Consider the following 72,089-nt stretch of genomic DNA (forward strand, 5'->3'; position numbering starts at 1 on the left):
CAGGTTGACTACGGCATATCACCCACAGACAAACGCTACAGAAAGGGTGAACCGTACCTTGAAAACGGCCATTCGTGCATACGTGGGGGACAAACACACCTCATGGGATAGATACATACATCAGATATGTTTCGCACTTCGTACTGCACCACATGAGAGTACAGGCCTGTCACCGTCAATGATGTTGTATGGACGTGAGCTTGTGACTCCACTTGATTTGGTCACACAACCGAATGTTGATGGAGTGGATGACCCGGATGTAACATACCCGGAGAACTTGAGAGCTTCCTTACAAGATGCTCAGGATCACGCCAGAGTAGCTCTAGAGGAAGGACATAAACGTAGGAAACGATACTATGACCTCAAACGGCGATCGGTTTCTTGTGTTGTGGATGATTTGGTTAGAGTGAAAACACACCCAAAATCTAATGCAATAGCGAACTTTACAGCCAAGCTGGCTCCAATATACTCTGGTCCATACAGGGTCTCGAAAGTGCTGTCTGATGTTAACTACAGGCTGGAAAAAGTCGATACTGGAGAGGATGTTGGTGTGTTTCACTTTGTGAACCTTCAGCCTTTTCACTCATGGAATACTGCTTTGCCCAAACAAAAACTCTCTGATTATTGCGAGGATGGACAATCAGTGGACGAAGGTGATTCTATCCAATACGGGGCTGGAAATTCTGACGATACTGCCTTAAGTGTTGCTAGAGACTGGTTGACCGAACTACCCAATGACGTTTCCTCAGGGAGCTTACCTGAACGAACACTTGACTGTGCCGTTTTTGCAGACACAGAGTACTCTGATATGAGACGTGACTTTGACACTCACAGATTGGACACAAATGACCCGTTGCAGGGTACTGACCGTTATAACTTGAGACCAAGACGGAACCCCAGAATCACTTCTGACTGGACAGTCAATAGGTGGACTAACCCATATCATACACAAAAGGTTGAAGTTAAGTAAGGAGAGTTGAAACATGGTTTTGTTTGTCACTTGTTGTTTATTGACAAAGGTTCAAGGTTTGATGTTTTGAAAAGGGAAAAAAAAGGGAAAAATTTATTCCATATGTGGGTGTTGCACACAGTTATTTTAGTTTTATTGAACTCAAGTGCAATGTACGAACTTGAGAGACTGTACTGGTTGTGCATTGTTTTTGTTTTTTTTCACCCTGTAACAGCTTTTCAACTGTGGCATGTATGTATGGTTGTTAAGTGAAACAATAATGCTCCTTGGTTGTGTACGGCTGGGGTCAGCCTTTATTTGACAGGGGGGAATCTGTAACAAGTAGAATTGTGTACTGCGCATTTAAGGTGGAACGCACTCTGTTACTCACTCACAGAGTGGGCAGTCGGAATCAGGAGCGCGAGCTGTGAACATCGCATGTATGCGTGAAAGGTCCGTTTAGTTTTTTTCTGTTGCTCTCATCTTGTTTCTTTTGTTTAGTAACGCAGTTGTTAGTGGAGTGCTTTGCAAACTGCCAATGTGTGCGAATCGACTACGACGACAATAAATCACCACTGTGGAATATCCGTCACGTCTGTGAGTCTTTGCTTATCACCTGCTACAACCATTTAGACAAGCTATCCGGCCCTTCTGATTAAAAGCGTTACAAGATCCAGAGGCTGAAATTTAACAAGAGCAGCATCAGCAACGACTACAGCAGGACATCTCTATGTGGTATGTACTGAAACTGTATATATTTGGTTAGCGGTTTTGGAAAATGACTAAGTTCCACTTTGTCTTCTTTTTTTTTTTTTTTTTTTTTTTTTTTTTTAAGATGTACACGTGGAAAGTGCAGTTTGATGACAACATCGCATGTTGTTTACTTGATGTGCTTACGCGCCGATAGCTAAGTTAACAACACTGAGATATTTGAAGCAGTTTTACTCACTGCATGCGGTTCCAACACACGATCGTGACCCTTTTTCGTTGGGACTGCATTAATCTTAAGAAATAAGACAAGCAAGTTCTCTCAGTATAATCAACAAAATGCACACGATGTAAAAAAGAGCTTCATTAACTGACAACATAAGCTATTTTAAAGGGAGCTTTCTTTACTTGCTTTTGAGGCTGGGCGATAGCATATGGCCTAAAAGAAAAGAAAATCTGATTTTAAAATCTATTTTAAAATGACATTTTTTCAAAACAAGTTTTAATATAGTTATACATTTATAACTGAGACAAGATGATAAAAAAACTGTAATGTTATTACCTTAATGGTGGAAAGTTTGTGTCCGGATTGTGTCCGGTGTAGGCCTGGCGTGCATTTTTTAATGGGTTATGTTATAGCCCTGCTTGTTTTTAATGTTTTTATTAAATATCTATATTGACGGCATGGTCATATCATCGTATTATTTACTGCCATGCGACCTACAAAAGTAAAGATTGGTCAGCCAAGCAATGAGCATTGCTGAAGGTTGCTTATTAGAGTATATGCTGTGCTTGTGTTTCCGTGGTCGTCTTCATTTCGTCGGGTGAAACATCTCTCACTCGGCAGCAGAGTCTGTGAGCAGCAACAACTTCCCCTCCGCGCTCATAGCATCAGCTCCGCGAGCAATGATACCAGAAACACCGCTCTGCCATCACTCCATGGCAAAAGTAATTAAGTATGTTTAAAATGTTGTTCATAATGTTATATAAAAAAAATGATTAAAAAAAATTAATTAACAGGAGAGTTTCAAAGTGGCTTAGGCCGTGGTGCGTCGGTGGATGTTAAAAAGAAAACCGATTTTCATTCAAACAAACCGATGTAAATTACACATTCGAGTTAATCGATAAAATCGATTTATCACCCAGCCCTACTTACTTTCATATAATTTAATATAAAAAAAATGCAGCTGCATTTAAAATGCAGGTGTTTAAAACATGTGCAAGATTTGCACTACACGTGTGATGCTGGATGTGCAGCATTTATTCTTATTTGTTTGATAATTGACGTTGTAATGAATATGCAAAATGTGAATTAATATTCATATTCAATTGTTTGCGCAAAAATTATTAATGCACATTAATGACAGGGTGCATTAATATTCAACATTCAACAATCTGTGAATGTTGCATTTCTCTCTTCGGAGAGAGTCAGCACTGTGAATTTCATATTGCAGCCGACAAAAACATTTGTTTATTAATAAATAATTAAAATGTCTCATTTTTCAGAATTATTAGGCTACTTCTGCATGTGCTTTGTGGCAAACTTAATGCATGTGCTTGAGTGCGGAATATATTGATTATGTAAATTATATATAAACCTCTGAATAGTTGAATATAACAAATGAATGTCCAGAACTAGAAAAATCTTACGTGGGGGCAGACCATTTTTTGTCTATAACCAAAACAACAGTCCTATATGTGGCAGAAGGAGGGGAGCTCGTAATTCGTGGGGCACTAGGGCCTAGCTTTTTAGAATAGAATAACTGCAACTTTACAAAAACCGACTACGCCACTCTGACATCAGAGAATGAATGATACCCTTTATCTTAAGACACACAAGTTCGTTGCACTAGTAAGGAACAGACATGCAAATCATACAAAAGGAGTTCTTTATTATTAAAAGCAGACAGGAGTAAACCGGGCGTACCAGGCAAAACTCCTCACAGCATCTGACCATCGAATGGATGGGTTATAGAGGCAGAGGAGTTTTACAATCATTCAAAAGTCAATCACTACAAAATAAACATACAATAAAACCTTACACTCAAAAGCTTTTCAGCCACGGGCTAAAGAACAAGGAACCAAACCACACACTGTAGAGTAAACTTATCACTCACACACAAAATCGGTGCGTCTCACTGCACACAGCACCCAGTGTTCAAAACCACCACCAGCACGCTGAGGAAAAGGAGGATTCCTGACTGAAGCCCCTGGCATCTAGCAGAAAGAGAGTTTACAGTTGCTCACACACACACACAAAAAAAAGAAAAAGATCACGATTAGAAAAATCACAATGAAGTCAATATAAACAGCAAAAAAACAAAAATACTAATAATCCAAAAACACTTCACTGAAAACTATAATTCACACTAACACAATCTCAAAACAAAGAAACAAAAAAAACAAAACAAATTACTAATAACATCATCCAACCCACATAACAAACCACTCTTACAAATCAGACTAAATGAAACAGACAAAAACCACAAAACAGTAGGTTAGGACAACGGCGATTCCTCGCATTAAATACGGAAGAAAGGCAGAGAGGAAAAGATCTCAGACACCTTAGAAGGGAAACACAATGGTTAAATGCCCGCCTGAATGCCCAATGGTCTCGACCCAACAAGGAAAAGACTCACCCACCGATAGAACCATGTCAATCACTTAAAACAAACCACTCTAGATCGCTCGTTGATTTGTTTTGATCCTGTAGCGTCACACGTTGGTTTACATGTGCCTGAAATACACGAAAGACCCATACCCACTCGTCAGAATCCCAACCAGAGAGCTGGTTCCCACAAATAACTGCAATAACAGCTTACCGAAAGAAATAATTTCAGGAGCACGCAAAAGCTGGCATACAGCCGCAGTCAAATCACCCGCACGTTGGAAGCAAATGGGAACCCCCGACTCAATCGGAGGTGACGTACATCTCGACATGAATGGAAATGCGCCATTTATAGCCTAATCGGAAATGACGCGTCACCCCAACTAAAAGGAAATTTGTAGGCGGCAAATTCTAATTAAATCATTAGTATCCATACAAACATGGGAGGAGAGCATCTGGTCACAATCTACCCCTGACATTTTCGTCGTCGGCCCGACGATGAATACTTTTTATACATCTATGATTTTAATGCCAGGGTCGAAACCAGGCAACCACAGCACTAGATACCGGACTATTGACTGTACCCACTTCGTACCTTGGTCTTTCTATTGTGCGAGGGAGGTGATGTGGATTTGAATGGTACCCTGCCATCAACCTCCTTGTACGCCTAACCCCCGTATCCTCAAGAGGAGTAATCTCTGGTGACCCTACTCCCACCATCACATTACCTGGGGCGGGTACTATAACCTCTGTATACTCTGCCTCCTCTTGAAGACCATCTGTAAAAGTTTGGTCCTCTCCGGCAACTCCTGATGGGGTCTCAACTGGTGGTACTGACCTTTGCCCCTCCTGAGGGGTCTCAGGCATTACTACAAACCAATCTCCAGTCTCCTCTTCTTCGTCAGTGGGTGCTATTGGCTCCAACATACTACACTTAGGGGGGTCAACCAAAGGACTTTTACCAACCCATGGCTTTATTGCAGAGCGATGTACTTGTCTCACTTTACCCAGATTGTCCACTGGTGCAATAGAATATACCTGCTCACCTGCTCTTACAATCTGATATACTAATGGGCCCCAGAGATCGTGTATCTTATGTCTACCTCTCACATTAAAAGCTCGAAGGAGCACCAACTGACCCTCCCGTAAGGGTACCTCCCGGACCTGTCCATCATGACGGGCCTTGCGGCGGTCCGCCGCAGTCCTTAGCTGCTCTCTCACCCCCTCGAAAGCTACTTTGAGCCTATTCTGGTGTTCTAATACCCACCTCTGCACACAGCCGGCCTCCGGCTCCTGGACTCTCCCAAGCAGAAAATCCACTGGGAGCCGAGGTTCCTGGCCAAACATCAAAAAGTGTGGGGATTCTCCAGTACTCTGATGGGGGGTACTATTATATGAAAATAACACCTGGGGAAGACACAGCGGCCAGTCGCCCTTCTGAGAGTCGGGCAGAGAACGCAACAAATCGTGCAAGGTCCTATTAAACCGCTCGCACTGTCCGTTACCAGCCGGATGGTACGGAGTAGTGCGAGACTTCTCAACACCGTACAAGCGGCAAAGCTGTTGGATAAGGGTGGCCTCAAAGTTCCGACCCTGATCTGAATGGATACGACTTGGAACACCGAGTCGGCAAAACCATTCAGATACCAGAACCTGTGCCACAGTCTCTGCCCGCTGATCTCTGGTAGCCACACCCCACGTATATTTAGAGAATACATCAGTCATGACCATAACGTTCTCAATACCAGACTGGGAAGGCTCCAGAACTGTAAAATCGATGGCCAGAACTTCATTCGGCCGTGAAGCCATCAAGTGCCCCATGAAACTACGGTGTGTCGAGGGAAGGCCCTTCGCATGCTGGCACCTCTCACATTGCTGGCACCAACGTGCAATCTCAGAAGACATGTCTGGCCAATAGCACCGTTGTCGCACCAACTGAGTCGTCCGTTCCACACCCTGATGTCCGTGCTGCTGATGTAACTGTGTCAAAACTTCCTCCTTCATAGCCATAGGCAATAACACCTGCAGTGTTTCTTCCCCACCGTCTGGGCGCCTCACCCGACGGTACATTACCCCATCCTGCTCCACCAATCGGTCCCACTGCCGAAGCATCGTGACCACTGGTTTTGGCAACTGCTTGCGCTCTTCCGGTGTTGGGAGTGCCTGTCGTCGCCAGAACCTTAACAGTTCTGCAATATGTAGATCGGCCCTCTGACCTGAGCGCATATCTACAAAGGGTGGACCTGGGAACACTGTTACCTGGCTCACCTGGGCCACCGGTCCCCCATGGGCTAATTGAGCTATCCTTTCGGGGATAGCCTGCCCCGGCACTAGACTTTGGATGTCCTCCCTTGTAAGTGGATTCTGTCTAGACAGGGCATCCGCATTTCTATTACAGCGACCGGACCTATACCTAATCTCAAAATCAAAAGCAGCCAACTGAGCAGCCCAACGCTGTTCAGTGGCACCCAGTTTGGCTGTAAGAACATGACTGAGAGGGTTGTTGTCTGTAAAAACCAGACATTTATGGCCCAACAGGTACTCCCTAAATTTTTCTGTCATGGCCCACTTGAGCGCCAGAAATTCCAGTTTCATAGAGCTATAATTGTCCATACGGCGCTCAGTGGGCCGAAGACCACGACTAGCATATGCTATTGGTCGTACCTTTCCTCCCTGCTCCTGGGACAGTACTGCCCCAAAACCCCCATAGCTGGCATCAACCTCCAGGATGAAAGGCAAGGAGAAATCGGCATAGGCCAGCACCGGGGCCACAGACAGTCGCTGCTTCAACTCCTCAAAGCTCTGTTGACACTGTATAGACCAGGCATCGGCAAAGTCCTGCTCCGAACACCTCCGACGTTTTGGATTGGTCAGCCTTGCTACTAGCCCATGTAACGGGGCAGCTACTTTTGCAAACCCCTCCACGAACCGACGGTAGTAGCTGGCAAATCCCAGGAAGGAACGCACCTCGCCAGCAGTAGTGGGACAACGCCACTGGGTCACTGCCTCAACCTTACTTGGGTCTGTAGCGACCCCTTCAGATGAGACCACATGACCCAAATACTTTACCTTCCTCTGGAAAAATGAACATTTCCCCAATTTAGCTTTTAATCCCTCCCTCTGAAGGCGATTCAGGACCACCTCCATCCGAGAGAGATGTTGATCTACTGATGCCGAAAACACAACTATATCATCGAGGTACAAAAGGAGGGACTGTCCCTGTTGATCCCCAAACAATCTTTGCATCAATCGCTGGAAGGTGCTAGGAGCATTACACAGCCCAAAGGGCATCCTGTTCCATTCGAACAAGCCAAATGGAGTACAGAAGGCCGTTTTGTATCTATCCCCCTCCGTAACAGGTACCTGATTGTACCCACTGGCGAGGTCCATGGTAGAAAACCATTGGGCACCCGTCAGTGAGTCCAAGGTCTCCTCGATACGAGGTAATGGAAAAGCATCCTTCCTTGTACTCGCATTCAGACGGCGGTAGTCTACACACAAGCGCAGACTACCATCCTTCTTTCTCACGAGCACAATGGGTGATGCATAGGGACTACTGCTCTCCCTAATTATTTGTGCCTCAAGGAGCTGATTTATGTGCGCTTTCACTACCTCATACTCGGATGGAGGTATCCGCCGATGTCGCTGCCTAATGGGAGTATGGTCTACAAGGGGTATGTCGTGAGAAATGAGACCTGTGCACCCAAGGTCCCCCTCATATGTGGAAAACACCGACTCATAGTTTAACAGCAAAGCCCGAACTTTAACCTGGTCTGCCGTTGGCAGTACAGACAGATCAAGGGAATCAATCTGATCCTGCACTGGAGTAACTTGAGCCGCCTGTACACTTGCGGACACTGCCACTGGCTGAACCTCGCTAACCTCAGAAGGCAAACTCACCACATCCACACATCTTAACGCACCAATAGTAACTCGTGGATACAGAACGATATCCGTTGTACCGACATTTACTACCGGTATATATACCGTTCCTCGGACCACTCTCACCAGGGCAGGGGATGCTAGCAAACCTGCTGGGAGACCTACCTCTGGTGGCTCAAATAAGACTGCCCCACTGGAATACTGGGTTGAACAGGTAGCAGCTACCAGCTTTAATGTCCCCCCGGGAATACGATTCACATGGCGACCTCGTACCCTGACTTGACCCCTAACAGTTATGACAGGCTTAATGTCGGCCTGATGACAGTGTTGCAGTGCCTGTGTAATGAATGAAGGAGCCTGGGACACAGCCGGTAGCTCAAAGAGGGCGGAGCCATGCTGGCCAAAGAAAGGAGACGTTCGGGTCCCCAAGGCTTAAAATAAGTAGTAAAACAACTTTCTGTGACAGTCGTCACCATAGAGCCAGTGTCCACTAGACAAGACACAGGAACACCTCCCATGTGGACAACGAGCTGCGGACAAGATGACACCAGACGAGCAAGTGAGTCTGGGCTAATCAGGTGACTTGAGCCCCTCCCTTCCCCAACCGAACAGTGGCTCAACCGCTCGGTGGGTATTAGTTTTCCGGCGGCTGGCTGGCTGGAGCCGGTCCCCCTCCCCGGGGTGGACCTGCCGGCATGGTAGACTGAAACCGGGTAGCTCTACGCTCCCCCTCGCACTCTCTTGCGAAATGTCCCGGTTGGTTACACCGCCTGCAAATAATATGACTAAATCGCTGTACTCCACCCCCCAGTTGAGTTCTCTGAATATGGGCTAAACTTTGAGTAAGTTGATTTAATTGTTGTTGTTGCATTTTCATCATCTCCTTTAATTCACGCAACTCAGATGACCCTCCTGGAAGGTTACTACCAGGCTGCGACTGTCCATGCACACCATATTGTATACAATGTGCCGTTGGAACGGAATAGCTACGTCCCCTTGCACCCCCGGGGGTCCCCTCTCGCTCCCAACGAATGGCCTCACTACGCACTTCAAGCAACGTACTGTCAGGGCTACGTCGAACTAACTGTTTTAACTCACGTCTAAGTGTATTATCGCTAACATTTTCCACGAACTGATCTCGTAACAGAGCACCAGCATTAGACATTTCATGTGGCGCCTGTTCTTTAACTTTTTCCCATAGGCTCATCAGGGCCAGGGAGAATTCCACAAGAGTCTCCCCTTCCTGCTGCCGCCTAGAGAAGAACAGTTCTTGTAACGCTACATACGATCGCGTACACCCGTACAATTCGCGCAATGCCGCAATAATTTGGTCTGGATGTCGCCGCTCTGCCCCAGAACGATAACGAAGCTCTTCACGCGCCTCACCCTCTAAATGATCGATTAAAAAGAAGGCTTGGTCAACGGTAGACATATGGCGTGCCCTCATACAAGCACGTGCCTCCTCTATCCATTCATTAACATCAATGCCAGTCCTGCCATTAAATTTTGGGCACTTACGATCCCTCGGGATAAACACAAATCGCTCAGGTGGGCCGGTATCAGGAAATGAGGGACTAACTGCTGGAGGAGTCACAGCAACAGGTGGATCAGCACTAGGAGCTGGCCGCACAGCTGGTGGCCCCTGTCGCAACTGCTCATTATCAGTCCGCAGCTGAGCCACCAACGCCCGGAGCTCCTGCAATTCCTCCTCCATACTAAAGTATTTAACTTTTCTCCCACTTTTTTTTTTTTTTTTTTTTACCTGAAAGGGCCAAAGCCAAAATCGAAGAAAGCGGCTCACCGCCCGATCACTACTGGCCGCGCAGGGTCGCCGTTGTCCTGTTCCTACAAAAGCTAAAAAAAAAAAAAAACAACAACACAACACACCCTCCACACAACCAAAGTCAAGGGAACACAAAAAAAAAACATAAACCCTATAGAATTCACATCTCTGTCCTACACCAGTGCAAAGATCCTGCCGACTACGCCACGATGTGGCAGAAGGAGGGGAGCTCGTAATTCGTGGGGCACTAGGGCCTAGCTTTTTAGAATAGAATAACTGCAACTTTACAAAAACCGACTACGCCACTCTGACATCAGAGAATGAATGATACCCTTTATCTTAAGACACACAAGTTCGTTGCACTAGTAAGGAACAGACATGCAAATCATACAAAAGGAGTTCTTTATTATTAAAAGCAGACAGGAGTAAACCGGGCGTACCAGGCAATACTCCTCACAGCATCTGACCATCGAATGGATGGGTTATAGAGGCAGAGGAGTTTTACAATCATTCAAAAGTCAATCACTACAAAATAAACATACAATAAAACCTTACACTCAAAAGCTTTTCAGCCACGGGCTAAAGAACAAGGAACCAAACCACACACTGTAGAGTAAACTTATCACTCACACACAAAATCGGTGCGTCTCACTGCACACAGCACCCAGTGTTCAAAACCACCACCAGCACGCTGAGGAAAAGGAGGATTCCTGACTGAAGCCCCTGGCATCTAGCAGAAAGAGAGTTTACAGTTGCTCACACACACACACAAAAAAAAGAAAAAGATCACGATTAGAAAAATCACAATGAAGTCAATATAAACAGCAAAAAAACAAAAATACTAATAATCCAAAAACACTTCACTGAAAACTATAATTCACACTAACACAATCTCAAAACAAAGAAACAAAAAAAACAAAACAAATTACTAATAACATCATCCAACCCACATAACAAACCACTCTTACAAATCAGACTAAATGAAACAGACAAAAACCACAAAACAGTAGGTTAGGACAACGGCGATTCCTCGCATTAAATACGGAAGAAAGGCAGAGAGGAAAAGATCTCAGACACCTTAGAAGGGAAACACAATGGTTAAATGCCCGCCTGAATGCCCAATGGTCTCGACCCAACAAGGAAAAGACTCACCCGCCGATAGAACCATGTCAATCACTTAAAACAAACCACTCTAGATCGCTCGTTGATTTGTTTTGATCCTGTAGCGTCACACGTTGGTTTACATGTGCCTGAAATACACGAAAGACCCATACCCACTCGTCAGAATCCCAACCAGAGAGCTGGTTCCCACAAATAACTGCAATAACAGCTTACCGAAAGAAATCATTTCAGGAGCACGCAAAAGCTGGCATACAGCCGCAGTCAAATCACCCGCACGTTGGAAGCAAATGGGAACCCCCGACTCAATCGGAGGTGACGTACATCTCGACATGAATGGAAATGCGCCATTTATAGCCTAATCGGAAATGACGCGTCACCACAACTAAAAGGAAATTTGTAGGCGGCAAATTCTAATTAAATCATTAGTATCCATACAAACATGGGAGGAGAGCATCTGGTCACATATATAAACTTGTTCAGCAAGTTTAAGACACTGCCCATATGAAAGAGCAAGAGATTCACACCTTTATCTCGACCCCCACAAGCCATACATAACTACCTCCAAAAAAACCGAACCCCCTCCAGCTAAACTGAACTGTTTTTTTGGCTCTGAGGAACGATGTGTACTCATGTAACGGAGTTGAAACATGCCTGCACTAAGCAGCACTACTCTTTGTATTTATTATTTCCTCGCAGCTCATATTATTATTTTCACAAGACCATGATAATAATAATGATAATGATAATAACAAAATTTAAATTGATAATGAATTATTTTACGAAAATCATTGTTATTTGTGATGGTAGATGAGTGCGGATGGCTTTAAGACAAAGCAGTCCTTCGTCATCTGCTCCCGCCTCACAGTGCGGGGGACTCCGCTCTCTGATGCAGCTTCACTGTCTGCGGTTTGACTTTACTAAATCAGATTGAGCGAATACAACTTATTTTTCACGAGCCCAACATTTAGCAAGGCAGGAAAACATTCATTCTAACTGAAGGAAGATGTATTTCATTGAGCTAATGCTGTTAAATAGAGAGAGAGAGAGAGAGAGAGAGAGAGAGAGAGAGAGAGAAACTAGTCTAGGACTAGGGCTGTCACTTTTAGTTCGAAAATCGATTGCACAATCGATCGGACCAACCAAAAAAAGTTTGGAAAATGAAAATAGGGAATCGATTTTAACCAAATATGTACACTATTAATTTTAAAATAATTAAACAATTAAAAAATATACACCTAAAAGACCCAGATATGTCGAAAGCGACCTCTTATGCTGCATTCACAACAAAAGCGAATAGAGCATCTGGTGCGAATTATTTCAATGTTAAATTAATATAAAGACACGTTTACGCACGTCTGGAGGTCTCATGGCGCGGTAGATGCGAATTCGCCGCATTCACGCATCTAGTTACAGGAGATTCTGAGTTATGAAAAGGACCATTGCAAGCTGACAGACCTTGCGCAGCTGTACCTGAGTGTCCCTGGGACATCAGTGCGGCCGGACCGTGTCTTCTCAACAGCTGGACATACAGTGAATAAAAAACGCCCTGCTCTGCACCCCGAAAATGTTGATCGACTTGTTTTCCTGTCCAATAAATTTGTAATGGCCCTAGCCTTTTCGCGCGTTTCATGCCTGCCTAGTGCCACCTAGCCTAAGTGTCGGTTACATTCAATAAAAATAAAAAAAACACACGGCCTGTTCTCAAGTCCATTTAAAGTTTCATGTTTTTTGAACAGTTGTTTGAAATGGATTGATCATTATTTAAAATAATCTTGGAGATTTTTGAATTGCCTAAATCATAAATGCAGCCGGGTTTAAGCCTGCAGTGATGTTTTTCTTTTGTTATGGCAGCTGTCCCCGCTGCATACATATTTTTTCGAGAATGTTGCACTCCTGTTGCTGTTTGCTATTCTGCACGAAACTTAACGATAATAAATAAGAAATATTGCTGACTTGTCTCTCTCTTTACGTTCGTCCATTATTTGACGTTGAAAAAGGAAACGTCTTTTTTTAGACATGGAAAAATCTATTTTACAATCAAGAATGGTGTTTTCATGTTTGTTGTCTTGTGAGTCGCAGTGTTTCTGTATGTCGTCATCACAGCGGAGGTGCCACAAGCGGTGTGAGAGGAAGTAGAAGAGGGGTAAGCATGGAGGTATCCGGGCTAGGCTAACGGCTAACCCACACAAACCATCTATCCTCACCATTATACTGGTTTATGTACGCTCGTTGGACAATAAACTAGATTACATTCGATTACTACGTTCAACTCGGAGGACTGTAAGAGACTGGTGTGTTTTTGTGTTCACAGAAACATGGCTCAGCAACAGCGTTCCAGCAAACACTGCTCACCCCTGCTAGAGTTTATGATTATTAAGTGCCGGCCGTTCTATCTGCCGAGGGAATATACTGCTATACTGCTCATTTCGGTGTACATTCCCCCGATCAACACCATCGGAAACAGGAATGACGCACTAAATGAACTGTACCAGCACATCAGTGAGCAGCAGACAGCACACCCTGATGCTTTTCTCATCATAGCTGGGAATTTCAACTATGCTGACTTAAAGAGTGTGTTTCGAAAAATACACCAACACATTAATTTTTCAACATGAGGTATAACATTTGGGACTTTGTTTACACCATACAGAGAGAAGCTTAGAAAGCCCTCCCCCACCTCAGAGCCTCAGGCCACATCACAATGTCATGCTAATGCCTGCATACAGAGCGCTCATTAAAGTCGCCAAACCAGTTCACAAACAGATTAAAGTGTGGCCAGAAGCATCATCAGAGGTTCTTCAAGACTGCTTCAACAAAACTGACTGGGACATGTTTAAGCAGGCTGCCACATGCAATAACACCACTGACCCAGAGCCATATAGAGAGAGAGTTGCGACAACGGAAGTTCGAAATGTCTGGTTGTCACGTGATTCATGTAGACTTCAAATAGTTCCAGGAAGTTTGTTTGCGGCCATTCAAACTGATAGAGAAGAGTGACAGAACTGCGATTTCTGGTAATTAGGAGTCAATAAATGCATTTTATTCTATATATTTATACAAAACACACCGACATGTGTATGTAGCATGATTATGTACTTACAACGATGTTTTTAAAATATTTCTCAGGATTAGTTACCGTTATTTGCCGTTATTTTAAAAACTCATTTCAGGCTAACGTTAAGTTGTAAAAACACGGGTTGCTGTTGCCTTTTTATGTTACACATTATTCTTTTTTTCACTGATCTCATGTTAACTAATGTCATATTGATGACTTTATGACTTCCAGATAGTACAGACAGGCTGGTGACAGATGATTTTCAGCTCGCACCGCACAATGGGTCAATTAACTATGAGCAGCAGTAATTAGCATGTTAAGTAAATGTAAAATGAAGCTTATTGTTTACAATTCATACAATTACACATAGTAATATAATTGTGTATTATAGATATTATTTATCTAATGTATAATTCTTACAATACTTATTCATATACACAATATATTCAGGTTTAAAACAACTTAAGCATACTCGTATATAAACATGTACACTGCCATTCAAAAGTAATGATGTAGTTGTAATTATATATTATGAGATTACTTTTTCTTTGTATTTTATTCAAATAAATGCAATTAACTATTTAAAGGAATTCATGAATACATTCCTAATAAATTTAATAGCATCCCAAGCATTTTGTATGTGTCCTTTCTTTCATGTTGCTCTTGCATAGTCTCCAACATGGTTTGCTGTGCTGCATGGGGATGCTCCACTCAGTCAGAGAAAGGTGTGCGAATGTATGGCTTCCCCGCTGACATGGAGAGGAGAAAAAAATGGTTGGCTCAAGTCAGCAGGAGCAATCTAAATACAAATTACAACAACAAAAAAATTTGTGAGGTAATTATACTTAAATTTATTTGCATTATTATTTACTGGAAATAAGGAACAAGCAAAGCCTTGCAAAACCCAGGGAGATGAGACTCATGGTGAGACATTGGAGGGAGTCATTAGTGTTACCTATAACTGTGCATTTAACAACCATATGATATGTACAGTATGTGGGTAGACAAAAAAAAAAAAAAGTTTTGTGTGGAAACTAAACTCAAGTTACTCTGCAGGCACATTTTTAGGCAAACCAATTTGTCATGACGAAAAAATTCAAGAGTAGGCTGAGACCAGATGCTATTCCCACAATCTTTGTGCATCGTCCTGTGGTCAAAAAGAGGAGGGCCCCTGCTCCACGATGCACCCTTAGACCTGTAGACATACAGCAAATCACTGCTGATCACATCTATAGTATTACAGGTGATATATATATAATAAGTACAAACTCGTACTAGTTGAAGTAATATTTCTAATTTTGAAGTGATGTGATATTTTCAATATTTAAAATTAGCAATACAATGTATTCTGCCTCTACCAGTTTCAAAGGTTGAGGAAAAAAAGAATGAGGACACTCAGAGAAGGGAAAGTGACAGTGAAGAAATAGAGGACATTGCTAGAGAGGAGAGACAGGGACAGTCGACACTACCCAGTCAGCATGCAGCAAGTCAGTCAGCAGCCAGTCAGCATTCCAGTGAACCATCAGTCAGTTACCTGGGTCTATTAAAAAAATTTAAGAGACAAGAAAAAATATTAAAAAATGCAAAGGCAGCACTAAGAAAAATAAAGAATGAAAATGCAGCTCTCAAAAAAAGAATTAAAATTAGGGACAACATTTTAAAGAAATTTTTGTCAAAAGACCAAATTATGGCATTAGGAAGACGAACCACAAAAGGTATGAAATGGAGCAGTGAAACAATTAAGAAGGCATTCAAAATTTGCTTTGCAACCGGTCCAACTGGTTACAAGACCCTACAGGAATTGCAGATTCCCTTGCCAGCGATCAGAACCCTGCAAAGAAGGATGGAATGTATCAAATTTGAGCCTGGTATATTGACAGAGGTATTTGATTTTTTAAAACTGAAAGTAGATGGGTTGGCAGACCTTGAAAGGGAGTGTGTGCTGTCCTTGGATGAAATGGCAATCACTCCAAGTGTTGAGCTGCACATGCTGACAGGCAAACTCTATGGTGATGTCACTTTGCCAGGTCACACAGGAGTAGCAACACATGCTTGTGTGTTTATGTTGGCTGGAAACACAACTCGCTGGAAACAAGTAGTGGAATATCATTACAGTGGCAATTCTACCAATGGAGCAGAATACAAGCCAATAATTACAGAATTAATAGAGAGAGCAGCATCCATAGGGCTACATGTGCTTGCTGTCACCACCGATATGGGTAGCCCTAACCAGGCCATGTGGAAATTCTATGGGGTCGACCACACCAAAACATCTGTGCCGCATCCAACAACACCGGATAGGTGTCTCCATTTCATGCCTGATGTCCCACATCTGGTGAAAAATCTAAAAAGTACCCTTGTCCGTGGACAGGTGTTAACAATTCCAGAGAATGTGGTTAACAAAGAGAACCTACCTTCCAATGAGGTTTCAGTGGTCCCTATTAAGGACTTATTGTCCTTTCAAGAAGGGATGGCATTAAGTAGCTCCCCATCTATCAGCTGCAGCCATCGAGCCAAGCCACTTTGAGAAAATGAAGGTTGGTCCTGCTCTTAATGTATTTAGTAAGGCAACAAGTGCTGGACTGAAGTATATGGTGCAGCAAGAAAACCGCCCTCTCTCCTACCTGACTACAGCGTGGTTCTCCTGGAGCAAGTGGATCATTGGTTTGATCTTATGTCATCTCGCCATCCAATTACAGCACTGAGCAGGGTCAAGATAGAGGAGTATGAAAAGGCCATAATCTTCCTGCAGGATATCATCCATCTATTCTATGGGATGAAGATTGGTCATAAGGGAGTTTGGAAGCCTGTTCAAAAAGGGGTGATAATGGCAACCAAATCAGTTTTGGGCATACAGGAAGAGATGCTGACACGAGGACACAGGTTTGTGTTAACTTCAATGTTCACACAAGACTGTCTTGAAAATACATTCAGCTGTGTGAGGTCTAAAAATCCCATACCAACTCCAGTGGAATTCCATCATGCACTGAGAATCATATCAGTAGGGCAGTTCCTCACCACCATCACGTCTGGGAGCTACCAGGAAGATGACAGTAGCTTTTTGGCAGACTTCCTGGAAACAGTGAAACAAAACGTCACTCCATCAGTCAGAGTGGAACAGCTGATGGTGGAGAACAGAACAGCACCTGACCTCACAAAAACAGAGAAATGTATTCTCTTCCATCTCGCAGGCTACATTGTCCACAAATTAATCCGATTTGCCAGCATCTGTGGAAAATGCAAAACTGCAACACGGCAAACAGATAACAATCCTGCTGGAAATAACAGTATCTTACTAAACTTAAAAGAATTCAAGGCAGGTGCTCTTTGTCGTCCCTCCCAAGAAGCCTATGACTTCACCCAACAAATTGAGAAACTATTTAGGTCCAAGAGTAGTTCCTACCTCATGGAGCTCCCCAATGCAGTGGATGTGTTGGAGAAAGAAGCTCAGTCACTCTCCAGCAGGCTTCCATCATGCTTTGGAGTAGAAGGAAAAATCTCCAAAAGATTTATACGGCTGAGGTTGAGGATTGAGGCTAAAAAAATACGAAATGACAGAAAAAAAACAACACTTAAACAATGGACATCTTGGAAGCAAGAGCCAGTCTAAAAAGAGGAAAAGGACCAACAGTAGCCAAGCTTCAACAACCAGCAAACAGCTCCTCCACCTTCCAGCACCCAGCCAACACTAATCCTCCACCTACCAGTCCAGCACCCAGCAAACATCACTGACCCACAGCCTATAACATCATTGGTCCTCACTGCAGTATGATTCATTAAATTATTATTCATAATATGTATTTCATGTTTAGTTTAGTATGATTCCTTAAATAAAACAGCAGTACAATACACATTTACCACACTACTTTATTACTGGTTTATTTGAAACATACCTTTTGTTTTCATTCTCACCATGGTCCCCTCAGTACTCCTGATCTGCATCATCACTGATGCTCCATCACAGAACAGTCCTGTGGTGAAGAACCACTAATCCTTCACCTACCAGCACCCACAGTATGTTACATTTATACACTAACAAGTTTAAGTACATAATACAGTAATAAAAACATGTTAAGTATGATTACTTCTATAATAAAGTAGTATTATATAATATAGACAAGTAATAGTCAATTGAATCACAATGCCTAATAACACTCCACCCATGTTTTTGCAAACTCAGTTCACTCTAAATTTACATCAATAGGGTGCATTTTATTATTAAGCGATTTAATTATTTAATACGTGTAATAAGGAACAAACTTTATAACCTAATTTGTACCACTTCCACTCGACGCTGTCACAATATGAACATGTACTATGAATATGAACTAATATGTAATGTTAGCTAACTTTCCCCACCCTGCAAAAAAATGTGTTTAGGCTCATTTTCTCATTTTACAATTAATAGGGTGTTCGTTACTAACTTTATTCAGCTCCAATCCTAGCCTAATCTCTTAGTTATCTGATAACATCCCTTAAATCTACTCATTTAATGATTAATAATCAACTAGAATGTTTTAATTTACAAGTTACTGTTATTTAGATGTACTTATAATATACAATGTTATTATTTAAACGTCTTACCTTTTAAAAGTGCGTCGCAAACAGTTTGTTCTGCTGCATCTCCACGGCGCGACATCGGTTTGCTGCTACTTCCGGGAACTATTTAGAGGCTCCACGAGCCGCCATTGCTGTAAAAAAAAGCGTTCCATTGGAGTCAATGGAATTGTCGCAACTCTCACTCTATATGGCTCTGCACTGACCTCCAGGAGTACTCAGAGACTGTCACTGCCTTCAAGTGTACTGATGATGTAACGGTCACAAAAACCATCACAGTCCGGGCCAACCAGAAGCTGTGGATGACGGGAGGTCTACAGACTTTTGAAGACACAGAACGCTGCTTTCAGAGCCGGAGCTCATCTAGATGAGGTGGGCCTGAGAACAGCTAGGGCCAACCTGTCCCTTGGCATCAGAGAGGCTAAGAGACGGCACTCCAGGAGGATAGCTCATCAATTCAGCGACAGCAGAGAAACTAGGAGCCTGTGGCAGGGGATACAGACCATTATTGACTACAAGCCCCCACCACGGACCTGTGATGACACTGACCCCAGACAGCATGAGGAGATCCTTCAGCAGGATCAATGCACGCAAAGCTCCCGGTCCTGACAACATCCCTGGGCATGTTATGATCACAGGTGATCCCACTCACCCTTCACACAGCTTCTTCAGCCTGCTGTCATCAGGGAGGAGACTGCGGAGTCTCCAGGCCAGGACCAGCAGACTGAAGGAGAGCTTCATCCATCAGGCTGCCAGGAAGCTGAACTCCCTCCCGACGTATGTATAAAATTCCTCTAATGCAGCGTCAAATGTGTGCGAGCCTTTGAGCCATCTATAAGCTAATGCAGCGGAGTGCCTCTCCAGTGAGGTGTTGTCTATCCAGTGACAGGTGACACCTAATTAGCTACGTTGTCTGGCAGACCAGCAGTCTGTTGTGGTAGCAACATAGTTCACAGCACTCAGTTTTTTGATGAGTATGCTCTTCTTGTGTTTTGCAGCTTCTTGTATTCTTGTGCATAACGTTTACCTTGTCATTACTGTATGAGGTTGCAAGGTTTCTATCAAAGTCTTGAAGGATGGCGTCTCAACCACAGAAAATGGTTGGTTGGCCTCACATACAAAATTTAGCTCCATCTTGTCAAGCGTTGCTTGTGTTACCCGCCCTGGGGCAGAGTAGACTGTGATTTTTCATTTTTCACAGAAGTATCACTGGAAGAGGAGGACTTGCGCTTTCTATGGTTCTCTATAAAGTCGGTGTATTTAGACAGTTTGTTGGGGTGAACCCTCTGTGCATAAAAAAAAATTCTGTGAGGCTACATGGAGATCAAGATATTAAAAGAGATTTATCACATAAAAATTTCGATGTGTGTGTATATATATATATATATATATAATTTTGGTGTGGACCGGTACACAGAAGTCACGGTTCAATTCACACCTCAGTTTCAGTTTGGTAAGTGTACCTGAATGAATTGAAAATTAATTTGCTACATTAATATATTTGTTTTCCTCAAAGTTTTATTTAACAGTAACTTAAACACTTTGCAGTTTGAATGATGTCCTGCATAAACAAAATGATGGAGTATGTTTTTATGTTTCCACTGTACGATCACGCCCACACCTCACACACACACACCCACACACACACAAATATAAGTAAACACTTTGTGACTTTTCTCTCTCACACACAACATACTAAAGCATTGCAAACTTTACATCGCTGCCTGCTTCAGAGCTAAGGCGGGGCTACAGATTAAGTGTCCCTAAATAACCCACGTATCTAACAGTAGTTCTGCATTACATTAATTAATTTGCACGCAAGTTTTATTTATTTTTATACTGTATAAGTTATTCTCCATGTAAATATATGCACCGAACCGTGACGCCCATACCATTTCGGTTCAATACAAATACAGTATTGTTCAAAATAATAGCAGTACAATGTGACTAACCAGAATAATCAAGGTTTTTCGTATATTTTTTTATTGCTACGTGGCAAACAAGTTACCAGTAGGTTCAGTAGATTCTCAGAAAACAAATGAGACCCAGCATTCATTATATGCACGCTCTTAAGGCTGTGCAATTGGGCAATTAGTTGAATTAGTTGAAAGGGGTGTGTTCAAAAAAATAGCAGTGTGGCATTCAATCACTGAGGTCATCAATTTTGTGAAGAAACAGGTGTGAATCAGGTGGCCCCTATTTAAGGATGAAGCCAACACTTGTTGAACATGCATTTGAAAGCCGAGGAAAATGGGTCGTTCAAGACATTGTTCAGAAGAACAGCGTACTTTGATTAAAAAGTTGATTAGAGAGGGGAAAACCTATAAAGAGGTGCAAAAAATGATAGGCTGTTCAGCTAAAATGATCTCCAATGCCTTAAAATGGAGAGCAAAACCAGAGAGACGTGGAAGAAAACGGAAGACAACCATCAAAATGGATAGAAGAATAACCAGAATGGCAAAGGCTCAGCCAATGATCACCTCCAGGATGATCAAACACAGTCTGGAGTTACCTGTAAGTACTGTGACAGTTACAAGACGTCTGTGTGAAGCTAATCTATTTTCAAGAATCCCCCGCAAAGTCCCTCTGTTAAAAAAAAAGCCTGTGCAGAAGAGGTTACAATTTGCCAAAGAACACATCAACTGGCCTAAAGAGAAATGGAGGAACATTTTGTGGACTGATGAGAGTAAAATTGTTCTTTTTGGGTCCAAGGGCCACAGGCAGTTTGTGAGACGACCCCCAAACTCTGAATTCAAGCCACAGTACACAGTGAAGACAGTGAAGCATGGAGGTGCAAGCATCATGCTATGGGCATGTTTCTCCTACTATGGTGTTGGGCCTATTTATCGCATACCAGGGATCATGGATCAGTTTGCATATGTTAAAATACTTGAAGAGGTCATGTTGCCCTATGCTGAAGAGGACATGCCCTTGAAATGGTTGTTTCAACAAGACAATGACCCAAAACACACTAGTAAACGGGCAAAGTCTTGGTTCCAAACCAACAAAATTAATGTTATGGAGTGGCCAGCCCAATCTCCAGACCTTAATCCAATTGAGAACTTGTGGGGTGATATCAATTCTGTTTCTGAAGCAAAACCAAGAAATGTGAATGAATTGTGGAATGTTGTTAAAGAATCATGGAGTGGAATAACAGCTGAGAGGTGCCACAAGTTGGTTGACTCCATGCCACACAGATGTCAAGCAGTTTTAAAAAACTGTGGTCATACAACTAAATATTAGTTTAGTGATTCACAGGATTGCTAAATCCCAGAAAAACAAAATGTTTGTACAAAATAGTTTTGAGTTTGTACAGTCAAAGGTAGACACTGCTATTTTTTTGAACACACCCCTTTCAACTAATTGCCCAATTGCACAGCCTTAAGAGCGTGCATATCATGAATGCTGGGTCTTGTTTGTTTTCTGACAATCTACTGAACCTACTGGTAACTTGTTTGCCACGTAGCAATAAAAAATATACTAAAAACCTTGATTATTCTGGTTAGTCACATTGTACTGCTATTATTTTGAACAATACTGTATATCATAATTATAATTACTGTTAACCCAGAGTAACACATTTTAACTGATTAATCACCTATTTTCATTTGCTGCATGTTTTCTTTCTTTCTTTATTTTAAACAGGCTAAAAAATTAAGTTTGTGAGAGGAAAAATTATATGAGTCATGTATAGGTTGCAGTTTAACGGATTAATCACCTATTTTCGTTTGCTGCATGTTTTTTTTTATAAATATATATAATTCATGTATAAGTTGAATTTGATTACATTTAGAAATAATAACGGCTGGCCTAATAATGTTATCATGTACAAACAGGATATATTTAGTTCTCTTCACTTTACAACAAATCCTTTAAATTTAACAAATATATCAGAACAAGAATTAAAAATATATAATTCTAATGGATAAAAGTAACTGCAGTATATAATAATATAGGCTTAGCTATAAACAAACAAAAAAATAATCATAATTTAAAGCTAAGCATAAGGTAAGGTTGGGCTTTCTCGTTCGGGAGAAATCAGTTTCCATATTCGTGATTTTGCCCATTTGAAGCTTAACCATTATTCATGAGGTAAAATAGGCTTTGTAGTTCAAGCGTGTTTCAGCATCGATGGAAAATATCATAATTAACAATATGTGGAGTAAGTGGATCGCTGCTAACACTGAATGTCTAGTGAACGACTGCTGTTTCCAGTGAATATGTGCACGAGGAACCAGCGCGATCAAACAGCTGAAACAGAAAATACTCAATTTTTGGTCACACGTAAGGCATAATTCAAAAATACAAAAATCAAGAATAATAAAAGAGTTAATAATAATTATTGCTAAATGCTGGACCGTTCTCATTTCACTCTGCATATGGAACCTGAAGATTTTTTTTAAAACCAAGAATGAACTGAAATGAAAATCAAATTAAAACATTTAGCTTTTTATCTGTATATATATATATATATATATATATATATATATATATATATATATATATATATATATATATATATGTTATATGTATACACACACACACACACACACACATACATAGGCCTTATATCAATTGACTGTATAATACCAATAGCATGCATATGATCCTTTGTGTAAAGGTCTTCTTTTAATTTTTAGACTGTAGACTGTAGCCTATCCTACATTTTTAAATTAACTCACTGTAAATGTTTTAATATTTTTTTAAAGATGTTTCAATGTTACATCATAATGTTATTGTTGTTTTATTTATTCCTTTTATCTCATTTTACAATCACATTCATTTCGCAACAATTATCCAACAATTTCCTGCAGATTACATGCATCAGTGCTGTCTTGAAGTGATGCAAAAACTAATTATTAAGTGGTTGCATGAAAAGCTTAGAACCAGATTTTCTTCTGGCCATAAAAGGGAGATCGGTTCCATGCTTCTTGGTTTCAGACCATTCATGCCAGACCTTTTTGCAAAGAAAGCAACTTGGTCTAGAAAATATTGACCAGTGGAAAGCTACTGAACTGCGTCAGTTTGCGCTTTACACAGGCAAAATTGTGCTGAAAGGTGTTCTCTCTGATGGACTATATGAATATTTTATGCTGTTCAGTGTGGCATTGACCATCCTACTGTGCCACAACTAGTCAAACAGTACACTCCTTTTGCTTCAGATCTGTCAGTTCACTTTTTGGAGGAAGGCAGAAAGATGTATGGGGATGAGTTCCGTGTGTACAATGTGTACTCTGTGGTTTACATTGCTTCTGATGCACATGCGTACTTTGGGCTAGATGAGTGTTGCGCTTTTCCTGTTGAAAGTTACCTGCACCAGCTGAAGCGGTTAGTATGATCAGGACATGTATTCACAATACAATTTAAGGCTAAATGTAGCTCATAACTCAACAATTTAGAAGGAAGTCTTTAAAATAATGGGTGTCAGTGCAAAATTTTGAACTCCTGAATTTTTGTTTTAAAAGTATTTTACAAAACGCTTTAGTGCTAAAATTTTCTCCTAAATCTGTGAAACATTACCAAAATTGTATTCATTGCTTAGTCGCCGAAAAAAAAAATCCACATGAAGTGGCGAAATCACACAGTCTGTGATGGACAAATCGTTAACGGCTGGTCTATGTGGTAATATTGTATGGCTACAGCTGGCAGGACATATATATGCTAGCATTCATCGACCTCATAAATGGCTCATCACCTGAAATATGTGTGTAGTAGCAACTATACATGGCAGCTCAATATAATGTTAGCTAAACAGTAGCGTGTTTGGGCTACTGCTGGACAGATGGAGGCACCGGTGCGATCATTTGTTCTTAAATACTTCTGTCAATACTACTGTCATTTTTGGTCATAAAGATTAGAGTAATGTGTGTTTTGTATATGTAAAGACTCGACATTTATTCGTATGCACTCTGAATAACAACTTGAGCACGTCACTTCGAAAGTCTGTGTATGATTGCCTTATAACAGACATTAAAAATATATCTATAGAGAATGAAACTTTTAAATGAACCAATTCAAATAGAAAAAAAATATTCTCAGATTATGTTATCCATATGAAACATGCATACAGGCATATACTGCGGAAATGACGAGTCAGTGTCGCCGACTTTATCTCTAAAACTTAAAATAGAAAGCACTAGTGTAACAATAAATTATTAAAATGTTATTGTAGTGTACTTGCTGTTTCCCTAACACATTCATAATTATTATATTTGACTGGTGCACTGTGGCAAGCCATTTTGTGTGTGTACTTGAGCGCTTATTAGGGTATGTAAACAATTAAAGGCTTAGTATTATTATGATTTATATAGTTTAGAAAAGTGCTACTAATAGTCAACCTGCTTAAAATGCTGAAGAAATATCTTCAGTCGAGGGCTGCCCTAATGCATTTTAACTAATTGTTAGTGTAGCCCTGAGTGTTTATTGCCCCTTTATGAGACACATATAAACATTGCCCCTTTAAATTTTGATTTCAGTAACTGAGTTCTGATGATAAGAATTACGTTGACATTTGGTGATAATACTGTTGTGATGTATTTTAGAAAAAAGTGTTACTGTTGTGAAACTCAGCTTCACCGATAGAGGGCACCCTAAGCTGTACACTCAGCTGAGGATTGGTAACAGACGCTAGTAGAGTGAAAGAGCGATCAGTATGTAACGAGTGAGTTTGAGTGCACACGCTACAGAGAGTGTTCCCAATCTAAACTGTCTTTTTCATACTTTCATACAGGTAAGCTGACGAAATTCACCTTGTAGTAATTCACAGCGGTATTATGTGCTTCTAAAACTGTAGTTCTTCAAGAAACATATTGAGATGTTCAATGTTACACTGGTTCAGAGTTTTTGCACCTAAAATGGCGGACGATCAGATTAACAATCCTGATAAAAGATCATAACTTTCTGCATGAGTGAAAATGAGTAGTAAGTGTGTAAAAATACCATGATTCACATAAAAATGTCAGATAGGTGATGCACTAAATCGATGTTGAAGAACCTGAAGTAGTTATGTAGTGTTAAAGAAGTTAAGCTAAAATGCACACGTGTGAGTAGGCCTGTAGTCATCCCACTCACGTGTTAACTTTATTCAGAGTCATTCCATCATAAGCCATTAACTGTGAGAAAGAGCATTTCATGGTGTTTTATTAATCAGAAATCAGATTCTGTGTGTTAATTTTAGAATCCATTTGCTGAGAATGTAATGTTAAAATATAGAAACCATTATTGGGTTAAAACTGTGATTAAAATAATTAATAAAATGATAAAAAGAGCAATAAGAAAAGTTTATACAATTTATAAATGCTGGAGTAATGCAGTTATATACTGAATTGTGATTTTCAGCATTTGAGTATAGAGTTTCACTGTATTTACCTGTAATTGTTACCAGAGTCTAATGTGATACTTTAATGTTATTTACTATACTTGCTTCTGCACAGTGTAAGATTGGGTATTGAAGATGTTTAGATTTATTGTATTACAGTGTTAATGGGTTTAGAAAAGGTAACTTTAAGGATATTGTAATGTGTGTGTCCCAGTTAATGTCATGAATATGCATAAATGCTTGCACTTTGAGACATTATTTTTGATATTAAGAATACTGAAGCTAGTAGAGTGAAAGAGCCATCAGTATGTAACGAGTGAGTTTGAGTGCACACGCTACAGAGAGTGTTCCCAATCTAAACTGTCTTTTTCATACTTTCATACAGAAAATAAATGTGTTGCACAAAGGAAGAGCACCGCCTCATCTTTGAAAAGTGTAACATATTTTGGCGAGCCAGAGCCAGGAGGAGGCGACAAAGTGATCAGCATCATTAACCCCCCCTCCTTCCTAACGAGTTGAGCCTTCAACAACATGGACACCAGTCAGATCCTGCGTGATCAAGTGAGTGCAGTTCTGTGGCAGCTTGGGGAAGAGTCTCTCTGGGATGTCTGCAGGTACCTGAAATGTGATGGCCTGGACAGTGGAGAGTCCCGCAGCAGGACACGGAGGGCACTTATCAAGATGGCTGAGTGTGTATTGGATGAGCTTGAGGAGAAACAAGAGTGTTATGAAGTTAAACAGTACTGTGCTGATTTATTAATGTTCATTGAAAGACAAAGTAAAGAGTGTCGTCAACAAGATGAAGTGTACCCATCAGAGAAGCCAGCTCCAAAAGAAGAACAGAAAAAAGATTTTTCACTACACAGCTCTCATGTAAAGAAAAACGATTCCCCACTCAAGAGTCGATTAGAGCCAACTCGCCCATTGCCTGAGGTAACATTGCGAAGAGAGTTTAAAATCTGTGGTCAAATTGGAGAGAGTGGTCAGAGGGATAAATTGTCATATCTCAGTTTAGTCCGTCAGATTGAGCTGGGAATAGAAAAAGGGCACACACAGACGGAAGTAGTAGAAGCTGTAATCAGGGCTGTCAGTCCAGGGCTGCCTTTGAGAGACATGCTAGAAATCAAGCGTGGTCTGACCCTTAGTTCACTTCTCACCATCCTGAAAGGTCACTATCGGGTAGATAGCTCCACTGAACTTTACCACCAGCTGCTTAACATCTCTCAAGAGCCCAAAGAAACTGCTCTGAACTTTGTATTCCGTGCAATTGAGCTGAAAGAGAAGCTGTTATGGAAAGCAGCGAATGAGGACACAGATGAACAGTACAGCAGAGCCGTCATTCAACGCAAGTTCCTCCGCTCAATAGAAACTGGACTTTTAAGTGATTCTGTGAAATTCCAAATTCTACCCTACCTCAGTGATGTGAGTATATCAGATGAAGAACTTATACAGAAAGTGGATGAGGCGGCCAAAGTCGAAAGTGAGAGACAAGAAAAACGGAAAAGATCCACTGCTGGTAAAACACCCAAAGTGCAGGAGCTTCAAGCAGATACTCAGGTCAAATCCACACCTGCCCAGAGCCCCTCTAAACTTAAGGAGTCCAACTCAACAGCAGCGATCACAACAGTAAAAGGAAACGACACTAAGCCTGACAGCATGAATGTGCATCAGATGATGGAAGAACTTCGCAAAGAGATGAAGCAAATGTTTCTGGCTGTAATGGAAGCAAGCCCCCGTCCTCCTGAACAAAAGCGGAGAGCGAAAGGCTGCAAGAAATGCAGGGATGAGGGGACAGGTGAGAGCTGTTCGCACTGTTTCAAATGTGGGCAGGAAGGCCATTTCTCTCGTGGATGCAGAGCATCGTGGGGAAACGGGCAGGGACTACTGAGATGGGGCCAGCAGTAGTCCAAGAAACAGCGCCCCAAAATGAGCAGCCATCACCCAGCCCAGTCATTCAACCTATAACAGCCCTTGGAAAGAGAGCATCTGGTGCCTCATCAGCTGTAAGTGTAGTTAACTATATTCCACCTCGATACCAGCCACAGTTAGTAAGCCTTGTAGGAAGCCGATGTATAGTGGACTGTGTCATGGACAATCGCCCAGTTAGAGCCCTGTGGGACACAGGAGCACAGTCCAGCATAGTGAATTAACCCTGGCGAATGAACCACCTCCCCCACACCATTGTAAAACCCATCTCAGAGTTGTTGGGGGATGAGACACTGACAGTCTTTGCTGCCAATGACACGCCCATTCCATATATCGGCTGGATTGAAGTCAGTTTCAGATTAGGTAGTGACCTCACCAAAATGAATGAACTACAAGTCCCAATGCTTGTGTCAAGTGACCCAGCAGTTGCCAGTGACCCCATCATCGGCTACAACGTCATTGAGGCCATCATTAACAGAAATGAGGAAAAGACGAAAAGGGAAAGAAAGCAGCTGGCACAGAAAGTGAGTAGAGCCCTTGCAATAACAGTGAAAACTGCTCATCGTGTAGTTAAGTTGATGCAGAATGGTGAGTCAAATTCAGAGATTGGTGTAGTTCGTACCGGTGGGAAAAGAGTTCCATTACCAGCTAACCAAGTCACCACTGTCTATATAAGAGCACATGTGAGTTCACGAGCCCAAGGTCAACATATGTTCTTTTCACCTGACTTACTTAATCCTCCCCCAGAAGGCATTATTTACAATAATGTACTGGTGCAGATCCCAGAAAGGAGAGTTCCATACATACCCGTCTCCATGACCAACATGACTGATCGCACCATCTGTCTGGACCGGCACAGTGTGATTGGATATCTGGAACCAGTCAAGACTGTATACACAGCACCTATACAAATAAATGAGAATGATACAGGAGCTGAAATGAAGGACAGCACAGTGACAAAGCCTAGTGAAGCAAGTAGCACACCACAACCAGATAACACTCAAGCACGTAGACCAACCTCATGGGACCCTCCTGTGGATCTCTGCCATCTCTCAGAAGGACAGCAAGAGGTGGTGAGGAGGATGTTGCGGGAGGAATGTGAGGCATTTTCCTTTGACAGTGACGATGTGGGTTGTATACCATCACTCAAGTTGCATATTACCCTCCATGATACGAGCCCTGTTCAAAAGACCTACATGTCCGTTCCAAAGCCTCTTCACAATGAAGTTAAGGAGTATCTACAGGATTTGTTGAGAAGAGGATGGATCACACCTTCTCGATCCCCTTATTCATCGCCAGTGGTGTGTGTCCGGAAGAAGGGATGGTAGTCTTTGTCTCTGTGTTGACTTCAGAGAACTAAATCGTAAGTCAGTCCCCGACCGCCATCCGATTCCAAGGATTCAAGACATGTTGGATGCTCTAGGTGGGAGCTCGTGGTTTTCAGTCTTAGATCAGGGTAAAGTGTACCACCAGGGTTATCTGGATGAGGAGAGCCGTCCTCTCACAGCTTTCATCACACCCTGGGGGCTCTATGAATGGGTGCGCATACCCTTTGGCCTGAGTTCGGCACCCGCAGAGTTTCAGAGGAGCATGGAGCATTGTTTGACTGGGCTGAGAGACACAAGTTGTCTCCCATACCTCGATGACAACCTGGTACACAGTTGTAGCTTCGAGGAGCACGTGGAGCACATCCGTCTTGTTCTCCAGCGTTATAAGGAACATGGTGTGAAGCTGACCCCAAAGAAATGTGAGCTGTTTAAATCGAGTGTGAGGTTTCTTGGCAAGTTGGTGACAGGAGAGGGTTACACAATGGACCCTGCAGAGATGGCTCCAGTGCAGGCGTTAAAGGAGAAGACCCCTGTTACAGTGGGTGATGTACGCCAGATCCTTGGGTTCCTCTCCTACTACAGATCATTCATCCCAAATTTCTCCCGTGTGGCCCACCCACTGTATAACTTACTCACTGTCCCGAACCTCGAGAAGAGGATGTGCCACTACAAAGCGAAGAGGATGTGCCACTACAAAGCGAAGAGGATTTGCCACTACAAAGCGAAGAGGATTTGCCACTACAAAGCGAAGAGGATATGCCACTACAATCTCAGCGACCTGACTTAAGTCCTGATAGGCCTGAGCATGGTGAATCCGAAGCCGATTCTCTGGTTCTGATGCAAAGGGAGAAACAGGTGGTAAGACGGCGACCCCAGAGACTGAGACACCAGCCTGTGGTACTGAGCTATGATACATTGGGTCAACCGTCCTTGGTACAAAGAAACTGTAAGGTAACAGAGACTCAAGTAACACAGACTAATGGTTACTGGAGGCCTTGGATGGCTGAGGTGTTCTAAAGTGATGTTTTCCTTGTTCACGGAAATGTCCGGAGACATTTAATTTTGTGGGGGAGAGTGTAGCCCTGAGTGTTCATTGCCCCTTTAAGAGACACATATAAACATTGCCCCTTTAAATTTTGATTTCAGTAACTGAGTTCTGATGATAAGAATTACGTTGACATTTGGTGATAATACTGTTGTGATGTATTTTAGAAAAAAGTGTTACTGTTGTGAAACTCAGCTTCACCGATAGAGGGCACCCTAAGCTGTACACTCAGCTGAGGATTGGTAACAGACGCTAGTAGAGTGAAAGAGCGATCAGTATGTACCGAGTGAGTTTGAGTGCACACGCTACAGAGAGTGTTCCCAATCTAAACTGTCTTTTTCATACTTTCATACAGGTAAGCTGACGAAATTCACCTTGTAGTAATTCACAGCGGTATTATGTGCTTCTAAAACTGTAGTTCTTCAAGAAACATATTGAGATGTTCAATGTTACACTGGTTCAGAGTTTTTGCACCTAAAATGGCGGACGATCAGATTAACAATCCTGATAAAAGATCATAACTTTCTGCATGAGTGAAAATGAGTAGTAAGTGTGTAAAAATACCATGATTCACATAAAAATGTCAGATAGGTGATGCACTAAATCGATGTTGAAGAACCTGAAGTAGTTATGTAGTGTTAAAGAAGTTAAGCTAAAATGCACACGTGTGAGTAGGCCTGTAGTCATCCCACTCACGTGTTAACTTTATTCAGAGTCATTCCATCATAAGCCATTAACTGTGAGAAAGAGCATTTCATGGTGTTTTATTAATCAGAAATCAGATTCTGTGTGTTAATAATTTTAGAATCCATTTGCTGAGAATGTAATGTTAAAATATAGAAACCATTATTGGGTTAAAACTGTGATTAAAATAATTAATAAAATGATAAAAAGAGCAATAAGAAAAGTTTATACAATTTATAAATGCTGGAGTAATGCAGTTATATACTGAATTGTGATTTTCAGCATTTGAGTATAGAGTTTCACTGTATTTACCTGTAATTGTTACCAGAGTCTAATGTGATACTTTAATGTTATTTACTATACTTGCTTCTGCACAGTGTAAGATTGGGTATTGAAGATGTTTAGATTTATTGTATTACAGTGTTAATGGGTTTAGAAAAGGTAACTTTAAGGATATTGTAATGTGTGTGTCCCAGTTAATGTCATGAATATGCATAAATGCTTGCACTTTGAGACATTATTTTTGATATTGTTAAGAATACTGAAGCTAGTAGAGTGAAAGAGCGATCAGTAAGTAACGAGTGAGTTTGAGTGCACACGCTACAGAGTGTTCCCAATCTAAACTGTCTTTTTCATACTTTCATACAGAAAATAAATGTGTTGCACAAAGGAAGAGCACCGCCTCATCTTTGAAAAGTGTAACATTTACAAGAAGGATTCATATAAGAGGCTGACAATTAGCTAAATATATAACCTACTTGTTTAACCGTCTGACCCTCTTCGTTTGGGAGTCACACTTAACTTCTTCGCGGTCTAAAGTGATCGAAGCCTTAATGTTTTTTTTTCTTCAGGAAAACCAATGTAATGTATTTTTGTTCAATAATATTTTTTGATTATTATATATATATGATTTTTAGGGAATTTTATGATACTATGCAATATTTATACAATTTTAATGAGCTATTTTCTCCATTAGAATTAAAACAGAATTATCGCTTTATTTATTTACTATTTTTTAATAAATGCAATAGTTCAGATTAAAATAGAGTGAAAGCATTTAAAATCCACTTTTTGATGTGAGAATTGGGCAATCTGGAAGCATTAAAAAAGTAAAAACGTATGTAATGTTGCGTAACCTCTTGTATTAGCCCTATATAGATATATACAAAGGCTTTTGGATTCCCATAGTTTTTTAGACCTTATCTCTTCATTTTTTTAAGGTTTTGCATTTAGATCTATATCTAGATATTCTACAAGATTACTTTTTGTCAAGGTTTAGATATTTGTGGTTAGATAAGTATCAGGTTTTACATTATGATTACAGTCAAACATTATAATCTTGTTAAAAAGGGAACACATAAAGCATTTTTGTTACTCAGTATTTGATAATTGAAAAATCTAACAAAATAAGGAATGAAAAGTGATCATTCAAAACACTATACAAATATTTTGTAATTAATTAATATTGTATTCAATGTACTTAAATGTTAGAGAGAGAGAATGAGAATCTCTTTTGGATTTATGATTTATTGATTTTATTTCAATAACTTGATTTTTTTTTTTTTATTCTGATGCAGTCTTACCAGTTCATTTGTGTTTAAGAGAGAGAGAGAGAGAGAGAGAAAGCAAGCCTTTTGTTTTTTTGTTTTCATTTATTGATTTCACATATTCTCACAATGTGCTCTCTTGCAGTCTTACTGTTTCATTTGTGTGTGTTTGTGTGTGTGTGTGTGTGTGTGTGTGTGTGTGTGTGTGTGTGTGAGAGAGAGCCCCTTTTGTATATTTTGCACTCCTGATATTCTGGAGAGTCACCCCTTGATTGCGGCACACTTTTTTCCTGACCAGTGGCTGATTTGTAGTTTGTACCACCAAAAGATTCACTGAGTTTTAAATTTTTTTCGTATTTCCCATCCATTTCCTATGTCGGTCATTCTTGACCGCGAAGAAGGTAAGTGTGACTAATTTTTTTTTTTGGACCCTTTAACATATCCAAATTATGTCCATGATTTTTTTGTGTGTTCATATTGCTAATGTGACAAAAGTCACCAAGTGTCATCTCATTCCGTTGAAGCTATGATTTTTTAAAATACCAAAATATAAATATTTTTGGTCAAAAATGACCGAAGAGGGCCAGAGTGACATGGAGACATCATGTCGGATGACCAATAAATTGGGATCTCGCTTAGAGAGACCAGAGACCAATCTACTTTGAATGCAAACTAAATAAGCCAGTGCACACTGGCATGTGACTATTGCATCCAGCTGCCACTGATAACAGTATGAATATAAGTAGGCAGAAGATGCAGCGCTCCTCAGGTTTTCGCTGAGGAGCCGAACCGGTGACATGACATCAGATGACCAACAAATTGGGATTCCTATCGAAAGGGCAAGAGATACTGCCCATTCCAGTGTCCCGTGGAAGCTACCTGCGCCCCTACTTTTTGATTGCAGGCCAAGGCTTACCACAAAGAAACCAGTTACTGCTGCTACCCACTCAGTACTACTGAATAACACTGGGAAAACGTACCCGTTCCATGTGGAAACCCCATCCTTCCCGAAGGAGGTTTCGGAGGCAAATACACAAATGAACAGGTGATTGTAACCCTCTTGGAATGGCAGAAGTCTGCCGGAGAAACATGGGCTCTGAGACCATATGGACTATACCTTGGTCGAACCAAAGCCAGGGTCACTAAGTGCTTCTACCTGTTTGAGATAAGAACAAATGAGATTGCTGGCTCCACACAAAGGCTGAAGAATCTATCGAACATGTTGGGGGTTTCTCAACTCTTCTAGTAAAGTGAGCTCGTAACCTGAGGGGGCAGGGCACACCCAGGGTCTTCCAGGGTCATGGCATTCACTAACCAGTGGGTCATCCTCTGCTTAGAGATGGCATTCCCCTTCTGCCAGCCTCCATAACAGACAAAGAGTTGGTCTGAGGTCCTTAAGCTTCATGTCTGGTCTACATAGTATGGTTAGGACGGGACGGCAAAGCCAAGGCTGGGTCTGCCTCCTCTGGGGTCAGCGTTTACAGGCTCACCACCTGATCCCTGAAGGGAGTAGTGGGAACCTTGGGCACATAGCATGGCCGGGGCCTCAGGATTATATGGGACTGGCCAACTCTAGGAATGAATCATTGACTGAAAAGGTGTGCAGGTCCCCTACCCTCTCGACAGAGGCTAGCGCAAGCAGGAGCAGAGTTTTCAGAAACTTCAGCGTGACCGTATTCAAAGTCTCAAATGGGACCTGCTGTAGTGCTGTGAGCTGTAGAGTCAGGTCCCAAGAGGGTATAGAGGGAGCCGTGGAAGATTTAGCCTTCTCGCCCCCCTAAGAAACCTGATGAACAGATCATGCTTCCCTAACAACTTCTCTTCTACGGGGTCAGCACAACTCTGATCGTCTTCTTCAGAGATCTTCTCAGTGAGAAGAACACCAGACAGTGAACATGGTCCACTTCCAAGTGCAAGTGTCTTGTAGATGGTGTTCTTGCTGAAGTGATGAGGTCAACTACCTCTTAGAGCCACCTAGAACCTCTGCGTTCCGTCCAGGGACCAGACATGAAGTTTTCCAGGGGTCTGGATGTGGTTGCCATAGCCTCTTGAGACCCTGCGGCCTCATATGAGGACATTATATTTTTGTGAATTTCTCTGAGACTGTTCATGCCACAGTTTTAGGTCTGGATGTCCTGTACAGAGCACATTCAGGGCTTTTCAGAGATACCAAATGATTGGATGTTTCACATGACCACTCCCTCTCCTTGTTCATCAAAATGTCTGAAATTAATTTAGTGACACTTTTATGGAAATAATATTTTGTAGTTATCATTTAAATCTGTCAATTTTTTTAATTATGTGTCAGAAATCAACATCTCAGGAAAATGTTATGGGGTTTCAAATCAAAACATGATTTTCTGTTACTAAACAGGACATTGATTTCATACATGTCCTCACATGAGGACACCGGCACTAAAAGCATGTTTATTACGCATTTTTGGAGACATAACAAATGAATAGAGAAAGAAATTATATTCCAATATTCTATGAAATATTATATATTATTTTGAAAATCTTGTCAATTATTACTCCAATTATTACACTTCTTTTTTCATTACATGTTGCCCCAAAAACACATTAATATGCAAATTATATTTAGTTTATAGATACATTATAAAAAATGAGAAAACCCATTAATGGTAATTTTACACACATTTTGCAGAAAGAAAAATGGTATATTGAATCAGTCTGTTATACCATAGTTGAGAATCATCTTTATACAAAGTTTGGTAAAAAAAAAAAAAAACCTTGAACATTAAAAATGTATTGGTGACTTAAAAAAATCAATTATTTTTGCCTATGCATTTTCATTCATGTCTTTTCTTTTTTTTTTTTTTTTTTAGAAATTGAGTCCCGATGTCCTCTGCCGAGGACATAACATAACTTATGAATGAAATACATGAATGCAGAGCACAAGGCTGAACTGGGAAATCCTGTGTGCGATGCATGACATGCAATGTGCATCTGTGCTTGCAAAGTGAATGAAACTGCTTTGCAGCATTTCACATTATGATAGACCCACTGTCCTCACACGAAGACATCTTTTTCTGGGAAAACTACTTCCTGTGCAAAAACAAATTTTAGGTATTATACTTATTAGGTCCTACATATCCCAAATAGCAAGAACAATTATAAAATGCACAACAGGCAATCTCTTGGGTCTCGGATAGGGTGGATAGGGTGCCCCGTCTCTGAGTCAGTAGTTCCTTCCTCGGAGGAATCTGTCAAGGAGGGGCTATCACAAGGAGCATTAGTTCTGGGAACCAATAGACTGCCACTAACAGGACCTGCTCTTCATCCTCCCTGACCTTGCACAGACAGGGTCACTGGGGGAAACGCATATTTGCGAAGGCCCCACGGCCAGCTGTGTGCCAGTGTGTATTTGCTGAGCGTTCCCTTGTTCAGGGAGTACAACAACTGGCAGTGAGAGGATTCTGGAGAGGCAAACAGGTCTACCTGAGAGGCTCTGAAACGTCTCCAAATCAACAGTACACTCTGGAGATGGAGTCGCCATTCTCCTGGGAGCGCAGCTTGAGACAACTCGTTGGCTGCCCGGTTGAGCAGCCGAGGAATGTGAACAGCACGAAGTTACCTCAGATGCTTCTTACTCCAAAAGAGGAGGTGGCGTGCAAGTTGCGACATGCAAAAGGGAGCTCAGACCACCTTGTCGGTAGATGTACGTAAACATCGGTCGCAGTGTTGTCCGTGCGGACTAGTACATGCTTGCCTTGTAAACAACCCTTGAAATGGACCAAAGCAATGTGCACTGCCAGGTAGTCAAGGCAGTTCCAGTGCAGTTGGGGTCCCGTCCAAACCCCTGACCCTGCAAACTGTTGTACGTTGGCCCCAGGCTGGTAGTTGAGGCATCCATGTGAACCACAGCATTCTTAAAGACCTGGTCTAGGGGCACTCCTGCCCGGAAAAATACAAGGTCTGACCATGGGGTAAAGGCTTGGTGACATGCCGGTGTAATCTGGAATTGTTGAGTGTTGGTTTGCCACGCCCACCTCAGGACTCGGCCATGGAGCCAGTGTTGAAGTGGTCTTATATGAAGCAGTCGGCATAGTTGCCATATGCTCCAGCAGCCTCTGAAATTTTTTCTGTGGGACCACCATTCTGTTCTTGAACGTATTCAAGCATGAGGCATGCTGTCTGTTCGACCCAGTCCAACTCCATACCAAGAAAAGAGATTCTCTGCATCTGGGAAAGTTTGTTTTTTTCTCAGTTAACCCGAAGGCCCTGAAGGCTAAGGTGTGAGAACACAAAGTTTCTGTGTTTGCACAACTAATCTTGAGTCTGAGTGAGTATAAGCCAGTCATCAAGGTAGTTGAAAATGCAAATGCCCTGTAGTAATGGTCTGTAGTGCGGAAGGGACATGATGTCATGACCAGGACATGACCAGGACCAATGGAACCACCACCATACCTGCAGTGAGGCAGCGAGGTAGAATGCAGGAACCTAACTTGTGCAGCTTGTGAGCGGACCGAAGAGAGGGCTGAGTGTGTGGTGCAACATTATCCCTGGTTCCACAGGTTGGCAGAGGGAGCATTAGTTTCGATACTTTTGTTCCAATTCCGACTGTTATGACTTACAGCTTATGAAATATGAAAATTCAGTACCCTAAAAAATAAGAATATTCCATTTTGAGCTTGATAAGTTTGATTAATTTTGAGTGTAACAATGTTCTTTCATGGGAAGAAGGAGGCGGGAACCAGCGGACAATCAAAATGAATTTAATAATAAAATGAAGACAAAACAGAACAAAATCAAAACACAAGATAAGTCCCAGGCCCGGTCCTCTCTTATCCTTAACTGTCGTCGCTCCTGTTTTATATATTTCCATCTCCCCCGTGAAGAGGAGGACAGACGAGGCGAGAGAACAGGAGATGAAAGGATGAGGAGCGACATTGACGAGAGAGGAGAAAAAAAATTTGTTCCGGTTCCCAGACGCACTGCCGCTCGGCCCTCCAACAGCTGAGTGAACTCCTCCGTGGTGCCCGGTGGTGGCACTGGATGGCCCTCGGTGGACGGCAATGGCTCCTCCAATTTTGGGCAGCCGGCAGGAGTCCCCTGTTCCCTGCTCCTCCGGATTCCTTCACGGATGGCAGCAGGCTTGGCAAACGGCGCCGACTCTTCCGCTCCGCCTCGAGCATCCCCGGCGCCCGACTGCTACGCCCGCTCGATTGCAGAAATGACCTCATAACACTGAAAGTCACTGAACATTTATATTTTTTTTTATAAATTTATAAAAACAGCTGCTACTAGCACACTTTACTTTTGGGATGCTACTCTGCCTGGTTTCCTTCAGTCATGATGCTTGTAATTTAGGTTCAACCGACTAGAGAATATTATTTCCTACAGAATTTGCAAAAAAGCAACTAAAGACCCCCAGACTAAGTGTGTTTTCATGTGTCTACACTGAAGAAAGGATTGAGTCTTTCCATGCCGACATAAAGCCCAGATTGCTGAAGCATTGCAGTGATGTTTGTCCTTCTGTAGATTTCTCCTATCTCCACATATGATCATGGAACTAAAGTGAACATCAGGCTCTTGGTCAACCAATCAAAGCCCTTCTCCATCAATTGGTCAGTTTGGCAAGGAGGCCAGCTCTAGGAAGAGTCCTGGTTGTTTCGTACGTCTTTCATTAAGAGTAACAGAGACTTCATTCTTCTGTGACCCTTCAATCCAGCTGAATTTGTTTCTGAACTCTTCTCCAGATGTGTGGCTTGACACAAACCCGTTTCTGAGCTCTACAGGCAGTTCTTCTGACCTCATTGCTTGATTTTTGCTCTGAGATGCATTATCAGAAGTAAGACCTTTTATTAAGATGTTTGTGCCTTTCCTAATCATACTCATTCAATTGAATTTACCATAAGTTGACTTCACTCTGACTTCACTCTAAGTGTAGTAACATCTACAAGCAATATGATGCTAAATTTCAACTGTCCCAGATAAGGGTATGAATACCTATGCAATAGAACAATTTAGGTGTATTATTTTTAACAAATTTGCAAAATAAAATGTTTTTGCTTTACCATTATGGTGTATGGAGTATATATATCGATGTGGATAAAAAGTAATTTAAAGCAGTTAAAGCAATTTAAATTGTTTCATTAGTGGATGAATCAGTGTTTTTTAATTAATCTTGTATGATTCAAAGACAAATACATTTTTATAAGCCCCTTTTTGCCAGCCAAAAATAAAAGATCCGCTTACGGGAATTGATAGGTGGAACTGAAATTAAAATTTTACAACAAGTATGCGATTCCTGACCTTAAGTATCCGATTCTGGAATTGGAATTGATCTGGTTTTCCAACAGTAAATGCACTTGTCGTTCAACAATCGCAATGAAAAGGTATCATACTCTTATCGTACTTCTTACTAAACAAAGTATCAACTTTTACAATTCATCCAAATTCATAATAAAATAAAAACTATTTTGGAGCTACTATGTGGCATGAGAGTGATCACTTTTACGCCTCCCTTCAAGCGGCACATGGAAATTGTTACAAACTTTTAAAGTTCCAGGGATTGGAACGCAACATTTAGTTATACTGCTTTGATGGTGGAGAGTGTAGAAAGGATCAGACACAAATACGGAGTTAGCCCCAATTAAATGTTTTAATTTCCAAAAGCTGAAGCCACTAAACAGTGTGTGGGCTATGTACATTGCATATATTACAAAACAAGAAAAATAAACAAATAAATTAAGTAAAGGGGAAAACGGGGAACAAGGGCGGTTCTGAACTAAGTTTCAAAACCCTCTAACTTAACTAACCAAAAGAAAAGGTAGAAAACAAACCCGAAATCTTCAGCGTATGCGACGCATCAACTTAATTACCCTAACTACCCAACCATAAATACAAAAAGGGCACTCACCGCTTACCTAGTGTGTGTAACACCTGTTAGCTGCGGGCAATATGTAACCAAGAACAGTTATCAGCCCAACTTAGACATAAGTAAGTACAGCGAACAAGCATTAGCCTCCTCCATTCAGCAGATACCTGGGAGCAAAGACAACTGACTAGAAAACAGAATGAAGAGTGAGGGACAAAGAAACATGCAGCACATAACAGAGACATACACATATTACTGTAGACTATGACTAAAATGTTTAAATAAATAATAATGTATATTTTTTCATCTGGAGCCCTGCAAATGTTTAAATGGCAATGCTTAAAACACATGTAAATTATAAACTTGCTTGAGGATGCAGCAGTGGCCTAATCGGTCCACAGTGAAAAATCAGTCAATTGTGAGTGTCCTAGAGTGTCCTTCACGCTGACCATCGGCAATCCTTGCTGTTATAGTGTATTTTCGTCTGCCATGGATCTGAAGAATCACACAGTCTCGGGGTTTTGTTTCCAGAAGAAAGATTTTATTTTCAAGAGAAAATAAAACAGAGCAAGCTCTGCAGAACAGTCTGTCGAGTCTGTTGAAACTGGTAGTTTACTATTAATCAATAACTACTATTTTTTTCGTATCTCCTGGAGAACTACTAAGAACTACTGTATACAGCTTCATAATTAATGTAAATTATACATAATGTATAATTAATTCTAAAGTTAAGATCATGATTATCCACTGGTAATGACTCAAGCAATACCACAACCTTCTAAAGGAACTAATTATTACTTAGATCAGTATTCTAAAGTGAAAAGCATGAAAACTTCCTAATATTGACTGATGTCATTGTAGTGTCTGGATCAATCAGACACACAATTATTTGTTAAACTTAACAAAAATTCCCCAACACCCCTCACCCAACCAACTAGCCAATTATGAGGGTCTATGGACCCTTCCCACAAAATGTGACTTACTGTGCGTTCACACCAGATGCAAATAAATTCCACTATTCTTCCATAGTTGGACGCTTAAACATTTTGAGTTCATTTGCGCAAAAGACGCAAATTCGTGTCATGGGAGGGGCTTCTGCCAGTTGAGTTCACGCAGCATTGTGATTTCAAACACCATTTATTCTGACAATTTTCTAATTATCACTGTTATAGTGTAATGAAATGTCGTGCAAAATTTTGCCAAAGTTCAGATTTTTCAATGTGCATCAAAACGTCCAAAATGCTCAATTTGCGCCATGTCTGTTGCGCGAATCATGTCTTTCGCTGCAGGATATCTATTTGCGTCTTTGCATTGACTTAACATGTAAATCACTCATGCTTAACGCTTCAATTACGTCTGGTGTGAACACCTCATAAAGCCAGAAGAGGCCCTTGGTTACCATAATTACTAGTGGGTTACCATGACCTTCACTTTAGAATTAATTATACATTTTGTATTATACATATTAATTGTGAACATGTATATAGTAATTCTTAGGGAGGTATGAAAAAAAATAGTAGTTGCTTATTAGCTAAAAGTGAACTACCACATTCGACTAAGAACTATTACTTACTAAATCATTAATTAGAGTTTCTTGTTAGAAACTAGTTACTAAAGTGCTAATATTGGGTTCATCATGTGTTTTTGTGTAGCCATTCATTAATGATGGAACAGTATTCTAAAGTGTTACTAGAATATTTAATATTTTTCTTTTTCCTATGTATGAAGCTTCTCCCTACCTTAATTTGTGGCAAAAAGCAGTCACAGTATTCTTCAAATTATCTATTTATATGCTACATAGAAGAAGGTCATGATGCATGAGTGTTCTTAAATATTGACAATTTCTATTTTCCAAAATGTTTTGTAATTAATCAGTTGGTAAATGGTGAATTGCAGAAAAACTGAGTGTAAACTGTCAAGGGGACAGAATGCTAGGACTTGTATATAGCAGAATGTCAGCTTAATGATGAGAGTGGAGTATAGGTAGAATGTACTGTATAAGAAACAGGAGACACTGAACTAAATACTTGTGTATGTTTTTTATGTGTAATATCAAGGGTGTGGAGCCAAAGGGGTGCGGATCGCTTTACTTGCACTTCCACATTTCAAACCCTCGATATGGTTTCTCTTTCAGGAATACGCAGTGATTAAGTTTCTCCAGGACAACACAGTTCATGTAGTGCCTTCCAACTGGCTTGAAGAAACAGAAGAGGCATTATAAATTAGTAGTATATATTAGTAGCTTAACCCAGAAATTAAAATTCTGTCATCATTTACTCACCCTCAAGTTGTTCCAAGCCTGTATTGATGTAACCAAACAGCTGTTTGGCACCATTGACTTCCATAGTAGGAAAAAACATTATGAAGTCAATGGTGCCCCAAATGTTTATGTGAACAACCTTCACTAAACCCACTAAACTTTTTCAGCTAATGTCTATTATGAAGGGTTAACATGAATACCTGTTCTCAACAGGGTATATATTGCTACTGGCCAAGAAAAAATGTTACTGTCAAAGCAAAAAGAAGAGAAACTCCAGATACCTTCTGGTCAAAACATGTTGCAGTGGTTCTGGTGTATGCAGGTATTTAGGATGATTTAAGTTTTATATTTGTCACATACATGGTTAATACTGTTCTCTTTCTGGTGAAAACAAGCTACCATGTTCTTTCCACACTCTAAAAACTGCTGGGTTAAAAACAACCCAATTTGGGTTATTTTGGAAACCCAGCGCTGGGTCAAAAAGGGACGAACCCAACGCTGGGTTATTTTAATCCAACCCAGTTGGATTGTTATGTTTATCCCAGCATGCTGGGTTGCTTTTTTATGGTTTAAAATGACTACATTGCAGGGTTTCAAAAACCAGAGCAGGTGTTTTTTATCACTGTATTTCAGAAGGAAACTGACTTTATTTAGGAAATGTTTGATTTCATTTAGCATGTAATGCTTGATAAGTGTAACAACAATGAGTTTTACATAGTAATTAACTCAAATGATATATAGGGAATTTGAATAATTAATCAAGAATTTGATTAATATATATTTCAGATGACAGTTACATTTAATTTTATTGATTATGAAAAATAGCTCAATTGCCAATACCAATACTAATCACAGGGCACTGTAATTTACTCATTAATATGTCAATATTACATTCTTCATATCAATTATTGTGATCTCTTACTGTAAATTACTGCAGATCAAACCGTGGTATGTCCAGCACACCACTGTAGACCTCTCAATTTTCAATAAAGTTATCACGCCTTATAATTCAAGGAAAAGTATTCTCTGGCCATGAAAATATTATCCTATCCTTTTTTTTTTTAAAGTTTCTAAATTTAGAGCTTGTAGCTAAAGACCAAAACATTTCAGTGACTCGTAATGTGAGTGGGGTGGAGTCCAAAGCCAATCATTTTATATATGGGTTTTTAATAATTCAACTAGTAATACATCAAACTACAAATCACACAGAGTAAATATGCGTACGAAAATACAGACAATAAACATTTACCAGACATAACGGAATCCAAATAATAGAGAGAGAGAGAGAGAGAGAGAGAGAGCGAGAGAGAGAGAGAGAGAGAGAAGTGTAGAAAGCGAGAGAGATCACAGAATGAGCTCAGGTATGAAAATCAGTCAGTAAACCTTAGTGGAACCAACAACGAATCAAATAATAGCAACACTTTAAAGCAGCATTTAAATCTCCATAGAAAACGATACTTGCATGGCCCAGTGGGTGAGCGTGGTACCGGCGACGCACGTGTGATGTCACGTGGTCCTTTGAAAACTGCGCGCGTGGGCCGGAGGCCGTGTGACGCGCGTGCAAGCTGCGCTGGATCTTGGCGTGAGCGTGGAGTCACGTGTTCCTTTGTTGCAAAGAGGTGTTCGTTCATCTTCGCGCAGTATTTGAAAGGTTCAACAAACAATGTTCCAGAATTCGTCTTCATTGTGTGGAGAGGCGAATCGTTGAATAAACTTAGTAAAGAAAAGAAAACAAAACAACGAAAATGAAAGTTTCCAAATGAGCCATGAAAATGGCTTTCCTCTCCTCAGTCCGTGTGCTGAGGGGGGAGGAGAACTGAGCGCGGCCCGAGGCCGCGCGGAGCGACGTGTCCGAGAACGGAGAACGGGAAGAAGAGCAAGAAGAGCGCAAGAAGAGAAGTGGACCTTGTTTGGTCAATTCTTATAGCTTGAAATAGTTCACGCCCATTTTCGAGGGAGCATCCAATGAATGTCCGCGATCTGAAGCGGAGGGAAAGTTCCTTTGTCTCGGTTGAGACCAACCCCCTGATGATTTAGGGCCTGTCCGATTTCATCAGGAATATTAAAGCAAGTTCATTATTCCAGATTAAATACATTTTTCATTACTTTGCTCTAGATAAATGGGTCTGTCAAAGCATGACGATTAGAACAAGACTAGACATAATATATATATGACCAAAGATCTAATTTTTAGATCGAATTACACATTTAAAGATTTGTTTAACCCTTAGGGGACTAAGCCCTTTTTGGTCCGTTTTCTCTATTTTTACATTTCGGCTTATAAACCATATGTAATGAGGATGGACCACCATGTATTTGGTATCAATGGATTCAGAAGACCCTAAGCTACCATAAGCATGCATGCAATATGTCTATAAAGGAAGTATGACTGAAAAATTGTACAATAAACTAGAGAATTTCAAAGACGAAAATGAGATTTTTGTCAGTTATTACTGAAAATCCTACCTCACACAACAATAGTTAAAAGTTTTTGACCCAAAAATATATTTTTCGAACTCTTTGCTTGACATAAATGGGTTAATGTTCAATCAAATGTGTAAAGATCAATTAAATAATTAACTTTATTTACAAACAGTCCTAGGCGTTCTTTTTATTTTTGGGACTAAGCCCTTTTTGGTCTGTTTTCTCTATTTTTATATTTGGGCTTATAAATCATATGTAAAGGAGATGAAACACCCTGTGTTTGGTATCTATGGATTCAGAAGACCCTAAGATACCATAAGCATGCATGCAATATGTTTATATAAAGGAAGTATGAGTGAAAAATTTTACAATAAACTAGAGAATTTCAAAAACGAAAATTAGATTTTTGTCATTTATTACTGAAAAACACACAATATAGAACAGTTTTTGAACAAAGAAAATATATTTTTTCAAACTTTTTGCTTGACAGAAATGTATTATTGTTTAATCAAATGTGTAAAGAACAATTAAATAATTAACTTTTTAAAAAAAACAGTCCTAGGCATGCCAGTGAGCAAAGAAACGCCTGTCCAGGCCTTTCCAGTAATTGTTCCAGAGCTTGTTCTGCCGTAAATCTTTTACTGCTTGCCATTTTGATAAAACAATTCTGTAATAATGCTGTATCTCTCTCGAATTTATCTCTTTGTGCTCGCCAACACTCCGATCACTTTCTGCTATCTCCACGTGATGCTGATTCTCCGATCGCTCGAATTTATCTCTTTGTGCTCGCCAACACTCCGATCACTTTCTGCTTTCTCCACGTGATGCGGATTCTCCGATCGCTCGAATTTAGCTCTTTGTGCTCGCTAATACTCCGATCGCTCTCTGTAACACTCCGATCGCGTTCTGCTTTCTCCACCCTGATGCTGATTCTCTGAACGCTTATTGATTACATGTCTTTTACTTAAGTCCAGCCAGCTTTTACAAGGCTACAGCAGAGCTACAGAGTCCTCTGAATCGCTAGAAGACATAACCTTCCTCTGATTGGGTTAGAAAAAGACTCCTCCCAGCGGCAATTTTTCCATTGGCTGTTGCGTGTTGAATCTGCCTAGCACAATCGTTTTCATTGGCCTGTTTACGCAGTGGTATTGCGCAATAAGGGAAGTGTTTATATACAAACTGGACACCGCTGTTTTCAGCGGAATCTGAGGAAGACGGCAAAAAAACCCGCATATCTCTAGCATTAATAGTTTTTGAGATAACTACACATTTGTAAAAGTATGCCATTTTGGGCGGTACCGCCTAATCCGTCCCCAGAGGGTTAACACATGATAACACTGCAGATGTTGGGAAACATCTAAATGTACCAAAAGGGAATACGTAATACATTTATAAAACATGAAAACAGAAAGTTAATGAATACATTCCATAGAATGCATTGTTCAAAAGAAGCCAGTGACTTGGCTTCTCTCCTGTCCTGTGTGGTCGTAAAATTTTACGAGCTACCAAGGAGTGTGGGGGTTGCAGAACATTTCCTTTTGAGAAAGTTAAAGTGAGGAGAGACATTTCCTAAAGTATGAGCTTGCAACTTATACTCTTCACATAACAAGGATTAACCATTTTATGCAATCCAAAAACATAATTAAAATACATATTAATAATAAAATGAAAGTAAGGAACATATACAAAAAGGTTTCCCTTGTCTCCAGTGTGTTGGAGAAATTTGGGGGGGGGTTTCAGGTATCCTTTGAAGCTCGCATGGGTATCGTAAAGTAATTTAAGTCCAGCCAGGCTGGCATTTAGTACCAACAGTCTGAATTTATAAAACAGAATTTAACCCATGAATCGCTGACCTGCATATCTGTTACATAAGGCAGCGTTTGTGAGATCAGCGCCGCTTTGCAGCCTTTACCAGAGAAACCTTTACCTCTCCCGATCTTAAAGCGTGTCCTGAAAATTAACTTGTGAAGTGCCCCCACGAATTGAGTGTAAGGATGTGGGAAACACTGCATTGCTAGGCTAAAATTAACCCAAATTGAGCTAGCCATTAAACCTACAAATCTTCTTCATTTTAAAAATCACTTTTACACACAAATAACAACTATCAAAAGGTAAATATTTATTAAAAACGAGAAAAGTCAAAAAGTAACATGCATGTAAGAAGAAATGCAGAAAATAAACATTTTTTGAACATTAACATCACAGTATTTGCAGCAAAACTGCCAAATGAGGACACAGACTCCTGACTCCAACACTTTCTCGCTGCAATTTTATAGTCCAAACTAGGCACTGTCTTGCTCTCTCTTCCTCAGACACGGTGGTAAAAGAACGGAAGACCAAAGTTTTGTCAGGCAGTATTGTAGTAGTGGGCATGGATGGGAACACATCATTGCGATACATCCATGTTTAGACGTTGTTCTTCAGGTTCGTTGTCTTTATTTTCATCTCGCTCCGTGTCCGACTCTGGCTCGAACATGTAGGGGGCGGGGTATGAAGTGTCTCATTTGCATTTAAAGAGACAGCACCAAAACGGGTTGCTCTCAGACGCACGTCAAAAAAGGGGCCTGTGGAGCTATAATGAGGAGTTCAATCCCAAGCAATGCAGTTCCCCTTTATATAGAATACAATGGAAAGAATTATTTAACCGTCAGATGGTCTTCGGGGTCTTTTTTGACCCTAAATGACTTTTGCTCAAATAAAAAAAAAGGTTCCCTTTGTCCAAATGATATGAAACCATCTACGGCTCTCAACACTTTCTACATCTACAAAAAAAAAAAAAATGGAATGATATCTGTTTTTATGTTAGCATGACAAAATTTGTGACACTAGTGGTCTTCAATCAAATTAAGACTAAATTCATCATCAGAATCAGAAACAATGCAGAACACATCGACAGAAATGGCACAAATAAAGTGGCACACTTCCACCAATGCAAAAAACATCCACAATGCTAAATTATATTGCTCACAACACGCATACACACACACACACACACATAGAGGAATACATTTTTGAGACTATAAAAACTGTTCTCTTATCATTTGTCAAATAAAATCATGCAAAATGCAGAAACAACACAAATATAAAGTGGTGGCACTGACACCGACAATGTGTACACACATACACACGCGCACGCACACACACACACCCACACACCCACTCACACACACACACACTTGTGAGGATATAAAACAACTGCTCTCTTATAATTATTTAAACAAAAATCATGCAAAATGCAGAACCACCAAAGAGGGAGAGAGAGTGAGTGAGAGAGAGAGAGATGACAGGATGAGACAAAACAATTTAGCACGCACTCACACACACACACACACACACACACCTGCTCTAACCCCGTCTACAAAAAGTAATGCGGTTTACCATGCTTACTGCCTGCAATGCATTGTAATGTAACATTATTGAGAACATTATTGTTTTTTTTTTTTCAGTAAAAAAAAATACTAAACTTTGACAAAAAAATGTTATTTTGTTATAATTGTGATTTTATAATATTTAGATATGAATCCACTTTGTGAAAAGATATCTTTCAGGTAGTCAAATAGCAAATAGCATATAGTGGAGCTCTATAGCCATCTAGTGGTTAAAGTGATTTTTTATTTTTTTATTTTAAAACTGCATTTTCCAAAAAATGGGTATAAATGTTACATTAAATCATTTAAAATTATCCATGTTATCCCCATGAATGAAAGTTAGAAATCTGGGTCTTTTATAAAGTGAATTTTAAATCAAATGCTGTTTTTTTGTTGTTGTAAAAAGCCTATTTAAATAAATATTTATTTATTTATAGAAATTTAAAAGATATAATAAATCCCCAAAAACTGCACAAATGTTGAGTAAAAACATTAACAAACAGAGTAAAATTACATTTGTAAAAAAAAAACCAAATTAAATGTTATTGTCTGGGGTCTCTGGAGTCCCCAAAAAACATGAGTGTGGACAGAAACGAAGACCATCAGAGGGTTAAAAGCATGATATGTTTACTTCAAAAATGTCATGACATTATTTTTTTTCTTTCTTTGAGGTCCACATACTGGTTTTACAAATGTTTTTATTGAAGTACCTAACCAAACCATTTTTTAAACTTTGTGCACCCGAACGTACAAGTCAGGGTGTTTGAAGAATACATTGTGTAGACCCTGAAGTATGCTCCTCATCGTGATTTAAAGGTGAGTAACATTCAAGAATTATGGCATGTTTTATTCTTAATTTTACTTATTTTTTTTTTCTATTCTGTGCGTTACAAAACGTTTAACGTTTTGTGAAGGGAGTACTAAAGTTTTTTTGTTGTTGTTACCTAAATAGTTCAGTAACATATTACATATTCCAGAAACACCTGTCAGTTGACAGTTTATCAGCTCACAACATGTAATATGGCAACATTTTGAGAGAGAAAAATAAAAAATAGTTAAATGTTGGCAACTTTTATGTTACTATATTTGCTGGTACGTTCCATGCATAAAGTTGGGATGAAATGCAAGATGCAGATGACTTTACCCTTGACATTACCCATGTAATGTATTTCCAGTTTGTGTGTCTGTGAACCCATGAAGTTAATAAATATAGTCATTTTATGTCGACTTAATACATTTCTAAGAATTACATATTCATGATGAAAAATGTGTACAGGGCTCGATATTAAAGTTTTTTCTTTACAAGTGGATTTTTTTTTAAGTTGCAAGAGAAAGAGAATTGTACTAGCTCAACCAGAAAGGTAGCCCAATTATTAACAAAAGTGTTCCAAAATAAGATCACAGCAGAGCCATTGTGCATCTCAGCAGTGTTTTGTTACTAAATGACTCAACAAATCAGGTGAACAGTGATCTAATGACCAATTCATAACCAGCTGCCAAATTCTGGAATGAATCGCTGTTTGAATGAATTGGTTGAAAGATTAAATGGGTGTGTTTCACTTGAAGTGGTGCAGCACAAATTGATTGGTGTATACTATGGAAGTCACCACATAGTTTTTTTTTTTTTTTTTAAGTATAATTTCTATTTGTGTATATATAAAAAATATTTAAAGGATTAATCTTATAACATTAATTGCATTTGCTATTTTCCATTGTAAATGCCTTAATTTAATTGTATTATTATTCTAATTTGATTTATGATCAAATTTAAGAAATTAATTACATTTGCAGTAATATGGTTAGAGAATAATGGGCTTTTAGAGGTAAAAAAATATTTTTTACTTATTTAAATATGTAAATACGTTTCTAGAACACTGATAATAATATTTTTTCAGAATAAATTATATTTACACCACAAAATAAATAAAAAATATATATATATTCTTGGTCAAGGAACATTTTTGCATAAATTGAAAATTTAATTTTGACTTCTCTGTGCATGCTCTTTGAGGTGGTGACCATAGACCTCCATTATATGAGTCACAGACAAGAATGGTTTGACCTAAAAATATCTTAATGGGAAATACTGCGGAAACAAAGACACCTACATCTTGGATGCCCTTGAGGTAAGCTAAAACATATAAAAATTTTATTGGAAAGTGAACTATCCCTTTAATGTTGCTGTGTAACTACAATAGTGAAAATTATTTTAGATTTCAACTAGAAGTTGTGCACACTTGACTGTTCTTGAAATAGATTTTTGTTCCTCATTCCTCTATTCTCACAAGCCCCCAAATAAAAATCCACCAGTAACATTTAAAGCACACATGCTATCGTAACAGGAGACACAATGCAGATCATGTTTCTTCTGTGTTTGCTCACTTGTTTTGCGCTGAGCAATTTTAATGTTCAGGCGGAAGTGGTCGATAACTTTAATGAGTTAAATGAGTGCATCAAGTTTTTCTACAAAGGCCAAGAACCACAAGGCATGGATCAGAATGCTAAGAAAATATGTCAGACATGGCAATTCGAGAATAACAATAAAGAAAAAATTCTTTATGCAACTCTCTATTCTACTTTTGAAAAAATTCCACTGTATAGTGCTTACAAATTTGATCCTGAATGCAAAGGTACTTCATCACCATCATGGAACATAGAGCCACAGGTAAGAGTTTATTGTGCTATCAAAATATTTAATGATAATTTTAGACATTTTGTAAGGAAAAGTTGAATACTGTTGAATAATTTGATTCATGCTTTGGTCATTTCTTTGTCATTGCAGAGAAGTATTTAAACATATTAGATTGTATGATGAACTGATGGAATGTCATCAATCTTAATAAAACAACTGTACAATTAACATTCAAAATGTCCACATAGTTTTGTGTGTGGGAGGGAGTGCAAATAAATAAAATCTTGCTCCCAAAAAGTGTATTTCACATTTCACCTAAACACATGATGCTTGAAGGCGCAAAGGAATTCAAAAACAAAAAAGATGAAATAAAAAAGACACAAGCCCTCAGCAGTGATTATGAACAAACAGGATATGATCGCGGACATCTGTATCCCAACAGTTTCCAATGTGGTGAGGGCTGTAAGGCGACATTTACACTGACTAATGCTGCTCCTATGGATGCTTGCTTCAACCGCATTCATTGGAAGCTCTGGGAGGGTTATTTGAAAACTTTTTTAATTAACAGCCTGCATGATGAAGAGGCGACAGCTTACATTGTCACTGGTACTGTACCTGGTCAGGACAAAATACCACAAAGTGGAGACCGGGACTTAAAAAGGGTCACAATTCCATCTCACATCTGGACAGCCGTTTGTTATGAACACAAAGAACATGACAAGTCTTTTTCCTTTGGATATATCGGACTAAACCAGCCAGAATTTAATATAGAGTTAATGAGTGTTTCAGAGATTAATAAGCAGCTATCTAAACCACCAAATCCACCAGTTAAGATTTTTCATGATGATTGTTTCAGTGGCAAACCAGCATCTGAAGAGGCTATGAAACAATTTTTAAATCAAATTAAATTACCAGAGCACCTAAGATTTCAAATGTCCAAAAGTGCTCAGAACAGCTTACTTTCAATCTTTGATGCCATCAGTAGTGACAGTACAGGTCCTTCAAACGAACCTACAGTTCTTGATGTGACAGCAACCTTAGCTTTTGACAGTTCAACCTCTCATTTGACCTCAACCGAAACACTGAAAAGAAGGTTTGACACATCTTGTGTCGTAACTGATGTCAAAAAACGTCACAGATCTGATAAACAAAAAAGGCAAGTGTCTGAGGGGTCTGAATCTATTGAATGTCGGCTGGTCCCAGAGAAATCTGTTGATGGCAAGTCTTCAGCTGATGGCTCTCCATGCAGCTGTTCTGAGGATAATGGTTACAAATGTTCCACACAAGAAAGCAAAAGCAAATCGTGCTGCTCCACTCCCTGTCTGTACCAGGAACAACTAAAGGGCTACCGTTGTTACTCAGGTAAGACACAGATAGAGTGCTCACCCCAGTACTCACTTATCACGGTTAAAGGAAACAGATGTCGGGACGATCACCCCTGTGCCACATACGGGAAAGACTACTACTGGTGTTTCATAAACGACAAGTCCTGGGAACACTGTAGCCCCCCGCTGTGGGGAAGTAGGGCTAAAGATGGAAAATACTGCCGCAGCAACTACGCCTGTGCCAAATACGATAAAAATGACCCATGGTGCTACACAGATGACAAAAACTGGAACTCTTGCTGTACTTCTGATGACTACTTCTCAGCTGTCAACTACAAGACCTGCAAGCCTGATCACCCATGTGGTTACTATGGCAAAACCTACCTGTGGTGCAACACCACTGATGGCAAGTGGAATTACTGCTGCAAAGAGTTCAAAAAATAGTTTGTCATGGGACAACTTGGACTAACACATAAATAACTAAAACTGATTTACATTTGATTGTTTTAACACCTACTAACCTTGAAATTCCTCTTTTTTTACATCATAATAAAAGCAGCAAAGGGGCTCTTACATTTGGATTTATAAATAAACTTTAAACAATGTTATAGTAGCAATAAAGTTATTGCCTGTGATTTCAACATACTGTAGCTTAAGAAAAAAAATCAATAAATGAAATCCAGCTGTAGACATAACGTGGCTATAAAATCATTCTGTCATAGTGAGATTGACAACTGAAACTGAAATTCTGATCATTAACATAAAATGAATATGCATTTTGTAACCATAATAAAAAACATTGTTATTATGATGTGTGCCACAGGGTCTTCATTTCACAGAGTGGACAAAATTAATTATTTCAATGAAAGAGTCAACTGGTTAAAATCACAACCAAATCCTAATGGAGAATTTTGTGCACACTCACAATTTTAATACTGACTCAAATATGCAGTGAATGCTTTTTTTTATATATACTACAGCAATGTAGATACAAATTGCAATTCAGTGGAAATGTTTCCTCTCACATGTACAAATGGTGTAATTATCTACAGATAAAGCTTTTACCGGCCACAGTGTGAAAACAATTTTCAACTCGACTAAGTCAAGTCTTCTTGATGTTTCGACTGAGTTACACTAAAATGAAATGTCAAGTTTAATGACGTGATAATTCACCATTAATTATGATACCTGCTGTTAATACTAAAAATAGTTTAATTTATAAAGTGCTTTCCCATATCAAAGCGCTTTACAATGCAGCAGAGTAGTAGTGTAACAGTGCAGCAACCAAAATAGTCCCTCATTGATTGGAACACAACATAACCAATCAAACTACGCTTCAAATGCCGCATAGTCCAAACGAGTGCAAACTCAGAACAATCGACCCACTCAGAACAAGAGCGAGGTGCGGCGGTGCAGACCTGGGGAGGTTACACTATGGCAAAGATAGGCAATAGCAGAACAGCTGATAGTTTTAAAGTTCTAATGCTGACAATTGGTATTTTCCTAATGTTGAAACAATGATTGCGGTTGAGTAAAATAACACTATGCAATAAATATGTTTTAAACATCTCAAATATTTAATATTAATAGATAAATTAGCTCTGCAGTTCACAAGTCCATGTCAAGTCCCTAGTCTTTATTTATGCAACTTAAATGCAACTTGAGTCCAAGTTGCAGACTCAAGTTTCCATCTCTGCAGTAAACATATTTTTAGTGAAATGTTATAGATCTGTGTAGTTGGGGCTGAAAATGTTAAAATAAACTTGACATTTTTGTTGCATAATTTTTTCTTAGAAAAAACTTCCTCTAAGAAATAACTTGAAGTGAGGCACACTATTTTTTCATGAAACATGGAGTTTTACTTCCTCTCCTCATTTGTTGTAACTTTGGTCCAGATGGGGAAGAACTGTCAGAAAATGTATATATATATATATATATATATATATATATATATATATATATATATATTCAGACACTGGAAATCTAGATTAAAGACGTATGTACAGTCCACACAGCAAATTTCTTCTGCCCCAGATCCGGGCCACACAATCACTTTTCCCTTAGCCCTAGTGCCACAAAGAATGAAAGCCCTGAAGTGGCCCAGAACTGTATTCAAGACAAGGACCACACATGGTCCATAACCGGCCCGAATCTCAGCCAGTTAATCACCCTTAACTGGCCCTGAGCTGGGCCAAAACAGGTTTTATTATTGGTGGCAATTCTCAGCTTTAAAGGGATAGTTCACCCAAAAAGGAAAAGTATGTCCTTAATAACTCACCCTCTTGTCGTTCCAAACCCGTAAGACCTACGTTCATCTTCGGAACACAGTTTAAGATATTTTAGATTTAGTCCAAGAGCTCTCTGTCCCTCCATTGAAAGTGTATATACGGTACACTGTCCATGTCCAGAAAGGTAATAAAAACATCTTCAAAGTAGTCCATGTGACATCAGAGGGTCAGTTAGAATTTGTTGAAACATTGAAAATTTTGGTCCAAAAATAGCAAAAATATAACTTTATACAGCATTGTCTTCTCTTACGGTCTGTTGTGAGCGCGTTCACTGCAGTGTAGTGATATCCGGTTCGCGAACGAATCACTCAATGTAACCGGTTCTTCTTGAATCTTTTGAAATGGTTAGTGTCTCCAATAAGCATTAATCCAGAAATGACTTAAGCTGTTAACTTTTTTAATGTGGCTTTTTAAATTAAATGGTAAGTTTAATGGTAAATTTAATTAATAACTCACCCTAATGTTGTTCCAAACCCGTGAGACCTCCGTTTATCTTCAGAACACAGTGTGGACAGACAGCGCTAATATGGTCATACTTTCTGGTTCTATAAAGAACTCTAGCTGCTGCATTTTGGACTACCTGAAGTTTGTTTACCAAGTGTGCAGAACAACCACCCAATAAAGCATTACAATAATTTAACCTTGAGCTCATAAATGCATGGATTAACATTTCTGCATTTGACATTGAGAGCATAGGCCGTAATTTAGATATATTTTTTAGATGGAAAAATGCAGTTTTACAAATGCTAGAAACATGGCTTTCTAAGGAAAGATTGCTATCAAATAGCACACCTAGGTTCCTAACTGAGGACGAAGAATTGACAGAGCAGCCATCAAGTCTTAGACAGCGTTCTAAGTTATTACAAGCAGAGTTTTTAAGTCCTATAATTAACACCTCTGTTTTTTCAGAATTTAGCAGTAAGAAATTACTCGTCATCCAGTTTTTTATATCAACTATGCAATCCGTTAGTTTTTCAAATTGGTATGTTTCACTGGGCCATGAAGAAATATAGAGCTGAGTATCATCAGCATAACAGTGAAATCTTACACTGTGTTTCCTGATGATATCTCCCAAGGGTAACATATAAAGTGTGAAGAGTAATGGCGCTAGTACTGAGCCTTGAGGTACTCCATACTGCACTTCTGATCTAAATGATATCTCTTCATTCACTGCTATGAATTGATGGCAGTCATTTAAGTATGATTTAAACCATGCTTATGCACTTCCATTAATGCCAACAAAGTGTTCTAGTAAATGCAAAAGAATGTTGTGGTCAGTAGTGTGGAAGACAGCACTAAGATCCAATAACACTAATAGAGAGATACAACCATACAACCACGATCAGATGATAAGATCAGGTCATTTGTAACTCTAAGGATAGAAGTCTCAGTACTATGATACATTCTAAATCCTGACTGGAAATCCTAAGAAGGAATATAATTGTGAGGATACTACTTTTTCTATTATTTTGGACAGAAAAGAGAGATTCGAGATTGGTCTATAATTAACTAGTTCTCTGGTGTCAAGTTCTGTTTTTTTGATGAGAGGCTTAATAACAGCCAGTTTAAAGGTTTTTGGGACATATCCTAATGACAAATGAGGAATTAATAATAGTCAGAAGAGGATCTATGACTTCTGGAAGCACCACTTTTAGGAGCTTAGATGGAATAGGGTCTAACATGTTGTTGGTTTAGATGATTTAACAAGCTTATACAATTCTTCCTCTATAGTAGAGAATGAGTGGAACAGTTCCTCAGGGGGTCTATAGTGCACTGTCTGATGCGATACTGTAGCTGACGGCTGCATGGTTACAATTTTATCTCTAATAGTAACGATCTTAGAAGTAAAGTAGTTTATAAAGTCATTCCTGCTGTGATGTTGGGAAATGTCAACACTTGTTGATGCTTTATTTTTCATTAATTTAGCCACTGTATTGAATAAATACCTGGGTTATATTTTTTTCTTCTAAAAGAGACAAAGGTAATCAGATCTAACAGTTTTTAATGCTTTTCTGTAGGATAGGTTACTTTCCCACCAGGAAATATGAAATACCTCTAGTTTTGTTTTCCTCCGGCTGCATTTTCTGGGCTGCTCTCTTTAAGTGAGCTCGTTATACCATGGTGTCAGACTGTTTTCCTTAAGTGTAAAGGAGCAACTGTAGTTGCCATAGTTTCTGTTACATCAAGTTCTGAGGTTTTGGATATGCTAAGGAATTCGGATTCATCAGTAAGATTACTTATAAAGCAGTATTTTGTGGTAGAAGTGATGGTTCTACAATACTTGGAACAAAAAGTACAATTTAAAGTTCTAGCTATATGAAGTTTGCACATAACTAAATAATGATCTGAGATACCGTCACTTGGCTGCATAGTTTCAACACAATAAACATCAATACCATGAGACAGCATTAAATCTAGAGTATGATTTTGACAATGTGTAGGTACTGAGACGTGTTGTCTAACCTCAATAGAGTTGGGGTTGCTGATCCCAATGCATCTTTTTCATTATCGACATGGATATGAAAATCAAAAACTATTAAAACTGCAGCCAGCACTTATGCGGATGTAAAATCAGCAAACTCTTTAATAAAGTCTGTATGTGCCCTGGTGGCCTGTATACAGTAGCCAGTACAAACTTCCACTTCACCTGCCACATCCAGCTTCTTCTTTCTGGGGAAAAAAGAATGGAGGCTTGAGACAGTGCATTGACTAAAGTATATCACTTCCCCTGGTCCCAGCCCTCTAGGAACTCAGTGGAGCCTGCATATATGGTTTCCTCATGTAGACATCCAATCTTCAAAGTTAGTGGGGGAGCTTGATATTTCACCTTATCATAAGATGGACCTGCGGAGTGCGTTTAACCTCAGGTCACTATGAATATCTGGTTATGCCCTATCGCCTTTTAAACTTACCTTCCATATTCCAAAGCTTCATGAACAAGGTGTTCCGGGAGTTCCTCCATCAGTTTGTGATTGTCTCCATAACTGACAAAATCCTAAGGCTGATGATCTCTCCAGGTTCAACGCACCCAATCAACCCTCAGATCCTGAACTCATTCTCTTTCCAGCCCTAACTGTGAGCCCCATTCAATGGGAACTCAAGATCCAGTTCCGCAGGGAGGCCCAGAAGGGAAGACATATGTATCATCCTCCCAGTGAATATCCCTTCTGGGCTCTGTACACGAAGAACCGGGCTCTTGACACCCAGGCAGTCAGTGGACTCTCTTGCTTCTTCAGTCTCAGTACTGGTTGCCTGGTATGATCGAGGATGTCATCAGATACGTCCACAGCTGCTTAGTCTGTGCAATACCATCGCCATCTACCATCTGGCAAGCTGGTTCCCCAACCGATACGACAGAAACCCTGGTCCCATATTAGAGTATACTTTGTCACAGATCTCACAAACTCTATAGGTCACAGATCTGTGCACATGGTTGTGGATCACTTCTCCAAGGCCTGCAAGTTGAACCCTCTCAAAGGCTTGCCCACAGCACTGGAAACTGCAGAGAGTAAATTCTACCATGTGTTCTGAAATTACAGACTACCAGAAGACATAGTCTCAGACCATGGTCCTCAGTTAATCTCCCACATATGGAGGGCCTTCTTCTGGCTTCTAGGAGTCACCGTCAACTTATCCTCTGGCTGCTATCCCCAGACAAGATTCAGGGGCTCGGATGCTACCTCCGGTCCTACTGCTCTGATGACCAACACAATTGGAGCCCGTTACTTCCCTGGGCAGAAAATGCCCAGAATTCCCTCAGGCAGTCCACCACCGGCCTTACCACATTCCAATGCATACTTGGATACCAGCCTCTTTTCTTCCCATGGATGAATGAGCCCTCAGAGGTTCCAGCTGTGGGCCACTGGTTCCAAGAGAGCCAGAGGGTATGGGACTCAGCACACATCCATCTTCAGTGTGGAGGCATCAGTTCTTCGCAGACACCCGTCGGTCAGACTCTCCTCAGTTCTAGCCAGGTGATAGGGTCTGGCTGTCGACCTGGTATCTCTGCTTCCGCCTGCACTGCCAAAAAGCTAAGTCCTCACTACATAAGTCCCTTCCAAATCCAGAGGCAGGTAAACTATGTCACATACATGCTCCAACTCTCTCCAAGATACAGAATTCACCCTACTTTCCACATCTCACTAGCAAAGCCTGTTTTCCCTGTTTTCACCACTTCTGGAGGAGTTCCATCATAACCACCCGAATCATCCATCCTGTATCCAGAGGCCATCGTCATCTCCATCGTCATGTTAGGATGTGGGGAGATGCCCCTGGGGGAGGGGATAATGTCAGAGAGTCACAGTCACTGCAGTCACCACAATCAGCTCAGTCATCAGCACCAACACTCAAAAGATCCCAATCACCTGTGAAGGAGAGGATGTGGAGTGTATTCCGCCAATTATATACTTTCTTCAAAATATATTATCTCATTAATAGTGTGTAATTATTAATCAAGTGTTTGATCAGTATTTAACCTCCAAGATTGTTGTATGATGTAACTAAATGAGAAAAAGCCATCGATGTACTATAGATTGATGCATGCTATTTTCTCTTTTATAAGTGTTTAGGCTTTACAGACAGGAACATGTGAAAGTATCCTTTCTCCTAGGGTCACAAGGTCAGATAAAAGGGACAGGGAAGACCCTCCCTCTACGTGCTACGAGGGAGACATGTAGTACTATGACATGTCTAAATGTATACTAGATATTAAGAATTCTGTTCTATCCTGTATTTCTAGTCTTCAATATTAATGTCAGCCTATTATGTTTGTGTATCCAACCGTAGTGATAAGAGACTTGCTAGTGCTAGAGAACCTTGTGATTGTAGATATGGGCTGTGTGTGTGTGTGTGTGTGTGTGTGCTCATAAGAGATTCTGCTGACATTGCTGAGCTCTGGATCTGAGATGAGGTGTCTTCTTCACCGTGCTGACGCCTGCTACAATCAATGGAGATATGCTGAAGATGTATATGCCCATATGTGAAGATTGTCTAAGTTTATCTAGGTTTTGGAACCAATCAGATTGCTGCTGACCAGCGCTTTGACGTAACTAAAGTCTTCTGTCTGGAGTATAATTATGGCTGATTTTGTATTGTACCTCAGAGCGGCCTGCAAAATCTTTCGAGAGTGTTGAAGCTGACTTCTGCTGATGAAACTGCAAACTTCATTTTCATTTTCTTCAAGTAAAATTATTATTAATTGAACTCATCTCTGACTCCTGGTCTTCATTGCGACAACACCTGGTCCTTGGGTTTTTAACTGTAATTGCCCTAACACCTGAGTTCTGATGCACTGCACCTGCTGCACCCAATCAATCTACCCTACATAAACTTGCTCAGTACACTCACTTAGCGTCCAGTCTACTGTTCACATAATGGAACCATGCCAGACTCTCTTGCACTAACCTGTGTGTTTTACCCTCAGAAGATTCCTGACATTCCTCTGCCTTCATTACCTGGTCTGTAACCCTTATCTGAGGAATCCTTTATCTAACCCATCTGGCATCCAGCTGCACTCACTCACAAGACTTTCTCATTCCCTACAGTCAATAAAGATTTGGATTTTTACCACCTTCTGTCTCTTGTAGCATCTGTACGTGACAATAATGGAGAAGATACACAATTTTATACTATGGCATTAAACAAAAATCAAACAAAACAAAAATAGACAAAACCGGAAGAAAGGACAGAGGGAGATAAATATATATTTTTTTTAAATTAACGGGTAAAGATTTAACTATGGGGGCTGGTGCCTCTATTTCCATGTTCTGAAGAAGGGAATCATAGATTAAAGTTTTAAAACTGCAATTCAGTTCTAACAATTATTTGTCTTTAGGTTACTGATTGAGTAATTGCTGATGTCCCTAAAGTGAAGCAACATCCCTTATGAAACTTGTGAGCAACAGAAATTTGCTGACAGTTCTTCTTCATGTGGACCAAAGTTACAATAAATGAAGTGAAATTCAATGTTTCAGGGAAAAATGGTGTGCCTCTAATATTTTCTTAGAAAAAGTTATGCAACAAAAAAATGTCAAGTTTATTTTACCATTTATAGCCCATTCTACACAACTCTGCTACATTTCACCACAAGATTCATGTTTACTCCATGAACACATTATGAAATATGTAATGATATATTATTTATTGTTATTCATATACAGTATATATATATATATTCATATGAAACTGTAACACTTTATAGTAGGTGTAGTGCAATGAAGAACTTACAAATCATTTGCAAACTAGTTAATTAATAGTTTAATTGTAGTAAATACCATAATATACTATCTAAAACAGTGAGTTCTTCATTCATTCTGACTGTAATTAAAACATTATCATTTAATTAAAATTTTAAAAGCATTAGATAATGTTTTTATCAATTTGACAAAAGTAATTAGTTCTTGCTATATATTACAGTGTCACAGAAAATTGGAAACTTTTCTGACATTAAGTGCTTTAAACCAACCTTTAAATTAGACATTAATTGCATTCATTCCCTTTCTTATTATTAAATTTTAGCAAACATAAAATTGTCATAAGTTACATAATGAGATAGGATGTCTGATAAGAAAAAAAAACATTGATACACTACAACAAAACGCCTCATCCACAACCCTCCCGAAAGGCCACAGAAAAAAAACCCCAATGAAATCTGGTCAAATGGTCCCTCAGTAAGACTAATGAGAAGGTCCAGGTGTTACAGTTATGTTCTAAATAGTGCCCTAGAATAGGTGTCCAAATTTTGTAAAAGGAACTCTGTGACCTTTTGTAAAATGTCTAATTTTAAGTTATAAATATGGGTGTTTTCTGTCCTTGTTGGTACAGGAAAGTAGAGAGCTGTTGATGAGAAAGAGTAAGATGTATCTCTATATCAGCATGCCTGTGATTGCAGATCAAGTGCTGTAGATAATGTTAGCCGTGCTGATACAGATCACCGAGGCATCAATGTCAATGGTCAAAAATGCTGATTTAAACTCTGAAAACAAGGCCACTCTATGCTGTTCCAACAGTGTCACCAAAGAGGCAATATTTACTGCGCTATCATGTCATGTTGTTCCTCTTTTTCATACTTATAGAATATAGGCTGTACCTACTAAATACTGAAAACAGATTACTTTACAAGCACATTAAGTTCTGCCAAAAGTCAAAAAAGCACATCGATATCCTCCAGGTTCATCTGCCCGCACCAATTGCGACTTGAACCGAGGTTGCCAACAGGGGAGTGACTTGCACAGCTCTTACATGTGCAAATGTGCCCTTTGAACAACCAGAACTTATTTATGGACTTATTATTTTGCAATTGATTCAAGGGTGCGAAGGTATCTTTCCTCCCTTTGTCTTGCTTCCTGACACCACCTTTCTTCTCTTTCTCTGCCCTCAGCATGTCCTACAACTTCTAAGATGCTGCTGTGTGAAGTTATGTGCATTTCTTAGAACGAATTCAAGCAGGATAAATGTCAAGCCTGTGCCTGGGCTTATATTTTCTCTAAGTTACATGGTATTTAACCATATTTCAGATTTGATATATTTAAAAGGTGTGCAGTATTATTTATATTATATGAATTATGTGTTATATTATTCAAAAGAAATTGTGGTTTACTTTGCATCGGAGCATTAAAAGTGGTAGCCTATTTTAGGGGGGTAGGCTACATGGATTAATATACAATGTCAATATTTTCATATATTATGCCTATATTTTAATTTACATTTTAAATATAAATATATTTTTTCCTTTAATAAAACAACATGCATTTTTGTTATTCGTTACCTGTCCTTAATTTTAACAAAATTTATTGGGAAAGAGACATTTGTTTGTAAACTGATTAAGAAATTGTTGCATGTTTAAACGTGAAGCACTGTATAATTTCGTACACATTATTCATGCCTAATTTGCCTAAAACAAGAAACGAATAAATTAAACCTACACGATTAAATCTTTGAAACTCTAAAGAATGGATGGATTAATAAAACGTCCTCAACGATTAAACTCAAGTTCTCTCATTATAATCAATAAAATTCACACGATGTAAGAAAGAACTTTAGTAATTGATAACTTAAGTGATTTTAAAGGGAGCCTCCTTTACTTGCTTTTGAAGTTGTGCAATAGCATATGGCCTAAAAAAAAATCTGATTCATGATTTAAACTGATTTTTAAATCAATATTCAAATGACGAGGAAATTTTACAAAACAAGTTTTAATATAGTTCTTTATCATTCATTTAGCAGTCAAATTTATAACTGAAACAAGATGATTAAAAAAAAACAGTAATGTTATTACCTTAATCCTGGAAAGACCTTTATTTTTATTTATTTATTTATTTAATACTAGCCCATCATGCATCTAACCATCCACTCAGCTTTAAGAGCTGCTTTGATTAAAACTGGCAGCTCAGCAGTGAGTCAGATTCATGGACGGAGGACCTGTTAATTTATTTTCTAGTCTATATTTCCATCTCGTTATGCCGCTGGTTTATTTTTTATTTATTTTTTTTTTTAGAACTTATTTGTAAATAGAGCAGTCACTGTCTGTGTCTACACCAGACGGAGAGTTGTCATCTGTGTCCCACAGCGAAAAGTGTGTCTAAACTTGATGACATCACACTATAGTGTCAAATCATCTGAACACAGTGTCAGAACATTTCATCATAAACAGAACGAGCATCAGTTCACTGATGGGGATCGAGTCCAGTGTGTCCATCACTGGGTTCTGCTGTCTTTTGTTGTTTCGCTAAACTCGTGTCCGTTGTAGACCTGGCTTTTTAGTGGGTTATGTTACAGCCCTGCTTGTTTTTAATGTTTTTATTAAATATCTGTATTGACTGCATGGTTATATTATCGTATTATTTACTGCCATGCGACCTACAAAAGTAAAGCTTGGCGAGTCGATGAAGGAGCATTGCTGCAGGTTGATTTTTGGTGGATGTGCTGTGCTTGTGTTCGGGCGGTCGTCTTCATTTCGTCGGGTGAAACGTCTCTCTCACTCGCAGCAGAGTCTGTGAGCAGCAACAACTTCCCCTCCACGCGCACTGATACCAGAAACACGCTCCGCCTTCACTCCGTGAATAAAGTATTTCAGTATGTTTGAAATGTTATGTTCATAACATAGCATATAAAATAATAATAATAAAAAGAGATAAATAACAGGAGAGTTTCAAAGTCGCTTAGGCTATTGTGTGTAAACTTTTTTCCCTATATCACATGCCAAACTAAAACACTGTAAGCATTAAATCTTTAATTGCTGCTTTCTGTTGTGAACATTTTGTTTGTGATGAAAATAACATCTTTGTCCGTTAATTTATCTAAACAGACTGATTAACTTCTTCAAGATTTCAAAATCAGATAGCATGCTGATAATGTAGTAGCACTGTAAGATTACATTTATTTGAACGCATTATTGCGAAAGTGATTGCGTGTGAATCTGTTTAAATCATGCTTTAACCCGAAAATAATCAGTAAAAGAAACAGACAAACTCTTAACATCCCGCTTGACTCTTGCAGTCATTCTAACCTTCTGATCAAGCTAAATATGTTTAACTTGAATTCTTGTTGAATATGCAGTTATATTATGGGCTGTTGGCATGAATTGTACTCGTGATGGAGCGCACTTGGAGCGAGTGAAAACCACGACACTCATATTCAAGGGTTTGTGCAAAAATTATTAATGTGCATTAATGACAGGGAGACGCCGTCTCATCACTTTAATTTTTTCCTGATAATGAATTTATAATTTTTTAATTAACATAATATCGTGGTGTCTATAGAAAGCTTGAAATATTTTTAAATGAAAACGAATTGTGTAATCTGTGAATGTTGCATTTCTCTCGTCGGAGAGAGCCAGCACTGTGAATTTCATCCTCCAGCCGACAAGAAAACATTTGTTTATTAATAAACAGTGCTTTAAGTGGGCCGGTATGCACCAGTACTCAGTACAGCCACTTCCAAATATAGCTCTTGAGCGTACCGCCACCTCTCCGTGCGCCCAGAACGTGCTTGTAGCGTACCGGTACGCTCATTTGGACATCTGTTTTAATAGAGGTTTTAATCTTTTACCTGCACTGCCGATTTTCAGAGTGCCCTTCACAATGCAAGCTTCCTAATTCATCCCACCCAGAGCAGAAACTACATTACCCATACACCCTTGAATTTTCCAAGTGAAAAGCGCAAGCGTCGCTTTAGCTGCTGTCAGTAACAACTCAACGTGGCCGGAGAGAATATGTGAAATGCGCACATTCGGCTCGGTTAAAATTCAAATACAGTGAACAACACTTAATTTGCTCTCCTGGCTTCAGACTCTTGAGTATTAAAACAACACGGTCAGAATCAGTTGACTTGGCTGACACCCACCACACCTGAAAGATATCGATGCAGGTCAGACGCAATCTAATGAAGTAATGCAGTAGCTTTTTCAGGTAGGGTGACCAGACGTCACGAAAAATTCGGGACTGTCCCGAAATCTAAATTGTTGTCCCGAATCCCGAATCTGGCCCTAATTGTCCCGACAATTATACTAAAGCAAAATCTTGAGTAGTCATTGTCTGATAAACATTAAAAACTGTCTGCGGAGGTTGAGTCGTCCTACCAGCCCCCGCTGGCTGCTCATTGGCTGCAGCATCTTTTTTCTAAGTTCTAAAAATATACCGGCTAGGCACGAATTTAGATATTCATTTATCTAATTAATTTATATGCACAAAGACAATACAACCTTTTTTGTACCCTTTTTGTTTTAAAGCTTGATGAAAACAGCGCAAGTTGCTGCAGCTGCGAGGAGGACAGTGATGCACGCGTACAGGAGTGATTGACAGCTCGCGGCACTGTGTACAAAAAATAAGTTTAAGCTCATTAGCGTTAGCGTTACAAAAAGGTCTGATTACAACAGTATTGTTTTTTGGTTTTTTTTACAATGAAATTTGAGTTCATGATTTTAATTTTGTTGTTTCTTGTGGCAGACTAAAGACTAATGACAGACGTTGATCTTTGAATAAAAATGTGTTTTGTTAAGGTTTGAAATTCATTATCTTTTATTATAGGCTACGAAGTCTAATATCATAAGCTCCCCATCCCATCACCCAAGACTGCAGACACCCACCTTACCCCTTCAATATAGTTGTTGTTACTTCAGGGGATGAGGGGAGCCATCAAAAAAAAAAAAACTATATATATACCTATTTTGGGCCACTTAAAGCACTGTTAATAAATAATTAAAATGTCTAATTTTTCACAATTATTCGGCTACTTCTTTGGGTGCTTTGTTGCAAACTTAATGCATGTGCTTGAGCTCGGAATATATTAAGATTCGATTATGTAAATTTAATATAAACCTCTGATTAGTTGAATATAACAAACGAACGACTAGAACTAGAAAAATCTTACGTGGGGTAGACAACTTTTTTAGTCTATAACCAAAACAACAGTCCTATATAAACCTGTTCAGCAAATGAAAGCCTCATAAGAGACTGTCCATATGAAAGAGCAATTCACACCTTTATCTCGACCCCCACAAGTCATGCATATCTACCCCAAAAAGTCCAACCCCCTAAAGGCTGAACAAAATTCGGTCCGTTTTTTGGCTTTGAGGAACGGTGTGTTACTTGGCTGAAACATGCCTGCACTCAGCAGCACTACTCTTTGTACCATATTTTCCGGACTATAAATCACACTTTTTTTTCATAGTTTGGCTGGCCCTGCGACTTATAGTCAGGTGCGACTTATTTATCAAAATTAATTTGACATGAACCAAGAGAAATTAACCAAGAGACATGAACCAAGAGAAAACATTACTGTCTACAGCCACAAGAGGGTGCTCTTTGCTGCTCAGTGTAGACTACAGGGGCACTGAGCAGCATAGAGCGCCCTCTCACGGCTGGAGACGGTAATGTTTTCTCTTGGTGCTTGGTTCTAAATAAATGCGACTTATAGTCCAGTGCGACTTATATATGTTTTTTTCCTCATCATGACGTATTTTTGGACTGATGCAACTTATACTCAAGTGCGACTTATAGTCCGAAAAATACGGTATTCATTATTTTCTCGCAGCCCATATTATTATTTTCACAAGACCATAATGATAATAACAAATCATCAATTAATAATTAATCATTATTTTACGAAAATCATTGTTATTTGTGATCGTGGGTGTTTGAGGAAGGCTTTAAGACCAAGCGGAATCCTATGTTCCGGCCTCAGTGATGCAGCTTCACTGTCTGCGGTTTGACTTTACTGAATCAGATTGAGGCAAATACAACTTATTGATCATGAGCCCAACATTTAGCAAGGCAGGAAAACATTCATTCTACCTGTAGGAAGATGTATTTCATTGAGCTAATGCTGTTAAATAGAGAGAGAGAGAGAGAGAGAGAGAGAGAGAGAGAGAGAGAGAGAGAGAGAGAGAGAAACTATAGGACTATTCTTAAACTTGTTAAGATCTCATTATATTGAAGTACAAATCCAAACAACAGAAACGTTATGATTTTAAGAATAATGAAATGTTATGAAAAGTATGCATTTTATTTATTCACATGCTGTGTGGTTGAAATAATATTTTAGTTCACAACTTTAAGTTCCGTTGCTTTATTGGCTAATGTTTCATAAACCTTCAGTTGTTCTGCTCTAAAATCCAGGGCATTAGTAATTTCACAGTATTTTCACCTCCTAAATCACTAACCTTTAAAGTCACAAATCTATAATGGTCAAAATTACTCAGGCCAATGGTATTTTTTTTATGACATTATTTTTTTATTAACATTTAGGTGAAGCAAAACAAATATTCGGATCCTCCCTTATTTTTTCCTTTATTTTCTTAAAGAATAAACACGTATTTTTTACAAGAATAAACATGATAACATATTATTAATTAATAAAAATAATTTAAGCAATTAAAACCTTTTTTTACTTGAATTTAAATACTATTAAACTAATTTTAAATTCTCAAGGAGTTTATAAGTAAAAAATGGTAAAATGTCACAGTGCATGTTAAATAGCCTAAATGAATTTGTGTTAACAATATAATTCGATTTTTTTTTTAAATGAACAATTCCTGTATATAATGGGACAGCAACCTTTATATCAAACATTTGTAAATCGTCCACAGCTGAGTATCGCGGGAGGCTGATCTGATCCAGAGCGCGTGAAGTGAATGTGATGAACGAAGTCATTTTCAGATGCAATGAAAAAAATAAAAAAAAAATAAACCCTGGATAGCCTAGATTAGGCCCAGGTTCTGTTCTGAAGTATCTAATAATTATAACTACTGTTAACCAAGAGTATAATAATTATAATTACTGTTAACCAAGAGTAACAAATTTTAATGGATTAATCGCCTATTTGCTGGATGATTTTTTTATTTTTTAGTCGTGTATAGGTTTCATTTTATCGGATTAATCACCTATTTTCGTTTGCTGCATGTTTTTTTTAAACAGGCTAAAAAATAAATCAGAGATTGTGAGAGGAAAAAATATTAGTCTGGTATAAGTTGCATTTTATTACATTTATAAATAATAACGGCTGGCCTAATATTGTTATAATGTACCAACAGGATATTTTTAGTTCCCTTCACTTTACAACAAATCCTTTAAATTTAACAAATTTATCAGAACAAAACAAGAATTAAAAACATATAATTCTAATGGATAAATATAATTGCAGTATATAATAATATAGGCTTAGATATAAACAAACAAAAAATAATCATAATTTAAAGCTAAGCATAAGGTAAGGTTGGGCTTTTTCATTTGGGAGAAATCCAATGATGTTCATGATGTTGCCCATTTGAAGGTATTCATGAATTCATTATTATTCAGTATCAATTGAAAAAAATCATAATTAACAATATGTCAAAGTGCTAATGCTGAATGTCTTGTGAACGACTGCTGTTTCCAATGATTATGTGAGCGAGGCACCAGCACGATCAAACAGCTGAAACAAATAATACTTAATTTTTGGTCACACATAAGGCATAATTCAAAAATGCAAAGTGTTAGTAGTTTGAAAAAATCAAGAATAAAAACAGAATTTATACTAATTATTGCTAAATGCTGGACCGTTCTCATTTTGCTCTGCATATGGAACCTGAAGATTTTTTTTTAAACCAAGAATGAAACAAAATGAAAATGAAATGAAAACATTTAGCTTATATATATATATATATATATATATATGTGTGTGTGTGTATATATATATATATGTATATATATATATATATATATATATATATATATATATATATATATATATATATATATATATATATAGGCTTTATATTTATTTACTGTTTAATAAAAATAGCATATGATCCTTTGTGTAAAGGTCTTCTTTTAATTTTTGTTGAGTAGACTGTAGCCTAAGACTATCCTACATTTTGAAATTAACAAATTGTACATTTTTTAATGTTTTTTAAAAAAATGTTACAATGTTATATCATAATGTTATTGTTGTTTTACTTCCTTCTTTTACAATTACATTCATTTCGCAATCCGTCGCTTTGCGCCACCTGGCGGTAGTTTCGCGAATGATTTTAACACGCGACTGAATTACAGTTACCAATGCCCAATTAGGCTGTCCACCTACTGTATATAGGTAAGTAGGCATATTTGAACGATACTTAAATATACATACACCTGAACTCATGAAGAATAGTGCTCCATCCAGGTTAATCTTGCATGCTCTTTTGTGGATATTGAGATTTCATGCATAATTTTCCTTCACCTACTGCTTTCGACCTACTACATAGTATGGAAGTATGCGGTTTCGAATGCAGCTACTCTCATCAATGATCTCTCAGTTCCACCCAATCGTCACCCGAATTGTGATCACCTTCACCTCCCACTTTAATCATGGACTCTGTGTAGCTGTGTCCCAAACTTAAGTGCATGAGCTCCGAAGTGTGCATTTGAAGTGCGATTGCGTCACGACATAAGCTGTCCCAAAGTGTGAATGCACACTCGGAAGACCGAATTTGAAGTGTGAATGCGTCACCGCGGGGCGACGAAGGCTTACAAATTTTCAGAGCAACTTCACTTCCCATGAAAATGAAGTGTACATCTTATGGACACTTCGCACCCTACCATATCCCAGAATCAATTGCACGCATATAACGACAGTGTTTATATTCAAAGAACAAGGCAGGTGAGAGTTCAGTGGAGGAATTCACATTGAAATGTGAGTATTTTGTTTTCATTTACCCAAATACCTAGCGAAAGTGTTAAAAGCCAGAGATTTTTTTACATAAAGTCCAAACAAAAAGACAGCACTATATATAATGCAATGGTCTTTCCCTTTGTCGTGTTTTTTTAGTGCTGTCAAGATATGTTTACAAATGTTCTAACCAAACTTAACCACTCATATTCTCTAATGTTAAGATTGCTTTATATTTTTCATAAGTGTTTCCATTTTCTCTTGTTTTAGGACTATTCTGGAGAGAGTGAGACTGCTGGAAAAGACATAAAAAATACAAAGTTAATAGACATTTTTTTTGCTGAAATTCATTGTGCTGTTGTTGTTAACAGGCATGGTCTATTTGTTAAGTGTCCTGGGACAGGTGAGAGAGTGAGTGGAGCTGCTCAGGGAGGACATCAAACTACAAAGAGAGAGAGGAGAGCAAGCTTTCTCTTTTTTTCATTCTTCACTAGCCAAGAGAAAACAGTGGGAAAAATTTCTTTTTTAAATGTCATATTGTCAATGAAACAACCTAAACTAATTTATTTTACTTTGTTGGATCAGCAGCTATGCTAATGATGTCTCTATTTTGATTCTATGTTTTGCCACGGGATTTATATCCCGTGGTAACTAGGATTTACACAAGCTCCAGTCTGGATCCAGAACAGCTGAGAAGAGATGATGCTGACCATCAGAGGACCTCAGATGATGCCAACCCTGAATCAACAAACAGAACTAACAAATATTGCTACAAGTCTGACTGCATCATATAATTATTATTAATTATTAATAATATTAATAATGTTCATCGTCTGGCTGACTACATCTTGTATTAATTTTTCTAAAAATCCTGTCATACGTGCACAAACTGACAGTCACCACACATAAGCTATTACTAAATATTGTAGAAACATAATTTTCTGTAAAGTTGCTTTGTAACGATTTGTATTGTAAAAAGCGCTATACAAATAAACTTGAACTGAATCGAATTGAAAAGCTTGTTGTGTTTGGTGTGACCCATGTAATGGCTATCGATGGTTTCTGCAAGAAGATTTTCAGTCACTCCACTATGCCAATAAAGAACAAAGTCATAATTTATGAGGAAGTGAACAGGTAAAATATCTATGTTAGTGCTAGTAGTCTGCATGTCAATGTCATTGGGCAAGACACTGTGCCCAAATTGCTCGGTGGTTATGTGGTAACTTGCCGCTGAAACACTGATTCTGTGTCAAAACCCAAACCAAAATATTTTCTTAAACCTTACGAAAAATAACCATGGTTTTATTATAGTAAAACTGTAGTAACCCATGGTTTTTTGGCGTATTGACTGCCATTTGTAAAACCATTGATTTACTACAAATACCATGGTTAAACTATGGTTAATATAGCAAAACCATGGTTAATTTGTGGTTACCATGGTTTAACTACAGTAACCATGGTTTTTTGGTTTTATTTGTAGTAAAACCATGGTTAATTTTCGTAAGGGCTAACCAAGTAGTTTTGGTGCCTAACCTAACCAAACTGCGACCAATTCACAACGTTAACCACCCTGAGCACTTTACTTACTATTTGGGTCACAGAATCTGATGGGTCACAGATTTTGGGTGTCACACCACCTTGTGTGTGTGTGCAGCTAAGTGTTTTGGACTTTTAATTTGCACTTTAGGGATTTATGGCTTAGACTAATGCTGTGTGTAAAGGTTATATTTTATGTTTGTCTGCGATTTGTCCTCAGACCTGCTGTACTTTCTTATGGACTATGGGATCAGGTCAGAGTTGACTGTGGGAAAGAGTTTTATCTGGTATTATTCATACAAGAAAAGTTGGCAGAACATAGACACAATACTCAAAGGCAGTCTTATATATCAAATGCCTTTGTGTATTGTGTATATATATATTTATAATTTTTTTTATAAATGAATCCAGGTTTAATTGTATTTCTAATGAGGGCAGGCAGACTAACCCTATCCTTAAAAACCTGCACAGAACCATGTGATCGAGAGAATGTGGTCGGAGGTGAATGCTAGAGTCAACTACCCTTTGAAGACAGCTTTGGTAGAGCTGGTGAACCAAGATGAACTGAGTATGAAGAACAACACATCAAAGTATTGCATGCCAGATGGCTAGGATTGGCATTACATAAGTCACAGAGGCATGGAATGCACACAGAATCCCAGGTATAATAAATTTCATTCTACTGGCTAAATTGATGTCATGACTTAAGCAATTTAAACAATTTTGACTGTTCTGATTTCAATCTAAATTGAATGAATTAATTTGTAGCTTATTAAACTGAAAATGTACAGTATATGTCAATGTCAATGTCAATTTTATTTATATAGCACTATTAAACACAACCACTGGTTGACCAATGTGCTGAACAACAATAAAATCATTTCAATAAGACAAAACATAATACAATAAAACAATACAGTAGAAAATTCTCAATTTTAAAACGCTAAATCAAAAAGATCTAATACAAAGGGGTAATGCATTCCATAATCTAGGGGCAGCTACCGAGAAAGCGCGGTCACCCCTACATTTCAGCCTCGACTTGGGGATGCATAATAATCTCTGGTTGGACGACCGGAGAGACAAGAGGGGTCGGTGTTCAGTCAATAATTCAGAAAGATAAGTAGGGGCAAGACCATTTAATGATTTAAACACTAAAAGTAGAATTTTAAAATTAACTCGATAGCGCACGGGTAGCCAGTGTAGAGAGCGTAAAACCGGTGTAATATGCTCCCATTTTTTGGAGCACGATAAAAGCCTAGCAGCTGCATTTTGAACTATCTGCAAGCGAGATAGGGCTGACTGACTAATCCCTAGATACAGCGAGTAGTCCAATCTAGATGTAATAAAAGCATGAATAATTTTTTCGAAATTTCTAGTAGATAAAATGGGTTTAACTTTTGCTAGTGGTCGAAGCTGAAAGAAACATGATTTTGTGACGGTGGGTTTTGGGAAAAACACAAGGAGAGGATAGGATCCAATTGCAAGTATGGGTTTTATTAACAGAAGGGTAAAATACAAAATAAACAGTCTTGAGAGACAAACCAAAACGGGAACCGGATGAAAACGGGAACTCGGATGAAACGAGAAGGTAGGGAAAGTCTTGGGAGACTTGAAACATCAATGCACATAGGGAAAGGACTCCATCCAGACAACAGAGAAAGACAGCTCTATATAGGGAGACTAATGACAAAGGATTGTCAGCACCTGTGCGATTTAATTGGAGTGCAATTACTGTGAAGACATGACCAGACTAGCGGAATTAAAGTGCCTATGGTGA

At 39.2% G+C, this 72,089-nt stretch overlaps 2 protein-coding genes and 1 long non-coding RNA gene across 7 annotated transcripts; 2 read left to right on the forward strand and 1 right to left on the reverse strand.

Annotated features, from left to right (window-relative positions):
• Positions 1-15,876: 15,876 nt before the first annotated feature.
• On the reverse strand, positions 15,877-18,042 carry LOC113047514 (uncharacterized). Of its 3 annotated transcripts, none has more exons than XR_003276269.1 (3): positions 18,001-18,042; positions 16,032-16,192; positions 15,877-15,938 (listed from the first exon to the last, which is right to left on the reverse strand). It is a non-coding gene; the product is annotated as an uncharacterized LOC113047514 (long non-coding RNA). The 3 variants fall into 3 exon arrangements; XR_003276268.1 differs by lacking the exon at positions 18,001-18,042 and adding an exon at positions 16,265-16,353; XR_003276270.1 differs by lacking the exon at positions 18,001-18,042 and adding an exon at positions 16,265-16,352 and having other exon boundaries at positions 16,032-16,176.
• A 7,267-nt stretch (positions 18,043-25,309) lies between these two features.
• Positions 25,310-31,649, forward strand: LOC113047460 (uncharacterized). 3 transcript variants are annotated; one of them, XR_003276251.1, is made up of 3 exons: positions 25,310-25,394; positions 26,368-30,636; positions 31,614-31,649. XR_003276251.1 is itself a non-coding variant. In XM_026208841.1 (2 exons), the coding sequence occupies exon 2, from the start codon at positions 26,514-26,516 to the stop codon at positions 27,885-27,887; it is 1,374 nt and encodes a 457-aa protein (XP_026064626.1). In that variant the 5' UTR covers positions 25,310-25,394; positions 26,368-26,513; the 3' UTR covers positions 27,888-31,585. The 3 variants fall into 3 exon arrangements, 1 of the variants encoding a protein (XP_026064626.1); XM_026208841.1 differs by lacking the exon at positions 31,614-31,649 and having other exon boundaries at positions 26,368-31,585; XR_003276252.1 differs by lacking the exon at positions 25,310-25,394 and having other exon boundaries at positions 26,302-30,636.
• Positions 31,650-50,198: 18,549 nt separating this feature from the next.
• On the forward strand, positions 50,199-52,164 carry LOC113047453 (uncharacterized). The gene has a single exon (XM_026208831.1). It carries the CDS (start codon positions 50,361-50,363, stop codon positions 51,804-51,806), a length of 1,446 nt encoding a protein of 481 aa, XP_026064616.1. The 5' UTR covers positions 50,199-50,360; the 3' UTR covers positions 51,807-52,164.
• The last annotated feature ends 19,925 nt before the right edge of the window (positions 52,165-72,089 follow it).

The sequence above is a fragment of the Carassius auratus genome, chromosome 28, assembly GCF_003368295.1.
Source record: "Carassius auratus strain Wakin chromosome 28, ASM336829v1, whole genome shotgun sequence".
In the NCBI taxonomy this organism is placed as follows: Eukaryota; Metazoa; Chordata; class Actinopteri; order Cypriniformes; family Cyprinidae; genus Carassius; species Carassius auratus.

Excerpts from the sequence above, each read along its gene's own strand:
- LOC113047460 (XM_026208841.1), top strand. The coding sequence starts at position 26,514 with ATGGACACCAGTCAGATCCTGCGTGATCAAGTGAGTGCAGTTCTGTGG.
- LOC113047453 (XM_026208831.1), top strand. The coding sequence starts at position 50,361 with ATGATGCTTGAAGGCGCAAAGGAATTCAAAAACAAAAAAGATGAAATA.